The 60,948-nt window shown below is 52.6% G+C and overlaps 4 annotated features.

The window, feature by feature from the left end:
* Positions 8,435 to 8,754: an enhancer, noted in NCBI's record as "active region_26134". NCBI's record gives its function as "activates an Ori minimal core promoter by ATAC-STARR-seq in GM12878 lymphoblastoid cells {active_cell/tissue: GM12878}" and the evidence as "EXISTENCE:reporter gene assay evidence [ECO:0000049][PMID:35858748]".
* Positions 17,686 to 18,885: an enhancer, noted in NCBI's record as "CDK7 strongly-dependent group 2 enhancer chr7:73417073-73418272 (GRCh37/hg19 assembly coordinates)". NCBI's record gives its function as "activates an origin of replication core promoter dependent on BRD2, BRD4, P300/CBP, MED14 and CDK7 cofactors, with strong dependence on CDK7, by STARR-seq in HCT116 cells {active_cell/tissue: HCT116}" and the evidence as "EXISTENCE:reporter gene assay evidence [ECO:0000049][PMID:35650434]".
* Positions 20,876 to 21,376: an enhancer, noted in NCBI's record as "H3K4me1 hESC enhancer chr7:73414582-73415082 (GRCh37/hg19 assembly coordinates)". NCBI's record gives its function as "activates a minimal SCP1, AML or CMV promoter by ChIP-STARR-seq in primed H9 embryonic stem cells {active_cell/tissue: H9 hESC(primed)}" and the evidence as "EXISTENCE:reporter gene assay evidence [ECO:0000049][PMID:30033119]".
* Positions 42,215 to 42,509: an enhancer, noted in NCBI's record as "tiled region #9451; HepG2 Activating DNase unmatched - State 8:EnhW, and K562 Activating DNase unmatched - State 20:ReprD". NCBI's record gives its function as "activates a minimal TATA promoter and a strong SV40 promoter by Sharpr-MPRA in HepG2 and K562 cells {active_cell/tissue: HepG2 | K562}" and the evidence as "EXISTENCE:reporter gene assay evidence [ECO:0000049][PMID:27701403]".

The following is a 60,948-nucleotide window of genomic DNA, read 5'->3' as shown; positions in this document are numbered from 1 at the left end:
TGCCCACCCACACAGCCGCCTGCAGGGAGCTTCTGAGAGCACAGACCCCATGTGTCCGTGCCCTGCTTAAAGCCTGCCGGTAACAGACTCTCAGAGGACGCTGGTCCTTCCTACTTGGCCCGGGTCACCTCAGGGCTCCTATGAAGGACTTTCACTCAATCAGCGCCTTTCAAATTTCAGGTTGTGACCCATTAGTGAGGCTTGGAATCACTTTAGTGGGCCAGGAATGACATTTTCATTTATTTATTTATTTGGAGACAGGGTTTCACCCTGTCACCCAGGCTTAGCTTACTGCAACCTCCGCCTCCTGGGTTCAAGCAATTCTCCCACCTCAGCCTCCTGAATGGCTGGGATTACAGGCAGGAACCACTGTGCCCAGCTTATTTTTGTATTTTTTGGTAGAGACAGGGTTTTACCATGTTGCTCAGGCTGGACTCGAACTCCCGGCCTCAAGCGATCTGCCCACCTCGGCCTCCCAAAGTGCTGGGATTATAGGTGTGAGCCACCGTGCCCGGCCAGGAACAGGATTTTCAGATGGGATGGGCTGTCATAGAATTGAATGGAGTGAAATAGAATAGAAAAGAATAGAATAGAATAAGCGCAAGTGATCAAATTTAGCACTGTCTCTTGCGCTTTTTCTTTTTCCTTCTTTCTCCTATCTTTTGAGACAGGGTCTTGCTCTGTTGTCCAGGCTGGAGTGCAGTGGCACGATCATAGCTCACTGCAGCCTCGAATCCCTGGACTCAAGTGATCCTCCTGAGTAGCTGGGACTGCAGGTGCATGTCACCACATCTGGCTAATTTTTTTTAAAGTTATTAATTAAAAAAAAAAAAAGGAACAGGGTCTCAGTATCTTACTCAGGCTGGTCTCAAATTCCTGGCCTCAAGCGATCCTCCCGCCTCGGCCTGATTACACGCATGAGCCATGGCGCCTGGCCTACACCGTTGTTTAAGTTTATGTGTTTGCATGTGTGTACTGGATCGTGATGAATTGTTTTTCGGCTCAGCACTGTCAAAAAGTCTAAAAGGCACGGTTGCCATGACTATTTACACATCATTCTCTCTGTCTACCCTGAGGGCTGTTGTCATTCCTATAGCAAGCATCTGCAATGCAGCTGAGTGAATGTGTGAGTGAAAAAAAATGAATAGGGATGGGGGGAGACCTCTATTGCTACACACTTCCCTAGCCCCCTTGGTGGTCACAGGTCAGTCTCCTGCCAAGCAGATAAGAGCTTGGTGCTGAGGTCTTGGGCCCCCAGCTTGGATCACAGGTGGGGTCATGGTTCTCAGGTGGGGCCATGTCTGCTCCTGGCCCCATAAGCCCTCCAGACTCCCAGGGGGACAATCAATGGGTTCAGATCCTCAGAATCCCAAGGACAGGACCAGGCACAGTGGCTCACGCCTGTAACCCCAACACTTTGGGAGGCCACAGCAGGTGGATCGCTTTAGGTCAGGAGTTTGAGACCAGCCTGGCCAATATGGCAAACCTTGTCTCTACCAAAAATACAAAGATTAGCCGGGCCTGGTGGTGCACAACTGTAATCTCAGCTACTTGGGAGGCTGAGATCAGGCTGCTGCATTCCAGCCTGGGCAACAGAATGAGACTCTGTCTCAAAAAAAAAAAAAAAAAAAAAAGACGCTATCTCCAAATACAGTCACATTCTGAGGTCCTGGGGGACTCAGAGGACAACACGTGAATTTTGGGGTGACACAATTCAGCCCATAACAGAAGACTTGTGGGAAACTGGGAGAGGGAGGGGGCCTCCTCCTTCCTCCCAGCCCCAAGTGCAGTAAGGGAATATCCTGGAGCTAAGACCTGCAGATGCCCTGATTCCTTTCTCAACCATCAGCACGCTCATTGCAAACCTTCCCTTGCCCTCTCCTGAAAGCAAACCTCTCTGATTTAGGTTTGTGCCTGGGCTGGAAGGGTGGGTTTCCGGAGTTGGGGGCCCCTCCCAGACCCATATTCAAAATATCCTGGTTAGGAGAAAAGCCCCCACTTCCACTGACTTCTTAAGAGGTCCTTCCAAGTCACACTGTGTTACTAGACGGTCTGAGTATGATGCCCGGCAAGGGGCATGTGATTGTCCCCGGCCCTTTCTTTGGTTCATGCTGGGCTACCTACTCGTCTTCCATGAGCCCAAATTGGTGGGAGCCCTTGTCCCCCTACCCTGAACTGTGTATGGGAATTCACTGGTGTAAAAAAAACCACCTGAAAGTGATAATGGGGATTAGGGCGGGAGGTCAGGCAGAAGCAGTGCCAGATGGGGTCAGTCCAGGAGGGCTTCCTGGAGGAGGCGAGAAATGGCTTTAGCTTTCAGCCTGAACTGCCCTCCTACTGGTTGTCAGGCACCATGCTGGGAGCCTCTATTACAATAACTGGTTTAATCTCCAGACAAGCAGAGTGGTGCTATTATCCCCCTCAATCTTTTTTCTTTTTTTGTTTTGTTTTGTTTGTTTTTTTAGATGGAGCCTCGCTCTGTCGCTCAGGTTGTCACCCAGGCTGGAGTGCAGTAGCACAGTCTCCATTCACTGCAGCCTCCGCCTCCCTGGTTCAAGAAATTCTCCTGCCTCAGCCTCCTGAGTAGCTGGGGTTACAGGTGCCTACCACCATGCCCGGCTAATTTTTGTATTTTTAGTAGAGATGGGCTTTCACCATGTTGGCCAGGCTGGTCTCGAACTCCTGACCTCAAGTGATCCACCCCCCTCGGCCTCCCAAAGTGCTGGGATTAGAGGCGTGAGCTACCGCGCCCGGCCTCCACCCCTCTCTGCATCTCTGTCTCCCTCTCTGTCCATCTCCCCATGTTCTTGTCTGCATCTTTCTCTGCACCCCGGGGTCTACTCCTGCAGGGTCTGAGGCTCTCATTCCCTGGGTTTGCATTACATTGTTTATCCAGAAGAGATCCAGCTGCCTGAACTCTCCTGCCAGCTCCCAGAGGAAGAAGCATGCTCAGTGGGGTGGTCCCCCTGGCCCCTCATGCAGGTTTTGGCTTTTGGCTCTGGGCAGACACTGCTTTTCTCTGCCTTGTGCTCTCTCCTTGAAATCACCGGGGCAGCCTGGATGGTCTTCCTCCTGCCCCCTGCCCCTCCCAGAGGAGATTGAAGCCTGCTGGGGATGTAGCAGTGAGGGTGAGTGTGTCTGTGTGTGTCTCTGTGTCAGTATATCTGTGGATGTGAGGCACTGTGTGTGCATGTTGTCATGTTGACTTTTGCCAGATGACATCTGCTCACGCAACTGCTAATGCAACTCATAAGAGTATTTTATTTATTTTTGAGACAGGGTCTTGCTCTGTTATCCAGGCTGCAGTGCAGTGGTGCTATCATAGCTTACTGCAGCCTCAGCCTCCCGGGCTCAAGTGATCCTCCCGCCTCAGTCTCCCGAGTAGCTGGGACTACAGGTGTGCACCAACACGCCCGGCTACTTTTTAAATTTTTTGGACTTGGGGTCTCATTATGTTGCCCAGGCTGGTCTCAAACTTCTGGCCTCAAGTGATCCTCCCATCTTGGCCTCCCGAAGTGCTGTGATTACTGGCGGGAGCCTCTGCGCTGGGCTCCCAGTGTGATTTTAACTTTAATTTCCCTGATGAGTAATGATGGCGCACACTTTCTCACACGCTTTTTGGGCATTTGATTATCCTTGTTTGTGAAGTGACTTTTTACGTCTTATGCACATTTTTGAAAATAGGATTGATATTTCCTTATGATGCGTGGAGTTCTTTATGTTGATACAATTCTGCAGTTAGCTATCTGTGTGAGAAAGATCTTCTCTCAATCTTTGGCTTGCCTTTATTTATATTTATTTTGATTGTTTGTAGAGATGGGGGTCTTGCTATGTTGCCCAGGTTGGCCTTGAACTCCTGGCTTCAAGCGATCCTCCCACCTTGGCCTCTCAAGGCACTGGGATTATGAGCATGAGCCACCCTGCCTGGCTTGCCTTACTTTTAATGCTGTCTTTTGATGACTACAATTCCTTAATTTTAACAAAGTCAAATGTATCCGTCTTTTCTCTAGGGGTTAGTGCTTCATCTGTCCTGTTTAAGAAATCTGTGCCCACCTGAAGGTCATGAAGATAATCTGTTAAGCTTTATTTTAGAAACATTACAGTTTTCCCTTTCACAATTAGGTCTATGACCTACGTTGACACAGCATTTTAAATCCCCCCAGAGCCAGGACTTGGCCTGTCTACCCTCACCCTTCCCAAAGCGTGGTGGCCTCAGCGTTTGGAAAAAAAACTCTTCCCTCCTGGGTCGTCAGCTGCACAGCCTCTTTCGAGGGCCCCAGCCCTTCCTCCAGCCCCTGGAATTAATAAAAGCTCTGAGCTGCCTGTGGTTTTCAGGCTGAGAGCTGGTTCCAACGCCTGTTAGGATTCAGGCAGCAAGCTGGGGGCCACCATCCTTTCTCCATGTGGGTTTTTGTGTTCCCTCTCCTGGTGGTGGAGAAGCTCACCCATTCATGGAACTCTGAGGGTCCCCAGACCAGAATAAGGAATCTCTCTTTCTTTTTCTTTTCTTTTCTTTTTTTTTTTTTTTTTTGAGACAGACTCTCACTCTGTCACTCAGGCTGGAGTGCAGTGGTGCGATCTCGGCTCACTGCAACCTCCATCTTCTGGGTTCAAATGATTCTCCTGCCTCAGCCTCCCAAGTAGCTGGGATGACAGGTGCCTGACACTGTGCCCCGCTAACTTTTGTATTTTTAGTAGAGATGGGGTTTCGCCATGTTGGCCAGGCTGGTCTTGAACTCCTGACCTCAAGCGATCCGCCCCCCTCAGCCTCCCAAAGTGCTGGGATTATAGGTGTGAGCCACTGTGCCCAGCCCGGAATTAGGAATCTTTAAAGAGCCCTGGCTGGGTGAGGTGGCTCACGCCTGTAATCCTAGCACTTTGGGAGGCTGAGGCAGATTGCTTGAGGTCAGGAGTTCGAGACCAGCCTGGCCAACAAGGTGAAACTTCGTCTCTACTAAAAATACAATTAGCCAGGCATGGTGGCACATGCCTATAGTCCCAGCTGCTTGGGAGGCTGAGGCAGGAGAATCACTTGAACATGGGAGGTGGAGGTTGCAGTGAGCCGAGATCGTGCCAGTGCACTCCAGCCTGGGTGACAGACGGAGACTCCTTCTCAAAAAAAAAAAAAAAAAAGAAAAGAAAAAAGAAAAAAAAAAGAGCATCTTATCTAGTCCCTCCTTACTCCTCCCTAAACTCTCCCTACAGCCTGGATTTCTCTCAGCTGCCTCTCTCTTTAATGGGCTGGGGGAGCTCATTCCAACCAGTATGGCAGATAGGTTCCGTCACCAACTGTGTTTGATGGGCAATGGCCATCAGAAGTGGTGTTAAGAAGGATTCTGAGGATATCCAGTCTCAGCAGACGGGAATCACACAGTCAATGGGTCATGTCTGCTGGGAGCAAGAAGTGGGAGGTATGGCCTATACTTTGTGTCTTAAATGACCCTGATCTAGTCTAAATCCCTTATTAGGATTAATCCAAAGTAGAGTTTAAATGATTCATTCAATGGTACTCAGGCATCAATTAACAGAGATGGTTTGTCTGGGCGCAGTGGCTCACGCCTGTAATCCCAGCACTTTGGGAGGCTGATGTGGGAGGATTCCTTGAAGCCAGGAGTTAGAGATCAGCGTGGGCAACATAGCGAAACCCCCATCTCTGCAAAAAACAAACAAAACAATTAGCTGGGTATGGTGGTATATGCCTGTACTCCAGCCATGCAGGAGGCTGAGGTAGGAGGCTCACTTGAGTCCAGGAGCTCAAGGCTGCAGTGAGTCATGACTACGTCATTGCGCTCCAGTCTGGGCAACAGAGTGAGTCTCTGTTTCTAAAAGAAAAAAAATAATAATAATGATAATAAGATAGTTTAGAAGCTTGGCTATTACCCATTTAACAGAAAGGCACTTACTTGTTTATTCAGCAAATATTGATTTAGCAACTACTAATTTCTGTTCCTGTGCTGAGCATTGAGAATATGATGGTGAATCCAATCTAGTCTGATGTCTGCCTAATTCTGCGTTTCTCCCTTGACTCCAATATTCAATGTATGGACTTAATGGAGCCATCTCACGGGATAGTCACTTACCATCTGGTGAGCCAGCTGTTCCTGGGGTGGGATTATAATAAAATTTTTAAAAAATGGAACTTGGGGCCAGGTGTGGTGACTCATGCCTATAATCCCAGCAATTTGGGAGACCAAGGTGGGCGGATCACTTGAGCCCGGGAGTTCGAGACCAGCCTGGGCAATATGGCAAAACCCCATTTCTACAAAACACACACACACACACACACACACACACACACACACAAAATTAGCCAGACTTAATGGCGTGTGCCTGTAGTCTCAGCTACTTGGCGGGGCTGAGGCTGGAGGATCGCTTGAGCCTGGAAGGTGGAGGTTGCAGTGAGCTGAGATCGTGCCACTGCACTCCAGCCTGGGTGACAGATTGAACCCTGTCTCAAAAAAAAAAAAAAAAAAAAAGAAAATAAAAAAGGAAGTTGGTGGGTAACTGGGGTTCTGAGGTTGTACTGTTTCTCTCCAAGTACCTTTGCAGAAAGAGGTCCCCAAATAAGGCCTGTAAATGAAAAGATGTGAAAACACAAATCACTAATGAAATGGACCAGGGGGGCTCCTGGGTTTCTATGATGGTCCTTGGAGACTGTTCGGGCACCATTCAGCACCATTCGGTCCTCCCCTGGTTCTGCCCACCTGCAATGCCTGTCTCCCTCTGAGCCGGCCTCAGGACCTTCCGCCCTTCCCCAGACACGCCCTTCCCCAGACACCCCCTTCCCACTACACCCCTGTGGTTAAAAGCAGAGGCTCTGAGTCCACATGGCGCAAGTTCAAGTCCCTCTTGTTCCACTTTGGGCACTTTGACCTTGGGCAAGGTACCCTCCCTGAGCTTCAGTTTCCTCATCTCTTAGAGAGGGTGTGGCAGGGAGTCAGGGAGCTCAAGCACATTGCATGCATGCAAGCACAAAATAGCTGCTCAGCAAAATCTTAGCTACAGCCCTGCTCAGATCCCTGGTTCAGGGCCGTTTGGAGAAACTGGGGCAGTAAAAAGAGGTGTGGCCCCGTCCTGGGGCTCCATAGAAAATTCATTTCTGCATCCTCTACGTGGAGCTTTGCACTGAGCCTCGGAAATGGTAGAGACTCGATCAAGGCCTGTAACAGGAGGGAGAACCAGGGTTTTGTTCTCAACTTTCTGCTTCTTTCCTTGTGGGAAAACCCAGATTTGTTTCAGGGGAGTGAAGGAGCAGGGTCTGTATGTTTTCTGGACCAGGTGGGCTCGGAGAAGGCCCTGAAGCTTCTGTCAGATGAGAGGGGCCCCAGGAGGTGAGTCCCGACCCTGCGGCAGAGCCACTCCCTGGGGTCCAAGTGAACCTCCACCGCCCGCCAGGCCCCATGTTCTAGCTTCAATCATGTCCACCGCCCTGGCTGGGCCCCAGCCAAGCCCTCACTCGCTGGTGAGGGCCAAGCCGAGGCTGTGCCAGGCTCAGCGGAGGCCCTTGGCCAAGAACAGCAGAGCCATTCTCAGGAAAGCTGAGGGATTAAGCTGGGAGGCCAGCAGGGATTCAGGTATCCGCCCTCTGCCCCAGCTTGGCCATGGGAGGCAGGGCGACCTCACAGTTGTAAAGCAAAGGGACTGACCAGAGCCACCCACCCGGGGACCTGAGGACACAGTGTGGCCTGGACCAGCTCGCTCCTGCGGCCGCCTCTGGGGAGGAGTCGAGATCACATGGACTGATGCTGAAGGACTCTGGCCTAGGACCTGTCCCTGATCTCAGGCCCGCCCTGCCCTGGTGTTGGAATCTTAGCTCCTCTGGGTCTCCTGGGGGCTGTGCTCACCTGGAGGGATGGGTAGGATGACGTGGATGCCTCAGTGCAGACAGTCCCTTCTGCTGGGGCCACCTTTGTGTCTGGCAGGGCTAGTATGGGGCGGACAGGCCTGGCCATGGCTGCTGGGCTGTAGTGGCAGAGGTGATTGGGGTCAGAGGGCTATATGTGTCTGCCCAGCCCCTGGGGGGAGGGTCTCCAGCTTGGCTCTGGTAGGGGTCCCTAAACTCCTGGGGCTCTCTCTCTTCCACCTCCCCCTGTGGAGGGGCTTCTGTTCCCTGACTCCCCCTGGGTAGAATGTGGTTCCCGCATCCCTGTCCTGTCCAAATCCAACCCACACTCAGGACTTGCTTGCCTCTAGGGACCCCAGACTGGGCCATGTGCTTGCACCTGCTCCCAGCCCCCTATTCTCCCCCCAGGGTGACACTGGCTGCACTGAACTGCTACCATCTGCAGACAGCCCTGTCTCTCTCGCACTGGAGCCCACCTCAGGCAGGGCCGCCCCCTTCTCTTCTCCAATCTCCCTCTCCCCACTTGGCTAATTCCAATGTCCCTGGGCCATGCTGGCCGCTGGCTGGGCCCCGCCAGAGCAGGTGGCTGCCTGACCTGGCCTGGTCCCCGTCTGGGCCGCCTCTAGGCCCCTCCCTATGGGCCCAGGCTGATGGGGGTGTCTGCAGGGATGCTGACTCAGATGTTATTTTGGGCTCCCCTTGGGCCCGGCGGGCTCTGGGGCCTCAGGCCTGTTTAGACGGCTGGGCCGGATGTGACTGATTCCAGGCCCCTGGGCCTCCACCTACTGGGTGAGAGCCAGGCCAAGGTAGACGCTCTGGGCAGGGGGCAGGCAGGTCGGGCAGGCCTCGCGGGTCCAGAGATCCCAGGTCCAGCCCAGCTTCCCTCCTGCACTCCAGCTGCCTGGAGGCCCCGCCTTCCTCACACCTCATTCACAGCCCCAGGGGTTCCAGCTGAGGGCCTGAACCTGGGGGCTGCCATCCTAGGCACTGAGAGGTCATTTTCTTTTTCTTTTTTCTTTTTTTTGGGACAGAGTCTCACTCTGTCGCCCAGGCTGGAGTGCAGTGGCATGATCTTGATTCACTGCAACCTCCTCCTCCTAGGTTCAAGTGATTCTCCTGCCTCAGCCTCCCAAGAAGCTGGGATTACAGGCGGCTGCCACCACATCTGGCTAATTTCTGTATTTTTGCTAGAGACGGGGGTCTCACCATGTTGGCCAGGCTGATCTTGAACTCCTGACCTCAAGTGATCTGCCTGCCTCGGCCTCCCAAAGTTCTGGGATTATAGGCGTGAGCCACTACGCCCAGCCCTGGAGGATTTTCAGTCCCAGAATCCCTGAATGAGATTGCCAGCTGGAGAGAGCCAGTCTCCAAGGGCATAGCCTCAGTATCCCCTCGGCCCCAGATACACACCTGTGCCCCCAAGGTAGGGGACTCGAGGCCCAGAGACGCAGAGACAGGCCCATTCCAACCTGGGTCTCTAACTCCCAGAATATGCGCCCTCTTCAAAGCTGCTCAGCGGAAGACCAAGGGACAAGTCCCCTGGGCTCCCCAAGCCCCACATGGGCTCTGCGCCGGGTGTCCCTGGCTTTAAGAACACTCCCTCTGTTCAGTGGGTCTCGGCTTCCTCATCTGTCAAAGCCACTGTTCGGGCTCCATTGGGAGCCCACGGGCCAGGACGACCTCCAGATTTGCTGTTGTAAAGTGGCCACCCAGGCAGGGGCAGCTGGTGCTGCTGGTCTTGGGGGCAGAGCTTCACCATCCACCCCCCCCGGAGTAATATATAATTCTATTATTTGTGTTCTGAGAAGCTGGCTGTTATATCTAGAGGCTTGATTAAGGTAATATTCTGGCTGGGCACAGTGGTTCACACCGGTAATCCCAGCACTTTGGGAGGCCTATGCGGACGGATCACCTGAGGTCAGGTGTTTGAGACCAGCCTGGCCAACATGGCGAAACCCCATCTCTACTAAAAATACAAAAAATTAGCCAGGCATGGTGGTGCACTCCTGTAATCCCAGCTACTTGGCTGAGGCAGGAGAATCATTTGAACCCGGGAGGTGGAGGTTGCAGTGAGCCAAGATCGTGCCATTGCACTCCGGCCTGGGCAACAAGAGCAAAACTCCATCTCAAAGTAAATAAATAAATAAATAAATAAATAAATAAATAAATAAAATTAAAGAAAATAAAGTAATATTATTTCTTGGTCACCCAGCCTGGATTGCAGTGGCACAATCACAGCTCACTGCAGCCTCAACCTCCTGGGTCCAAGCAATCCTCCCACCTCAGCCTCCCGGGTAGCTGGGACCACAGGTATGTGCCACTATGCCTGGCTAGTTTTGTATTTTTTTGTAGAGAGGGGGTTTCACCCTGTTAGCCAGGCTGGTCTCGAACTCCTGACCTCAAGCAATCCGCCTGACTCGGACCCCAGCCGAGAAATGTTCAAGGAAACGTGCAAATCCTTAAGCTTGGTCCACTGTGTCCAAATTGAAAACAGGAGTGGGCTGGAGTGTGCAGTTAACCCCTGAAGCGTGGGTGGTTGGCCAGGACTGGGGGCTGGCGGGCAGGTACCACCTGCCACCCCCTCTGCAGGCTCTACTGCGGGCAAATCCAGGACTGGCTGGTCGGTGGGTGCACGATGTCAGCCACCTCATGCATTGGGCTCAGTGACACCCAGACCTGCTGCCTAGGTGGGAGGCATTTCTGAGGGCCAGAGGGGCAGTGGGGGGAAAGGCTGGCAGCTGCTTGGTCCTTAACACTCTCTCCCTTGCCACCATTGGGTCCCCAAGGAAGCCCACCACTGCCGAGACTCAGAGCCGTGAGAGAGCCCATTATATGGAGAGGAAGCCTGAGGCTCAGAGGGCTGTGGCTGTGCTTATTGCACCCCATCTGTCTCCCAGGGTGTCTCTCTGTCAAAGACAGTGCTTGGTCAGCAGAGCTGGGGGCTGGGTGCGGGGGTGACCTCTCTTCCCTGCAAATTCTTTCCCTCTAGATCCCAGCCCCAGAGATGTTCCCCCAGGTTTCCCAGGCAGGTGGTGCAGGGAGTGGCTTTGCTGAGGCCAGGCCCCACCGGAGTGAGGACACTACTGGCATGGGTGGCCCTCGGCCCGGCAGCCGCCCAAGCATGCAAACGGCCATGTGGACGGCTGTTCTTGCCCCGTTCCCAGAGCACGCACCAAGGAAAACATAGAATGTTTCTTGGATGACACAGTCTCCTTCCAAAGTCGTGCATTCCGGTGGGAAGCCAGCGAGGAGGGGGTCACAGCTGTCTGCAGTGGTGGGGGCTTGCGGCGGCACGCACAGTCCTGCCTTGTGGCTGCTGGGCTTGGTGGCAGAGGTGATTGGCGTCAGAGGGCTGTGTGCGTTTGCCCAGCCCCTGGGGGGAGGTCTCCAGCTTGGCTCTGGTAGGGGTCCCTGAACTCCTGGGGCTCTCTCTCTTCCACCTCCCCCTGTGGAGGGGCTTCTGCTCCCTGACTCCCCCTGGGTAGAATGTAGTTCCTACATCCCTGTCCTGTCCAAATCCAACCTGCGCTCAGGACTTGCTTGCTTTTAGGGACCCCAGACTGGGTCATGTGCTCCCACCTGCTCCCAACCCCCTATTCTCCCTCCAGGGTGACACTGGCCACATTCTGCCACCATCTGCAGTGGAGTCTGGGCCACGCACACAATCACAGGGGTCTGCATTGGGTACACCGCCGCGTGGCTGTGTCGTGGGCCCGCAGCTGTGTTCCCGTCCACACAGGCTGTCTGTGGCCACCCGGCCTATGACACAGCCCATGCCCTGGTTCTGTCTCCTGCCAGGGCGCTCAGCTTGTACATCCATCTCCCTGCTCCACGGGGACAACTGGTATGACCCTGCCGATGTGTGTCCTTAGCCCTGGGCAGGCAGCGGTGCATTCCAGGTCCTTGCATGCAACTGCCAGTCCCCTGACTGAGCATGCTTTGCCAATTGTCCTGCCCAGGCACCAGCTGGTGTGTCCCCGGAGTGGGTATGTCCTCAACCTACTCTCGACAAAGGGCTGCTTTAGGGAGTCAAACAGCTTGCTCTCCCACTGTTTGCTGTAGGCGTGGGTAGATATGTCTCCCCACCTCCAGACTCAGTTTCCTCCTCTGTCAGTGGGCCCGGTCATTCCCCTCACATGGCCGCCGTGACCATGACCTCAAGCAATCCGCCTGACTTGAGGCAGGAGGAAGGGTCATAGCCAGGGTACTTTTGTCTGTTGGCCCAGGGCTGAGTTAGCGGGGACTGCAGAGAGTGTGTGTGTGGAGCGGAGGACTATGTTGGATGCTGGATCTTTTTCCTCTTGGTGCAGGGCCTCTTCACAAAAGGTGGGAGCCTTTAGCTTTGAACTTGGAGATTCTTTTTTTTTTTAAGACAGGGTTCTGCTGTGTCGCCCAGGCTGGAGTGCAGTGGTGCAATCATAGCTCATTGCAGCCTCGACCTCCGGGGCTCAAGTGATCCGCCCACCTCAGCCTCTCATGTAGCTGGGACCACAGACACACACCACCACACCTGGCTAATTTTTTAAACTTTTTTTGTAGACATGGGGTCTTACTTTGTTGCCCAGGCTAGTCTTGAACTCCTGGGCTCAAGTGATCCTCCTGTCTCTGCTTTCCGAAGTGCTGGGATTACAGGCATGAGCTACCACGCCCAGCCATGAACTTGGAGATTCTGAGTCCTCAACAGCGCAAGGTGGAGGTCAGGGACCTGCAGAGGGCATTCCTGAGGACTTCGCCCTGGAGAGCCCCCATCAAGAGAGTAGCAGGCTTGCAAGAATGCTGAGTACTATGACTGAGAGGACTGGATTGGGATGAGGGTGCCGCAGGAGCTGAAGGCAGCCCCTACCTTACCTTAGAGAGGCAGGAATGACTCTGGAGGAGGGCACCTATGAGATGGGTTTTGAAGGTTGCATAGGAGTTCACCAGCAGATCAGAGCAGAGAAGGCTATTAGAGCCAAGGCATCACGTCTGCAAAGGCCCAGAGGTGGCAAGAAATGCTGGGCACACTCAGGAAAGTGCAGGAGGTCAGGATGGCTGAGCTTAAGGAGGGCCATGATGAACTGCAAAGGAGGAGAGGCTGGCAGGGTCTGGTCATGAGGGGCTCACGTCCAGGCTAAGGGGCTTGGGTGTCATCCTGAAGGCAGCAGGGACCCAGCAGCAAAGTGACACAATCAGGTCTGGAAGATGGAAGCGGTGGTGTCAGTGAGAGGTGGGGTGGCCTGCTCTGGTGCAGTGTTGTTGGGCCCTGAAGGACCCAGGAAAAATTCTGAGACTAGGTTTGCCTTGAGAGAGGATGCAGAGTTAGGCACGGTTGAAATGATGACGTGGAACAAGGGGTCCGGGCTGGCTGGAGCAGGAGTGAGGCCCGGTCCTGGGAGGCCATGGGGCCTTCTTCCATCTGAGATGGCTGCTTTGCCCTTCCCCGGTCTGGGTGTCTCTGGCTGGTACGGGAGAGCTGGGGTGCCCGCTCCCAGCTGTTTACATCGCTTGCATACCTCTGGGCTCTTATCTCTGAGGGTCTGTCGTGCATGCCCACCTTGCCAAGTGATCCCATCCCTGCTTGCCTCATAAATCAGGCTGGCCTCTCCCCAACGCCTCTGGCTCCTACCGCACCCTCCTGGCGCTGCCCACCTTTGCCCTGCCTGGAGGCAGAGAGGGGCCCTGAGGTTAGCCTGGGGCCTGTCCAGAAGCTCCTGGCTCTGCAGAACAGGTGCCCTGGGTGATCCAGGCCCTAGAAGTGTTCTCAAAGGTCCCCAAAGATGGCTCCAGGGGTCACCTTCCTCCTGGTCCTAGAGGGGTGGTCGAATCTGCTGTTCCCTGCTGGGGCCTGACCTGGAGTGAGGTGGGAGTGGGCGGATCATGGTCCCACATCTCAGGGGGCCCAGAAACCAGCTCACACCCTCAGAGGATGTCTCGTAGAAGCCCCGTGCCTGCACTCCACTGTGGCCCAGAGTCACTGTCGCTGCTGTATTGGGACTCATGTGCCTTGTCTATAAAATAGGCGCGTTCACTTATTCATTCAACACTTACTGTGTGCCAGGCCCAGGCATGGAGATGAGCCAAGTAGAGCCTCGGCCCTGAGTCCACAGCCTGGAGTGGGTGATAGACAAGTGAAAAGCAGTGCCCCAAAGTGTCTCATGGCCCAGGACGGGTGGCAAGAGGTACTGCAGGGGGACCGATGTGGAGCAGTCAGAGAGAACAGGAATGGTTTATAGAGTGCTGGTGGCCAGTGGCTGGGTAGAATGAGTTCTCCAGGTGGAGGCAATGTGGGGGACAAGGGCTCAAGGGGGTGACAGTTTGGGGACCTGCCCTATTTTCTCTGATAGAGTGAGGGCTGGGGATGGGGCAGCAGACACTGGGAACCAGACCAAGACTTTGTCCTGAGGCACTGGGGAGCCATGGAGAGTTTGAGGCAGGGAGCATCACAGATCTGCATGTGAGCAGGTGCTCTCTGCTTGCCAAGTGGAGAATGAGCTGAGGCAGGTGGGGAGCTCTATTAGGAGGCTGTGGGATCCTGGTAGGGGGGCAGTTGAGGGCTCAGAGGAAGCTCAAATCAGAGGAGCTATCCAAGGTTGGCTTTGGTCCCAAAGCATCACCACTGCCTTGACACCTGCTGGCCCAGTGTGGAGGAAAGGCTGGCACATCCCTGGGAGACATTCATCATTTGGGCCATCTGGCCAGGGCTCCCTGACATCTCTCCATGGAGGGACACATCCAGGGCCCTGTGCCAGCCCAGACCCTGTGGGCCCATGCGTGGGGAGTATGAGAGGTCAGATGAGGCACCAGCCCTGCCTGGGCCATCAAGGAAGGTTTCCTGGAGGAAAGGCATTTTTCAGCCGAGTCTTTGAAGACAAAGAGAACTTTGCTAGTTTAAAGGCGGGCAGGGAGCACTGCAATCAGCTGGCCCCAATCCAAAAAGTACAAAGACAAGAAATAGCAGGCGAGGCTTGGAGTGGGAGCTTGGGAGGGCAGAGTGGAAAGAAACCAGGCCAGGGGGCCCAGATCCTGCAGAACGGAGGAGTAGGAGTGCGTTAGTGGAGGTCACTGGGAGCCATGGGAGGTTTCCACAGAGGGTGACATAGACAGATTTGCACCCTGGAATGACCCTGGGGGCATCACCTCTTACGTAAGAAACGGAACTGGGCGCGGGCACCAGCGGTCCTGGAGAAGGAGCTGCAGGGGTCTAGGGGAGATGGGGACAGAGGGTCAACCTGGCATCACAGGGGAGGTGTCACTCAATCTGGGCCTTAGAGGAGAAGAAGAAAGTTGTCTGGACAGCGGAATGTGGCCCACATCTGTGTCCCTAGGCATGGTACAGACCCAGGGCTTGGGAAGAGAGCACATGGGTCGATTGTCCCACGGACACCATCCTGTCTTAGAGGGAGGTGCAGACAGTTTGGGGATCTGAGGCTGCTTCTCCATCCATGGGAGCTCTCTCCTTCCAGCCTTTCCAATAGGGCTGCAGACTTAAGAGGCTCCTCGTCCTGCCTGCAAGGCAGCTGTTTGCTCCCAGCACCTGCTCTTAGCTTGCTTTTGCTTGGCGCATTCCTGGAAGGACGAAGGAAGGTCTGGGGAAGCTTAAGACCCATCCCTGTGGTCTCTCATTCCCCATTGCCCGAGGCATAGATCTGGGAGCTCAACAGAAGCCCCAGAGGCCATATCCTGTCTTGGTGGATCACAGCTTCACAGAGCTAGAGATGTTTGTTTCCTTGCAAAGTCTTCCCCTAGAATTTTTCCCTTCCTTCCTTCCTCTCTTCCTCCCTTCCTTCCCTCTTCTCTTTCTTTCTCTCTTTCTCTCTCTCTCTGTCTCCCCTCCCCTTCCCTTCTCTTTCTCTCTCTCTCTTTTTTTTTTTTTTTGACAGAGTCTCGCTCTGTTGCCCAGGCTGGGATGCAGTGGTGCAATCACAGCTCACTGCAGCCTCGACCTCCTGGGCTCAAGCAATCCTCGCACCTCAGCCTCCCGAGTAGCTGGGACTACAGGCGCATGCCACCAAGCCTGGTTACTCTTCTCTGTAGTTTTTGGTGAGACAGGGTCTTGCTATGTTGCCCACGGTGGTGTCGAACTCCTGGCCTCAAGCAATCCTCCTACCTCGGCCTCCCAAAGTGCTAGGATTACAGGCATGAGCCACCATGCCTGGCCTCCCCTAGGATTTTCTTCCCAGTGGTGGGCTCCTGAGAACTCGGCGGGAGAGGGGCAGAGTCGTGGGAATGCACAGGCTAAAATAATATAAAATAAAGTAAATCATGCAACAGCTTTGATGAATCTGAAACGTAAGGGTAGATAATCTAGGATTCTATTTACATCAAATCAAAAAATGACAAAAGGAATCTATGCTGAAGTCAGAGCAATGGCTATTCTTAGGGGGAGATTGGGGGCTGGGAGGGGAATAAGGGAAATGGGGGTCAGAGGGGCTGGCATGTTGATCTGAGTGCTGTCAACAGCAATGTGTGTGGTTTGTGAAAATTCCCATTCGATCTGATGCAAGTTCACATACGCTGTGTGCATGTCTCTGTATAAATAATATCTTAGGTCAGGCGGGGTGGCTCACGCCTGTAACCTCCAACATTTTGGGAGGCTGAGGCAGGCAAATCACTTGAGGTCAGGAGTTTGAGACCAGCCTGGCCAACATGGTGAAACCCCGTCTGTACTAAAAATACAAAAATTAGCTGGGTGTGGTGGCGGGCACCTGTAATCCGAGCTACTTGGGAGACTGAGGCAGGAGAATCACTTGAACCCAGGAGGTGGAGTTTGCAGAGAGCTGAGATTGTGTCACTGCACTCCAGCCTGGGCAACAGAGTGAGACTCCGCCTCAAAAATAAAATAAAATAATGAAATAAAATAATTATAAATAAATAAAATCTTGATTTAAAAGTTCAGGCCAGGCACTGTGGCTCACACCTGTAATCCTAGCACTTTGGGAGGCCGAGGCAGGTAGATTGCTTGAGCCCTGGAGTTTGAAACCAGCCTGGGTAAGTTAATGAGACCCTGTCTCTACAAAAAATACAAAAATTAGCCACACATGCTGGAGCACACTTGCAGTCCCAGCTACTTGGGAGGCTGAGGTGGGAGGATCGCTTGAACCTGGGAAGTGGAGGCTGCAGTGAGCTGAGATCGCACCACTGCACTCTAGCCTGGGTGAAAGAGTGAGAGCCTGTCTCAAAAAATAATAATGCTAATACTAAAAAAAAAAAAATTAAAATTAATTAAAAGTTCAGACGTCAGTTGGAGTATTTTATTCTATGTGATATCATATCTGTGTATGTACATGTATGGATGTGTGTGTATGTATGCATATGGATGGATGGATGTGTGTGTATACATACATATACACATGTATGTATGCATCTATTAATCATCTGTCTCTATACTTTGGGGACAGTTGAGCCAGTGCTCTTTCTCCATGCACATTTGGGTTTTCTGCTGGGGAGTGAGGTGGAGGGAGGTATTGACCATGGATTAGGTCCCCCTGCCCCCTGCTAACCCAGGACAGAAACCCCACAAACCAGGCACCCAGGGAAGGGGAAGGGCTCCAGGGTACACCTTTAACTACAGAGACACACAGCAACACCGGCCAGAGGGGACAACTATGTCCTCATTTGCAGTCCCTGCAGACCGGTGGATGGAGGCAGATGAGACAGCAAGCCCCCAGGACCGCCTATATACACCCCAAAATAAACATATGTTGACCGACTGACTGCCCATCCAAAAGCTGCTGCCTAGCACTGCCCAGGGACCCCTGACAACAAGCTGGAGGACACACTGACTTGTCCCAGTTACCAGGAACCTTTGGAAAAAGTGCCATCAGCACAGTCAGCCCAGACTCAGAGACTAAGCATAAGGGATAGACAGCTGGACACTTGGCATGCACATGTCACATGCAGAGACATCTGCAGGCACACATGTGGGCCCACACACAGGCTTGCACCCAGGTGACAGGCATCGGCAGAACTGGCAAGCCCTGGGACCCAGACCCAACGCCGCAGAAGGACTCAGCCCTCCCGGGACGAAGGCGCGGGGCTGGTGCTGGTGTTGAGTCACCCTTTGTTGGATGATGAAAGGGGTAAGACACAGATGCCCAAAGAGCTCTGGGGACACCCCAGTGGGCACAGACACACCCTTGCTTGTTCTCTCAATGGCTTTCTTGTCTGGCCGTGTGTTTTGGCCAGAAGGGGATTGGCCTCAAAGGGCCATTGGAGAAACAAGAGAAGATTCTAGAAGGGGTAGAGGGTGCGTACCGTCTCAGATCGGAGATCCTAATCTGGGGTCCTCTCTCCCCTGGAAAGAAGATTCTGGAAGGGGTAGGGGTGTGGACTGTCTCAGATCGAAAATCATAATCTGGGGCCCTCTCTCCTCTGGAAAGAAGATTCTGGAAGGGGTTGGGAGTGAGGACAGGCTCAGATCGGAGATTCTAATCTGGGGCCCTCCCTTCCCTGGAAATAAGATTCTGGAAGGGGTAGGGGTGTGGACTGTCTTAGATAGAAAATCCTAATCTGGGTCCCTCTCTCCCCTGGAGATAAGATTCTGGAAGGGGCTGGGGTTTGGGGCCCTCTCTCCCCTGGCCTGGGGCACCTGTCCCTGTTCCCCTGACCCGGCCACACTGTGATGACACGAACCTCTTGCCACCCCCAGCCCTGGGGCCTGGCTGAGGTCCCTTAAGGGTCTGCTTTGCCCCCCACCCTCACCTCCAAAGTGCAGCAACAGCTTTGCCAGCGACCTCTGACCTCTCCCTGACCCTCCACTGCCTCCCACCTCCCACCCTCATTACATCCCCGGCCCTGACCTCATGTCTGCGGGGCCATGGGCGAGGGTGAGATAAGGCGGCCATTGCAGGCTGTGCTCCCTCCTGGGTACCGACGGGAAGGGCGGGCCAGGCCGCCAGCCTCAGAAGAGAGTGGCCCATGACTCACCAGGTGGGCAGCGCCCAGGCCGGCGTCCGGGAGGAAACGCCACTTCCTCTGGGTGAGGCAGGAGGCTGGCGGGGGAAGCTTTCTGGTTTATGCATTTTTTGAGGTTTTGTTTCAGGAGTCCTTCACTTCTGTGTCAAAAGATCTTCTCCCACAATTTGTTCTAGCAACTTCAGAATCTTACTTTTTTGTTTGTTTTTGTTTTTAGAGACAGGTTCTCCATCTGTGGCCCAGACTGGAGTACAGTGGTGTGACCTAGCTCACTGCAGCATTGAACTCCTGGGCTCAAGCGATCCACCCACCTCAGCCTCCCAAGTAGCTAGGACTATAGGCACGAGCCACCACAGCTGGCTAATTGTTTATTTTTGTAGAGATGAGGTCTTGCTATGTATTCCCAGTGCCTTGGGAGGCTGAGGTGCGAAGATCGCTTGAGACCAGGAATTCAAGACCAGCCTGGGCAACATATTGAGACCCTATCTCTACAAAAACATTTTTTTAAAAAGATTAGCCGGGTGTGGTGGCATGCACCTGTAGTCCCAGCTAGTCAGGAGGCTGAGGCGGGAGGATCGCTTAAGCCCAGGAGTTCAAGGATGCAGTGAGTTAGGATCACACACTGCACTCCAAACCTGGGAGACAGAGCAAGACCTTGTCTCAAAAAAACAAAACAAATAAAAAAAACACCAGACTCTGAGAAGAAAGAGTAAGACAGAAATATAATCCATAGCCCAGTTCCACTTGGGTAAATCAAAACTCCTCCAAAACAGTGATACACATATTAAGAAATGGAGGTAAAATTCACATAACATAAAGTTAACCATGAACCACTTGTAAAGGGTACAATTCAGTGGCATTTAGCACACTCACCTCTATCTAGTTCTGAGACATGTGAGTTACCCCAAAAGGAAGATCCGTCCCCATTAGTAGCCATGAGTGATCCTTGTTTTACAAGAACGCACGTGAATGAAAGGGCACACCTTGAATGCATTGGAAAGGTTGCCTGTGGGTGTGGGTGGTGGGTTAGGAATGATGGGAATAAAAGGGACTGGATAAATAAAACCTCTGTACTCCAGGGCCAAAAAGAGATTTAAACACTAAAACAGGCCGGGTACAGTGGCTCACGCCTGTCATCCCAGCACTTTGGGAAGCTGAGGCGGGTGGATCACTTGAGGCCAGGAGTTTGAGACCAGCCTGGCCAACATGGTGAAACCCCGTCTCTTCTAAAAATACAAAAATTAACCAGACGTGGTGGCGGGAGACTGTAATCCCAGATACTAGGGAGGCTGAGACGGGAGAATCGCTTAAACCCAGGAGGCGGAGATTGCAATGAGCCATTGCACTCCAGTCTGGACAACAGAGTGAGACCCTGTCTTGGGGAAAACAAAACAAAACAAAACAACAAAAAACAGAAGCTGGAGGTTCTGACTCTCTCTACCCCATGCATTCAGGGAGTAGAGACCCTGGAAGGACCCTGGACTCCAGGAGGCTGCCCCTTGTCTACTCCCCAGCCTCCTGGTACAGGGCAGAGAACAGGCTGGAGTTGGTGCTTGGGCCTGAGGAGGCGCCCAGCAGGAGTGAGGTGACGGTGAGGAGGCTGTTGGTGTGAGGCAGTGAGGAGGGGACAGACAGAACAGGGCTTGAGGACTCTCTTGGGGGGTGCACGGTGTGGTGCTGTCTGTGTGGCTGCCAGGGAAGGGGGCAGGGACCTGAGAAGTGTCAGGCCCCACTTTCTCGTGGTCCCAGGCTTGGGGCAGGGCAGGGCTTCCTTTTCCAAGCAAGAAACCCAGACATGTGGCTTGCCAGAGGCCGTTTTGTTTTTTGGATTTGAGAACTTATTTATATGAAAAGTCTTACCAAGGTATAAACATTCTGGGCCTTTGCACATGCTTTGGCCTCAGCTGGAATGTTCCTTCCAAGCAAGCCCCCTCTCCCACTGCGTGTCCGCCTGGTGAACTCTGGCCCCTCTCAGGGTGCAACTCCCTTCAGAAAGCTTTCTCAAACCAGCGTCCTCCCCTGCAGCCCCAGGGCGGCCGCTCTCTCCTCCGGGGACCCACAGTCCCTCCAGCCCCCTGGTTCTCATGTGACAGTCACCTCCATTTTTTCATCAGTCTTTCCTCCATGCCCCACTTGGCGGTGAGGCCTCCTCTGCCTTGGTTTCCCCTTTTTCCAGGTGCCCGGGACACAGTGGAACTCAGCACGTGTCAGGCAGATGGGTGACACGTGGATGCTCAGTTACACCTGCGGGGCTCGGGGCTGGGGCCAAGGCTATCTTCCCAGCATCGGGTCATCTGGGTTTGAGTCTGGGTGGTCTCCAGCCCCCTCCTCACCTCCCCTCCGCTACTACAGGCAGCATCCCCAGTCTCTCTGCTGCCAGAGACCTTGGTGCCCGAGTCTGCGAGGAGCTTGCTCTCTGGAGAGTCAAGACCCCAGAACCAAGATGGCAGAGGCGAGATGAGATGAAGCAGGCTCCCACCTCAGGGGGCTTGGTGACAGGGCCCAGGATGATATGTGTTGTGTTCATGTCAACTGCCCTGGGTTGGCCAGAGAGGTGGGGTCACCACGGAGATCCTGCCCCCGCCCCCGCCCCCCCCCACCCGCCGCCCCGTGAGGCTGAGCTGCTGAGCTTTGGTCTGAGAGAAGGAGCAACTTCCAGACCCTCCAGGGACCCGAGGGACGCCCCCGTGACAGCGTCGCAGGCCCTATCTCCAAGGGAGACTCTGTTCCCAGACCAGAGGCCTGCCCGGGCCATGCTGGGAGACCTTGTTTAAGCCCCAGTTTGGGAACTTGAGGGAGAGAAGGGATTTCTTTTTTTTTTTTTTCTTTTTTAATGCACGTACTTTGGTTTTTCCTTGCAACCAACTCCTAAAGCCACGACTCCACTCCCCACTTGGCAGGGATGCCCGCCTCGTGCTGTTGACCTTGGCAGTGGGTCTGCGGGGACTGGAGCTCTCACACCATAAATTCCTGTCTTCTAGGAATTCAGCCTGGGAAAGAAAAGAAACACGGAGGAGAATATTTGATTAACATTTTTCCAACGTGACCACATCACAGGGGCGTGTGGCCGGAATTCTCACCCTGGACTGGGTAGGGCGGGACTCGGCTCGTGGCCCGGCTGCTGGGGAGGGTGGGCCTGGGTTTTGGGGGGCCCTCCTGGCCTAAAGGAAGAGTGGGGTCTGGGCTGGCATTTCCCCTTGGGATCGGGGCTGAGGAGGTTCCTGGACAGAAGCTGGGCCAGGTCGGCCACCCGAAGGGTGAGCAGCTCAGGGAGCTTATCTTCAACCTCAGGACCACCAGGGATTGGACCCTGAGCTCAGGATGGACCTCAGGGGTGGGGGGCTCTGGCCTTGCCTTCACCATCTGCTCCTGACTCTGGGCAGAGCCCTCTCTGATCCCAGATTGAGTCTTTTTTTTTTTTTTTTGAGATGAAGTCTTGCTCTGTCACCCAGGCTGGAGTGCAGTGGTGCCATCTCAGCTCACTGCAACCTCCACCTCCCAGGTTCAAGCAATTCTCCTGCCTCAGCCTCCCGAGCAGCTGGGATTACAGGTGCCAGCCACCTTGCCTGGCTAATTTTTGTATTTTTAGTAGAGACAGGCTTCACCATGTTGGCCAGACTGGTCTCAAACTCCTGGCCTCAAGTGATCCACCCGCCTCAGCTTCCCAAAGTGCTGGGATTACAGGCGCGAGCCACCACACCTGGCCTACGTCTTAACTCCAACTCCAGACTGAGACCTGGCTCCAGGTCTACCGTGTCCTCTGAGCCCGGCTCATGATGACTTGTGGCCCAGACCCCAGCTGGTTTTGGGCTTCCCTCTGTTTGAGCTCTTGCACAGCAATCCTCCATACCCCCTTCACTGTCTGAGAACTTTTTTTTTTTTGAGACAGAGCCTCGCTCTGTCACCCAGGCTGGAGTGCAATGGTGCGAACTTGGCTTACTGCAAACTCTGCCTCCCGGGTTCAAGAGACGATTCTCCCACCTCAGCCTCCTGAGTAGCAGGGGTAATTTACAAGCGTGCGCCACCACGCCCAGCTAATTTTTTTTGCATTTTTAGTAGAGATGGGGTTTCACCATGTTGGCCAGGCTGGTCTCGAGTTCCTGACCTTAAGTGATCTGCCCTCCTCAGCCTCCCAAAGTGCTGGGATTATAGGTGTGAGCCACCGCGCCCAGCGCTGTCTGAGAATTTCTGACCTTTTGTCCTCAGCCTCAGGCTAGCTCTAGGGGACTGTCCTTACCCTTGTGTCTCCAAATGTCCAAGTCTATGGCCATCTCCCTGTGGATGAGAGGCCACTTCTGCCAAAGGGTGACCCCACCCATGCTTGGTTCCCCTTCCCTCCCCTCCACCTGCTCAGACGTCTCAGCCCACGAACCACCTTTAGGGTTCCAGCCACGCCTCCTTTTATTGGCCCCTTCTCGTTGGCATTTAAGCATTCCATGAACAAAATAAAAGAAACCCCTTCTTGAACCCCACTCCCACCTCTGGCTGCCCCATCTCTCACCTCTCTGTCACGGCCAAACTCTTCAAAGAGCTGTCTGCACACGTGTTTCTACTTCTCACCTGCTGCTCACTCCTTGGCCGGCTCCTGCCTGGCTCTGGCCCCCACCCGCCACCCAAACACTCTCACCCAGGTCAGCAGTGACTTCCATGCAGCCCAACCTGATAGCATTGTTGTTTTTGGTATTTATTTATTTTGAGACAGGGTCTTGCTCTGTTGCCCAGGCTGGAGTGCAGTGGTGTGATCCTAGCTCACTGCAGCCTCCAACTCCTGGGCTCAAGTGATCCTCCTGCCTCAGCCTCCTGAGTAGCTGGGACCACAGGTGCATGCCACCATGACTGGCTAATTTTTTTTTTTTTAACTTTTTGTAGGGATGGGGGCCTCACTATGTTGCCCAGGCTGGTCTTGAACTCCTGGGCTTGAGCAATCCTCCTGCCTTGGCCTCCAAAAATGCTGGAATGACAGGCATGAGCTACCACGTCCAGCCCAGCTTGATGTATAGAAATGCAAATCTTTGCCAGGTGCAGTGGCTCATGTCTGTAATCCCAACAGATTGGGAGGCCGAGGCAGGAGGATTGCTTGAGCCCAGGAGTTCAAACCTGGGCAAGATAGTGAGACCCCATCCCTATGAAAAGTAAAAAAAAAAAAAAAAAAAAAAAAAAAAAAAAAAAAAAATTAGCCAGGCATGGTGGTGCATGCTTGTAGTCCCAGCTACTTGGGAAGCTGAGGTGGGAGGATAACCTGAGCCTGGGAGGCGGAGGTTGCAGAGCCCAGGAGTTCGAGGCTGCAGTGAGTTTTGATTGCACCACTGCACTCCAGCCTGGGTGACAGAGTGAGACCCTGTCTCAAGAAAAGAAAAAAGAAATGTAAATCTCATCATGCCACTTGCCTAAAACCAGTAACTTCCCACCAGCTGTAGGATAACAGAAAATCCCTTTTGTGCCCGCAGGGCCCTGTGATATCTGGCTCCAGACTACTGCGCCCATCTCACCCCCAGCTCTCTTTCTCCAGCTCTGCTCCAGCTATCTTCTCCCCCTTCCCCCGGCCTTAAGCCACTTTGTTCCCCTCTGAGCCAGGACTTGGCGTCCCTCTCCTGAAGCCCTCTCTTCCTCATCTCTCTTCTCTTGCGACTGTGGCTGGCTGATGTCTGCTCAGCTACTGTCTTCACTCAGACATCACTTCCACTAGGAAGCCTTCTGTTATCTCCAACTCTGGCCTGGGCTCTCCCACATCCTATATGTCGTGATTTCCTGGTTCTCTGACTTCCAGTTTGGAAGCCCCCCAGGAGCAGAGGCTGGGTCTGTGTGCCCACCGGTGGTTTTCCTGTTCCAGGGATAGGGCGGCCACTCAGAAAACATTTCTGGAATGAATAAAGAATGGGCTTGTCTATGAAAGGTCCCCCAGTAGACCATGAGCTCCAGGTGGCTGCGTCTCTGGCTTATTTTTCTTTGTTTTCCTAAGGACTGGGGAAGCCCAGGTACATAAGAAGGACAGTGGAGATTGGCTAAACTAACGAATGAATGAAAACAGGGGCTGGGGGGGTGGTGAAGAGGGGAACAGAGGGGCTGCTACCCTAGAAGTTCTTGGACCATGGAGCTGTGAGCAGGGAGGCATGGGAACCAGGAGACCCAAGTGTTTCTCCTTTTCAGAGATGGGGGAGATACTGAGGTCAGGAGTTCGAGACCAGCCTGGCCAACATGACGAAACCCCATCTCTACTAAAAATACAAAAATTAGCCAGGTGTGGTGGTGCACATCTGTAATCCCAGCTACTTGGGAGACTGAGGCAGGAGAATCACTTGAACCCAGGAGGCGGAGGCTGCAGTGAGCCAAGATCACACCCCTGCACTCCAGACTGGGCAACAGAGCAAGACTCTGTCTCAAAAAAAAAAAAAAAAAAGATGGGGAGGATATTGGGTCACTGGTGGGAAAACAGGGCAGAGAAACTAGCCTCAGGCTGTCTTGGAAGAGGAAGAGTGGGTTGGGGGTGTAGGGATACCCCATCAGCAGGGAAGAGGTTCACAGCATCATGGCACAGAGAGGTGCCTGTCCTTTGACAAAGAGAATCTGAGGCCCAGAGAGGGTTGGCAGCTTGCCCAGACACACACAGTGGCTGGGGTTAGAGCTGGACACTGGAACCAGGACCCCGACCTTGGGACATGGGCTCAGCATCCCCAGGAGACTGTGCCACTCTTGGCTTTAACCTTCACTTCCTGTGCCCACATCGTCATACCTGGTGAGCCCACCTGGCTGTCTACACCTCCTGGCTTTTCCAGAGCCTCTTTTCTCCTCTGCAACCTGCTTATAATACCTGCCCATCAGCCCCCCTGAGGCAGCTTAGTCATGGGCCTCAAATTCCCTGGAACCCACTGACCTCTCCCTGCCCACCTCGGCCAGGCCCTGCCACTCTCATTATGCACTTGACCCTTGACTCCTCTGTAGTGCAAGCTTTGTACTAAAGTGCAAGCTTCCCTTTCTCTGAGTTTTGCAGGCTATCCTTCTAGTTCCTTCTGTTTGGGATTAATTCCTACCCTATCCCCCAGAATCATTTACATGCTGATGTAGGGTAAGGAGTGGGGGGCAGCCAAGGGTTGGAGGAAAGTTGAGACAGGGTCTCACTCTGTTGCCCAGGCTGGAGTGCAGTGGGGTGATCATGGCTCACTGCAGCTTCAACTTTCTGGGCTCAAGTGATCCTCCTCCCTCAGCTTCCCGAGTAGCTGGGACTGCAGGTGCACATCACCAAGCCCAGCTAATTTGAAAATTTTTTGTAGAGACGGGGTCTTGCTATGCTTCACAGGCTAATCTTGAACTCCTGGCCTCCAGCCATCCTCCTGCCTCAGGCTCAAAGCCCTGGGATTACAGGCGTGAGTCACTGTGCTCAGCTGGAAATATTTTTTCTTAGAACATCACCAAACGATCCTACATTTCATTTAAAAGAAAACACCAATGACAACTGTTTTAGAATTCCAGGACAAGAGGAGAAATGAAATGAAGTAAGACCTTGCACATACTGATATTAAGAACAGCATTTACTGTACACCTACAAGTGTGGCAAGCACCAAGCCAAGTGCTTCACAGAGATTACCAACCTGTGCTCACTACGGCCCTAGATGAGGTTGTTGCTGGGGGAGTCTCCATCACCACCTCTACCTCATATGTGAAAGGACTTTTGCTAAAGGAACACTCCTGTCCTTGCTTTCCATCCTTGTGTCTCCTCTCTCAGTATTTTCTGCTGTGCTCCATAGTAATTTTCTGGGCATAGGGTTTATCTGAGAAAGTGTGTGTGTGGTGAAGATCTAGGGGGTCTGGTACTACCTGTGACTAGGGGGCTTGAGTCTATCTAAAGCAGGGGCAAATGTCAGGAAGCCCACTGAGGCTTTGTTTTTTGTCTTGTTTTTTTTTCCATCATTATCCCTTTCATTTCCTTTTCCTGTCTTATTGCATTGGCTAGGAACTCCAGTGCAATGCTAAATACAAGTTGTGGCAGTGGATAGCAACCACCTCTACTCAATAATAAGGCTGATGTTTTATCAGCCTTATTATCAGCCATCTGATGTCTATATCTAGTTCTCAATTTGTTCTGAATGTGTGAGGGAGATACTGCAGGCCTCTGTGTTAGTTTATTCTTGCACTGCTATAAAGAAATGCCTGAAACTGGGTGATTATAAGGAAAAGAGGTTTAATTGGCTCATGGTTCCACAGGCTATACAGGAAGCGTGGCTGGGGAGGCCTCAAAAAACTTACAATCACGGCAGAAGGGTGAAGGGAAAGCAGGCACGTCTTCACATGGCCGTAGCAAGGGGAAGAGAGAGAGAGGGAGGTGCTACACATTTTAAACCACCATATCTCACAAGAACTCACTCACTGTCACGAGAACAGCACCAAAGGGGAAATCCCCCCGCAATGATCCAATCACTTCCTACCAGGCCTCACCTCCAACTTTAGGGATTACAATTTGACATGAGATTTGGGCAGAGGCACAGAACTAAACCATTTCAACCTCCCAGAAGTCCATTTTACAGATGAGGAACTGTGAGGTAACTCGCCCAAGGTCACACATTTATTAAGAGGCAAAGGTCTTATGTGGATCTCCGCCAGTTTGACTTCAAAGCCCATAATCTTAACTACTGTGCTATAAACTCTTCCATAAAACATAGTCTAAGGGAACAAACATTTAATAGCGTGATGCTGGAATGAGATCAGGGATACGCACCGTTGGAATAGGTTACAAAGCAGCGATTATGTATAAGAACCAATCCTACATAAAAATGCAATCCATGATAACACAAGCACTACACAACAATGGGAAATGGGGCAGGCATTTGAGGTGGAAGCAAATAAGCTAACGCTTTATATCTAACACTAAAATGACCTCCAGACAGATTATAAAGTTAAAACTTACATAAATATGTAATAAAATTCTAGACTAGCTAGTAGGAAATAAATTGAATTCTTTTTTAGCCTCTGGAAAAGCGTTCATAACTTTTCCTTAACTTCCTTAACATTCCTTAAATTTCCTAAGAAGTTTTATAAATGTTCTAGCAAAAGAAGAAATCACATGGAAAAAGACGAACCTGTTTGGCCATGTGGTGAGCGGTATTGTGGGGTGGCGAGGGGGTCCCCGAGAGCACCACTACTGCGGACATGTGCAGGAGTGACCGAACGCGTAGGAGGAAGCCACAGCGACCAGCAGTGTCCGTCATTTTTGAAGACCGAGAAATGACACCAACATATTTTCGTGATTGCCATGTTGTGCTCTCTGGGATCCCCCCGCCCCGGCAGCCTTTGGATGGTCACACAAGTCACACCTTTAGGAACACTTACTCCCTTGATTGTGCACAAGACCACACACCCTTGGAGTTCCGCAAATGCACTTTCCCTTGGCTTCATGCACCCATTGGTCTCCCACAAAAGTGCTCCTTTGGGGCTGGTCGCGGTGACTCACGCCTATAATCCCAGCACTTTGGGAGGCTGAGGCAGGTGGATCACATGAGGTCAGGAGTTCGAGACCAGCCTGACCAACATTGTGAAACCCCCATCTCTACTTAAAACAATACAAAAATTAGCAGGGCATAGCGGCTCACACCTGTAATCCCAGCACTTTGGGAGGCCAAGGTGGGCAGATCACTTGAGGTCAGGAGTTCGAGACCAGCCTGGCCAATATAGTGAAACCCCATCTCTATTAAAAAAATATAAAAATGATCTGGGCATGGTGGCTCACGCCTGTAATCGCAGCACTTTGGGAGGCCAAGGGGGGCAGATCACTTGAGGTCAGGCGTTCAAGACCAGCCTGGCCAACATGGTGAAACCCCATCTCTACTAAAAGATACAAAAATGAGCCAGGCATAGTGACATGTGCCTGTAATCCCAGCTACTCAGGAGACGGAGGCAGGAGAATCACTTGAACCCAGGAGGCGGAGGTTGCAGTGAGCTGGGATCATGTCACTGCACTCCAGTCTGGGCAACAGAGCGAGACTCCATTTCAAAAAAAAAAAAAAAAGTCATCGATTACAAGGTGCATCAGTTGTAAGGTTTCCCGTGCCCTCTGCAGAAGCGGTACCACTCCCGCAGGGGTGAGTGCACCCACACTGCAGCCACGCCAAGTGCCTGCCCTTCTCCCTCGGCCCTCGCTTCTCTCTGCCTGTCCGGTAACCTACACACGATGCCCTGTCCAGCCACACACCCACAACAGGGCAGAGACCTCTGAAGAGGAGCCAGTGTTGGGAGACGATTGTACCCGCCGCTGGTGCCCCTGATAGCCGACTGGGCTGCGTGTCCCCAAACCAGATGGCTAGGCTGCTCCCTCACCCAGGGTCCCCTGTGACCAGGGACAAAGTTTCAAGCCAGGTTCAGGCCTTCTCTGGGCTTCAAATGCACTGGCCCTTCCAGGGACTTCCCCTGCAAGACTGATTTCGTGGGCCCTTGCCCCAGGCGGGACTGGACAAGGAGCCAGCCCTCGGGCACCGGCCTCGTTGCCGCCCACCTCGAAGTCTTCGTGGAGAGCAGAACATGTTTTTAAAACACAAAAAACCCATCCTGTCTGAACCGAACATTTTTCCCTGCTTGTTGAGCAACACCATTTACATTCCTGGGCCAGTCGGCGGCCAAGATATTTATAGCCCTGTCCTGGCACTCCATCTTGCCTAATTGGCGCGGCCTGACGGGGCCCCTATCCGTCATGGTAAGTGGGCCTCTCACCAGCCTCCAGCGGGCCCTCTGCCAGCCCGGACGTTCCCAGGTCTGGGTTGGGGAGGCAGCCCTCACCCTGTCTGCTGCCCAGGCCCCTCTCCAGGGGGCTTGGTCATGCCAGGGAAGCCCCCAAGAGCAAACAACTGGCCCAGGCCATCTGGACCATCCAGACCAAGGGCGGCCGGGGATCACTGACGGCATTTGCCCAGACTTCCCAGGCATCCATGCTGTCCTCAGCCTCCCTGCCACCCTCACTCCATCCCCCTAGCTTACAGAGGAAGCCCTGTCATTCTGCTGCCTGATGACCTCACGGTCTCCTGTCCTGCAGGATGGAGCCTCAGCTCCTTTGTGGGCTCTGGAAGGACCATCACTGTCTGTCCAGTGACAGCCCTGCCACTTCTCGCTCTCTGTCCCAGCCATGAGGAGGGACTTGATGCTTCCCAGCAAGGGAAGATGGGCTCCAGGCATTATTTATTTATTTATTTATTTATTTATTTATTTATTTTGAGACAGAGTCTCTCTCTGTGGCCCAGGCTGGAGCGCAGTGGCGCAGTCTTGACTCACTACAATCTCTGCCTCCTGGGTTCAAGTGATTTTCCTGTCTTAGTCTCCCAAGTAGCTAGGACTACAGGCATGCACTACTAATGCCCAGCTAATTTTTGTACTTTTAGTAGAGATGGGGTTTCACCATGTTGGTCAGGCTGGTCTTGAACTCCTGACCTCAAGTGATCCCCTCTGCCTTGGCCTCCTAAAGTGCTGGGATTACAGGTGTGAGCCACGGTGCCTGGCCAGCCAACCCATCTTCTGAGGCTCAGTTTCCACATCTGAAAAATGGGAAGCAGTAATACTCCCTGTCTCATAGGGTGTTTGAGTTAGATCCAGTAGGAGAAGCACTGCATAAGTACTAGCTGCTTGAAAAAATGTTTTTCATTTAGAGACAGGGTCTAATGCTGTTATTATTATATTACGTCATTACGCTCTCACGCTGTTATCAGTTGCAAATTCATTCAACGATGTGAGTGCCTCCCATGGGCACAGCAGTGAGTGAGACGCATAAGGCTCCTGCCCTCATGGTTCTTACAGTTTGGTGGCAGAGACAAAAGGTGAACATGTCATTATAAATTAAGGTGAATTCCCATGAAGAAGACACACGAGGGGCTCTGAGGGAAAAGACTGGGGGAAATCTAGTTTGGGTTGCTGAAGAAAGTAAGCTCTGGCCAGGCGTGGTGGCTCACACCTGTAATCCCAGCACTTTGGGAGGCCAAGGTGGGTGCATCACTTGAACTCAGGAATTCGAGGCCAGCCTGGCCAACATGGTGAAACCCATCTCTACTAAAAATACAAAAATTAGCTGGACATGGTGGCAGGCAACTGTAATCCCAGCTACTCGGGAGGCTGAGGCAGGAGAATCGTTTGAACCCGGGAGGCAGAGGTTGCAGTGAGCCAAGGTTGTGCCACCACACTCCAGCCTGGGCAACAGAGTGAGACACTGTCTCAAAAAAAAGAAAGGAAGTAAGCTCCAAGCTGAGACCTAAAGTATGAGAAGGGACCAGTGGGGAAAGAATTGCAGGGAAGAGCATCCAGGCAGAGGGAACAGCATATGCAAACACACAGATTCCAGGGGAAAAGAATTGGGGGACAGTGAAATTGGGGGATGTGAGGCAGCACCAGGTCATGATGAACCTCAGAGCCATTTGGGGGGTGTCGATTTTGGTGCAAGTGCAACAGGAAGCCCTTGGGGAAAGGGGCGGTTTAAGCAGGAGAATGAGATGGGGCCTGATTTACATTTTCCGCAGGTTATTCTGGCTGGAGGGGGTAGAGAGGAGGCAGGGAGGCGGGGAGGAGGCTGTGCTGGCCTCCAGGGCCAAGCTGGTGGTGACTTGACACAGGGGTGGCAGCGAGAACAGAGGGAAGTGGATTTGGGATTTATTTTGGAGGTAGAATTGACGAGTCTTGGCGGTGGCCGGGGTGTGGGTGGTGAGGGCGGGACGATCCAAAGATGCCTCCCAGTTTTCTGGCCGGAGCCACCAGGCAGACGATGGTGCCATTTCCTGAGATGGGGAAGTCACAGGGAGGGGCAGGTTGGAGAAGAAACCAAGAGTTGACTTTTGGACGCGTTATGTTCGAGCTGTTATTTGTCCTGCATGGCTAATGACTGACAGAGCTCCGTGGGCCTCAGAATTACAGAAGTCACCCCTGTTCCCCTGTGGCCTCTGCTCATGTGTGGCCCATGAGGTGTTTCAAGGCACTGAAATTATTCGAGCATCCTCTAGCCCCTCCTTCTTGGGGCCAGCACCACCTTCCCAGCAGCAGAACTGACTCGCTCCAACTACGTCGTTCTTTTTTCTTTTTTCTTTTCTTTCTTTCTTTTTTTTTTTTTTTTTGAGACGGAGTTTCTCTCTTGTTGCCCAGGCTGGAGTGCAATGACGTGATCTCGGCTCACCACAACCTCTGCCTCCCGGGTTTAAGCGATTCTCCTGCCTCAGCCTCCCAAGTAGCTGGGATTACAGGCATGCACCACCACCACACCTGGCCAATTTTGTATTTTTAGTAGAGACGGAGTTTCTCCATGTTGGTCAGGCTGGTCTTGAACTACTGATCTCAGATGATCTGCCCGCCTCGGCCTCCCAAAGTGCTGGGATTACAGGCTTGAGCCACTGCGCCTGGCCCCAACCACTTCATTCTGAAGCAATGAAGGACCTCAGCCTTGTCCACAGCCTCAGTGGGAAGGTGTCCATATCTCTGTTGGGATCCCCTGACTGCTGTGAGCTCCAGGCCATGGGCCTGTCCCCCTTCCCTGTCCCCCTAGTTCAGCCCCCACCCCCGGGTCTGCTCTGCAGAGCTCTATTAGTTTTTTAGAGACAGGGTCTCTGTCACCCGGGCTGGAGTGCAGTGGCGGGATCCCAGGTCCCTGCATCCTTGAACTTCTGGGGTCAAGCCATCCACCAACCTCAGCCTCCTAAGTAACTGAGATCATAGGCATATGCCACCACGCCTGGCTTTTAAATTTTTATAAACACTGGGTCTTGCTATATTGCCCAGGCTGGTCTTGAACTGGCCTCAAGCAATCCTCAGCCTCCCAAAGTGCTGGGATTACAGGCACATGCCACCATGCCCAGCTAATTTTTAACTTTTTATAGAGACAGGGTCTTGCTAATGTTGCCCAGGCTGGTCTCCAACTCCTGGCCTCCAGCAATCCTCCAGCCCCAGACTCCCAAAGTGCTGGGATTACAGGCGTGAGCCATCACACCTAGCCCTGCAGAACTCTATAGAACCACGTAGACTCCAGTTTGAACCCCGCCGCTGCCATCCATATCTACTAGTTATGTGAGTGTTCTGCGTCGGTGGAATGGAGTAACGAACAATGTTCCCTTAGGGGTGTGGAGAGCATTCATTGAGATAATGCTTATAAAGGTTTCATGCCAAAGCTACTGAAAAGCAAGTGTGAAATTTGTTGTTTTTATTATTTATTATTGCCTGATCTCCCACCCAAGCCCATCATAAAGGTCTAATTTTGAAATCCGCAAGCCAGAGGCCCTCACCACCTTCTTGTCTTTTTCTGCCTCCCCCACTCCCCCATCCCACAGCAACCTTACAAAGCTCTGATGGTGGGATTCCAGGCATCGTCAACCAATGGGAAGGGAGGGGGCACTGAGTCACCCCATACTGGTGCGTGGCAGCCTCTGGGGGCTGTGGGCAGGGCTGGCCTTGTCTGGTGACTGGGGAGGGAGCTGGCAGAAGGCCGGGGAAGGGGGACAATGGGCCTTTGTCTTTGCCGAGGTTTCTCCGTCCAAGATGCTCTAGCCCCTAGACAAACATGACCTCATTCCTCCTCCAGGCTCCAGGACCCAGGGCAGAGACAGGCGGCTTGGAGTTGGACGCACCCACCCCATTTCACAGACTGGAAAACCAAGTCGCAAAAGGAAAGAAGACAAGGGGACACCGAGGCTCCAGCCCTAGGACCCAGGCAGAAGTCATGGCCTCCTGGGTTGCTGAGCCCAGGGAGGGGACTCACAAGAGGGTCTTCTAGGCAGCAAAGGTCTAGCTAGCCCGCAAGCTCCCGGGACAGGCAGGTTGCGCTTGGATCTGCTACTCATAGCTGTGTGGCTCTAAGCAGATTACTCACCTACTCTGCGCCCTGGTTTCTGCATCTGATGTAGGCCTGGCAGCCTCTTTCTTGCAAGGTTATGGTGCCCTTGGAGATCGCTGCTAAGGATTCAGACAGGCCTGCTTTAAGCCACGGCACCTGCTCCCACTGCCCTGCCTTTAAAGGGGTGATCTTCCAGGGAAGACAGTGGAGATTAAGGTCCATCCCACGCAAGCCTCCGGGGTCCACAAACGTCCCTCTCTTGCCAGGGGCTCTGCAGTGACAAGGCCTGGTAGGAGTCTGGCATATCTTTCTGGTAGCTTCCTAAGTGACGTTCTCCCACACTGGCCCTACTGGGCTTTCATCCCCTGCCCACAGCAGCCCTCACTTCCTATGCCAATCCCCACTCCCCAGAGGGTCTTCTCCAACCTGATCTCCATCTCCACAACCATCTGGGGACACGCCTGCACCTGAAACCTCAACAATTCAAGTTGCAAGATGCCAGCTGGAGGGACTCCCAGCCATTCTCTCAGTCTCATCTCTAAGATGGGATAGTGGGACTGGGCATGGTGGCTCACGGCTATAATCCCAACACTTTGGGAGGCCGAGGCAGAAGGTTGGCTGGAGGCCAGGAGTTTGAGATCAGCCTGGGCAACATAGCCAGACCCCATCTCTAAAAAAAAAAATTAAAAATTAGCCGGGCATGGTGGTGTATTATCCCAGCTACTTGGTAGGCTGAGGCAGGAGGATTACTTGAGTCCAGGAGTTCAAGGCTGCAGTGAGCTATGTTTGTGCCACTGTACTCCAGCTTGGGTGATAGAGCAAGACCCTGCCTCTAAAAATAAATAAGTAAAATGGGGCCGGCTGCGGTGGCTCATGCCTGTAATCCCAGCACTTTGGGAGGCCGAGGCGGGTAGATCACCTGAGGTCAGAAGTTCAACACCAGCCTGCCCAACATGGCAAAACACCGTCTTCACTAAAAATACAAAAAATTAGCCAGGCCTGGTGGTGGGCACCTGCAATCCCAGCTACTCAGGAGGCTGAGGCAGGAGAATCGCTTGAACCCAGGAGGTGGAGGTTGCAGTGAGCCGAGATTGCGCCATTGCACTCCAACCTAGGCCACACAGCGAGATTTCGTCTCAAAAAATAAATAAATAAATAAACAAATAAATAATAAATAAGTAAAATGGGATAATGGTAATTCTTGGGGACTTGGGAGCATTGGGTGAGAGAGGAGACTCCAGATACCTGCACAGGGCTGGACACAGAGTAGATGCTTATGAAATGACAGGCTTATTAATACCAATTATTCATCCTTCTCAAAGGTCATTCAGAACAACCTCCCAAGTCACTTACAGAAAGTAAAACCAGAGAGGGTTAGTTCTCAGCCGTTGTTACACAGCCTGTCAGTGTCAGGGCACGGTGCAGACCCGGCCTCTGGGTGCTGCCTTGGAGGTTCTCAGGCCGGGCCCTGGTTCTCAGCTCAGGGACCAGGTGAGGGAGGAGGGCGAGTGAGGCTGGAGACGACCCAGGCTCTGGCCTTTCCCTTGGCCCCGTCTTCCACCGCGGCTGCCTTCCCAGTGAGATAAACAAGGGATCAGTGGGAACAAAATGGATGAAGTAACGGGGAAGATATGAGAGGCCGCGCCCAGCCCCCAGCCTGCCCCACCCGCCTGCCCGCCAACAGGGACGGCTTCAGGAGAGGCACAGCCGGCCCCTGAGTCTCAGCCCGTGCCAGGCACTTAGGGTGCTCAGCGCTGGCCAAGCCCTGCCTGATCCCTGGGCTCAGGTGGCAAACCCCCCGTGGTGCCCTTGGACCCTCCCTGGGCCCTGTCCCTAAGCCCCACCCTCCCTGAGCTGGGATTATTTCAAATCCCCTCCACCAGAGTCTTGGAGGAGACAATTGCACGCTCCCAAGTGCAGATTCAGAGCCCCAGGGCTGTCTGGAGCGGACATGGGATTTGCCACCCTGGCTCAGCTGGTCTGGGGTTCAGCCTGACGCAGCCTGTCTGTGTCTCTGGGGCACCCGCAGTGCCTTGCTGCCTGAGGCCAGCTCCCTGCCATGGTGGAGGGGCTGCGTCTGCCCAAGGCCTCTCCAACCCCGGTGCCAGCTCCCTGCCCCTGCAAATTTCTGCCCATCCTGACCTCTCCAAGCAACCCCGGAACTCATGGGGGGCGTCTCCAGGGCCGGATGGAAGGCTGGCACTGCTGCCAAAGCCTGGACACCCACCCAGCCGGACACCACCCCGGGTACCTTCCCCTGCTGAGACGTAGACAAAGAGCGAGTGTGTTGGCCGGACAGGGCTCCACCCGCTGGCTGTGAGCAGCCAGGACCTGCAGCCTTGGGCCAAGGACCCCAGAGGCTCAACATCTGCCCTCCTTGCCTCAGAAGGAGGCGAGAAATGAGCCCTCCGCCTGCCAGGGAACATCACTGGAGTGCCCACCGGTGCCCTGAGCTGGGAGCCTGGCACAGATGGGGTGTGCGGTGGGCACCCCAGGGCCTGCCTGGCTCACTGCGACCTCAGTTGCCCTCAGCAAACAGTCTCCAAACTGCCCCAGGCCCTGACCAGGCTAAGACGGGGCTGTCTCTCTCCCCTCTTAGGTTTTTTGCAACCAACAGAGCTGGAACGGTGGAGCCCCAGGCCCTGGAGTCTGCATTTTGTGACTCCTCGGGTGATACGAAGGCAGGTGGTCTCTGAGCACACCACTCTGGTCCCTTCCCCATTTCCCCATCCCCTCCCCGGCTTCAGAGGGCCCTGTCCCTACCTGCAGAGGGAGGCTCCTTCATCCCAGCTTCCCCGGTACTCAGGTCCCCACTTTTCCGGCTGACTTTCTGCCCCCCACGCCCCAGGCATCCTCTGTTATGACCATGGAGAACCACATTTGTTTCCCCAGCACACAACCACCTTCCCTCTTCACGAGCTGGTTCCTCTGTCGGAAATGCTTGTTTAGTGGTCTCCTTTCTACCCAAAATATTCCCACTCAGCCTCGCAGGCCAGCTCCTATGTCGCCTCCAAGAAGCCTTCCTTGATCTCCGCCTGGTCCTTGCGGTCCCTCTGTTCTAACATATCTTCTACTAGTGCTCATCACACTGGAATAAAATTGCCTCCCCTCTGGCTAGGCGCTTGTCAAGAACTGAGGCCGTGTCTGAACCTCCCACACTGAGCCAGCCGAGGGCTGCTGGCTGAGCAGGACAAGCCACGGGACCAGGCCACCCCCCAAACTATGACAGCACACTTGCCCAGACTCAGACATCTCAGGGGACGTCACGTGTGGAGTGTGGGGGAAAGGGACTGACATTTGCTGAAGTCCTATGACGTCCTAGGTTCTCTTGTCCCCTTTCTTCAAAGGAGAAGACTGAGTCCCAGGGAAGAGAACTGACTCGCCCAGGGTCACTCAGCTGAGAGGTGGTGAGGTTGGCCTGGGAACCCCTGTGATCATTCTCCAAACCTCGCTGACCCCAGGGGATCACAGTCTCCAGCTCACCCCATCCCCTAGCAGGACACACACTGCATGAAGTTAAGAAAAGTTCTAGGCCGGGCACGGTGGCTCACACCTGTCATCCCAGCACTTTGGGAGGCCAAGGTGAGAGGATCGCTTGAGTCCAGGAGTTTGAGACCAGCTTGGGCAACATAGCGAGACCCCACCTCTACAAAAAAAAAAAATTACAAAAATTAGCCAGGCATGGTGGTGTGCACCTGTAGTCCCAGCTACTAGGGAGGCTGAGGTGGGAGGATTGCTTGAGTCCAGGAGGTCGAGGCTGCAGTGAGCCAAGATTGCGCCACTGCACTCCAACCTGGGTGACACAGTGAGATTCTAGTTCAAAAAAAAAAAAAAAAAAGAAGAAGAATTCTGAGAACAATGACTTGCCCAGAGCCAGGGGCCTGACTTTAGAGAGTGAGACCGAGAAACTGGCACTTGGGACATACATGGTCCTTGCATGTGTGGCATACAGTGGTCACACGTGGCGAGACTTGCCAGCTCATGAGTGCAGGACCCCTGCCCCTCTGGCCTGGGAGCCAGCTGCCCCGGGGGCCACGGGCTCCTGAGGCTGCTCCCCCGAGAGTCACCAGGCAGGGTCTGGATCGCAGAGTTGACACTAAACACACCCTCGTGCAGCAGACAGGCGTGGGAGGCACCCCCAAAGAGGCCAGTGCTGTTTTGAACAGAGCGAGGATGAGGTGACCCCTGACTCCCTGCCAGAAAGCCACTTAGCGGCAGCCGCTGGTGCACGGGAGACACCCAATCTGTCAGCACAGGCTGCGTGACGGGCCGGCGTCCAGCCATGGCCGCGAGGGGAGCCACCAGAGGGGAGCCAGATGGGCCCAAGGCCCTGCCTCAGGGGGAGGCAGGGGCTGCAGTGGCCATCCGTAGGGAGCCACTCTGTCTCTTTTTTTTAAAATTTAAATTTAAGAGATAGGGTCTCACTCTCTTGCCCAGGCCGCAGTGCAGTGGCGCAATCATGGCTCACTGCAGCCCCAACCTCCTGGGCTCAAGGAGTTTGAGGCTAATCCTCCCACCTCAGGCTCCTGAGTGGCTGGGACTACAGGTGCACTCCACCACATCTGACTAATTAAAAAACAAAACAAAACATAAAAACAAAAAACTTTTGTAGAGATGAGGTCTTTCTATATTGCCCAGGCTGGTCTTGAACTCCTGACCTCAAGTAATCTCCCCGCCTCGGCCTCCCAAAGTGCTGAGATTACAGGTGTGAGCCACCATGCCCTGCCCAAAGTAAAGTTATTTTGAGAATTGTCTGTGTTCACTGTTTACACTTTTCACTTACTACTTCCCTCCTTCATCCCCTCCAACCTGGCTTCTATCACTCCTATTCCACCAAAACTCCTCAGCTCAAGTTCACCGATGACCTTTCTGTGGATCAATCTTGTGAACCTTTTCACTCCTTATTTTACTCAAAATTGCTGCAGCATTTCATGTTAGCTTTTTTTTTTTTTTCTTTTTGAGACGAAGTCTTGCTCTGTCACCCAGGCTGGAGTGCAGTAGCACAATCTCGGCTCACTGCAACATCCACCTCCTGGGTTCAAGTGATTCTCCCACCTCAGCCTCCCAAGTAGCTGGGACTACAGAGCGCGCCACCACGCCTGGTTAATTTTTGTACTTTTAGTAGAGATGGGGTTTTACCATGTTGCCCAGGCTGGTTTCGAACTCCTGACCTCAGGTGATCCACTCTCAAAGTGCTGGGATCACAGGCGTGAGCCACCACACCCGGCCACTCACACTAGTTTTTTAATTTTTTTTTTTTTTTTTTTTTTGAGACGGAGTCTCACTCTGTCGCCAGGCTGGAGTGCAGTGGTGCAATCTTGGCTCACTGCAACCTCCACCTCCCAGGTTCAAGCGACTCTCCTGCCTTAGCCTCCTGAGTAGCTAGGACTACAGGTGCGTGCCGCCACGCCCCGCTAATTTTTATATTTTTAGTACAGACAGGGTTTCACTGTGTTGGCCAGGCTGGTCTCGATCTCTTGACCTCGCATTCACACTAGTCTTAACTTCCCACTTTGTGAATCCATTTTCTCTTTAACTCTGTGACCTGCATTCTGATTTTCCTCCCCTCTCTTTAGGCTGCTCCTTCCCCAGTTACTCCCATCTCTCGCTACTCTCCCTTTTCCAGCCCTTAAAGTTGGGGCTTTTTAAGGCTCAGTCCTGGGTCCTCCTCTCTTCTCACTCCCCACACCCTCCTGTGGGCTGCGGTTCACCTTGTTCCCTTTCTTCAATTACCAGCTATGGTCAGTATCAATTGGGCTACAGGCTGGAATCTCCAGGGGTGTATTGGAAAAATTCCAGGCCAGGCAGAACCCTTGGCCATTCTATTGGTCTAGGGGTGGAGCCCAGGCATCATTATTTTTAAAACCTTTCAAGCTCTCATTTTAATCTGCAGCCAAAGTTGAGAACCACGAGAAGAGATGCTGCTAACTCCCAAATCCTTCACGCCTATCCCCAAAGGACCCCTGATGAGCTTTGCTGTCACTATAGATTAGCTTGCAATTTCCAGAATCTTACATACTTTTTTGTTGTCTGGCTTTTTTCATTCATGGTGATGATTTTGAGACGCATCCATGTTGCGGCATGTATCAATAGTTTCATTCTTTTTTTTATTGCTGTCGCGTTTCATTATATGCTCATAGCCGGATTTGTTTATCCTTTTACCCCTTGATGGATATTTGGGTTGTTTTTAGTTTTTGGCTTTTGCAAATAACTCCGCTATGAATATTCATGTATAATGTGTGCAAAGACGTCTTCACGTCGTTTGGGAAATACCTACGGGTGGAGTGGCTGGGTCTTTTGGTAGGTGTATGATTAGCATTTTAAGAAACTGCCAAAAGGTTTTCAAAAGTGGCTGTGTTTTCTTCCACAACCCCCGGTCATGAAGGAGAGTTCCAGGTTTTCCCCATTTTTAAATTGGGTTGTTTTTCTTCCTAGCATTGAGTTGTCTAAATACAACTGAAAAAAACATTTCAGTCTGTGGTGCATCTCTTTATCATTTTTTCCTTCCTTCCTTCCCTCCTCCCTTCTTTCCTTCCTTCCTCCCTCCCTTTCCTCCCTCCCTCTCCTTCCTTTCTTTCTTCCTTCCTTCACTCCCTCCCTCCTTTGTTCCTTCCTTCCTTCCTTTCTTCCTTCCTTCACTCCCTCCCTCCTTTGTTCCTTTCTTCCTTCCATCTTTCCTTCCTTCTTTTCTTCTTCCTTTTCTTTCTCTCTCCTCTTTTCTTTCTTTCAACAGGGTATCACACGGTTACCTAGGCTGGAGTACAGTGGTGCAATCACAGCTCACTGCAGCCTCGAACTCCTGGTCTCAAGGTATCCTCCTGCCTCAGCCTCCCAAGTAGTTAGGACTACAGGCACACACCACTGTACCTAGCTACTTAAAAAAAGTTTTTTTTTTCTAGAGACAGGGTCTCACTAAGTTGCCCAGGCTGGCCTCAAACTCCTGGCCTCAAGTGATCCTCCCACCTTGGCCTCCCAAAGTGCTGGGATTACAGGTGTGAGCCACCATGCCTGGCCTTTATCATTTTCTAAATAGTGTCTTTGAAGAGCTAAAGTTTTTTGTTTGGGTAAAGTTCAATTTGTGTGTGTGTGTGTGTGTGTGTGTGTGTGTGTGTGTGTATTTTGTATTCTTTGTGCTTTTTGTATTGTATTTCCAAAGTATTTACCAAGCCCAAAGTAACTAAAATTCTTTTTCCCCTGAGTTTTCTTCTGGAAATGTTTTATCATTTTAGCTTTTACAAATAGTTACGTGACCTATTTAGAATTAATTTTGGTGTATGGCGTATGGTAGGGGAAAGCTTCTTCCCCAGTCGGCTTTCCTCATTGAAGAATGGTTTGCTATGACTCCATTTTTTTTTTTTTTTTGAGACAGGGTCTTGCTCTATTGCCCAAGCTGGAGTGCAGTGGGTGATCTCGGCTCACTGAAACCTCTACCTCCTGGGTTCAAGCAATTATCATGCCTCAGCCTCCCAAGTAGCTGGGATTACGGGCATGAACCAGCATGCCCAGCTAATTTTTGTATTTTTAGTAGAGACAGGCTTTCACCATGTTGGACAGGCTGGTCTCGAACTCCTGACCTCAAGTGATTCACCTGCTTCGGCCTCCCAAAGTGCTGGGATTACAGGCTGAGCCACCGCGCCCAGCCTACAACTCAAATCTAATCCTGTCATCCCCTGCTTACACTGTTGTCCCCAGGCAAACCTCAGCCCCTCTGGCCCAGCTTTGTAGATGACAACTGGCCAAAGTCCATGTCTCCAGCTTTCATCTCCCTGTTCTGTGGACACTAAAACCCATTTGCCAAACATATCAAACGTCTCTTTCGCCTGAGGGCTTTCCTTATGCTGCTGGTTCTGTCTGGAAGTACCACTCATCATCCATCTTTTCTGTCACTACAACCTTTTTTTTTTTTTGGAAACAGTGTCTCACTCTGTTGCCCAGGCTTGAGTGCAGTGGCGCGGTATCTTGGCTCACTGCAACCTCCGTGTACTGGGTTCAAGCGATCCTCCTGTCTCAGCCTTCTGAGTAGCTGGGATTATAGGCAGTCACTACCACACCTGGCTAATTTTTGTATTTTTAGTAGAGACGAGGTTTTACCATGTTGGCCAGGCTGGTCTTGAACTCCCGACCTCAGGTGATCCGCCTGCCTCGGCCTCCCAAAGTCCTGGGATTTCTACAAGTGAGCCACACGCCTGCTATACAACCTTTGGGGTTTGTTATAGGTCCTTCAGGGGTTAACTTAGAAGCTGTCCCCTCTTCCCACCCCAAGAGCCTTGGATAGGGCTGATGGTTCCTCCAAGCCCCAAGTCCTGCTGAACACTACTGAACACTGGATTTATTTATTTATTCATTTATTTAATTTGAAGGCAAAGTCTTGCTCTGTCGCCCAGGCTTGAGTGCAGTGGCATGATCCTGGCTCACCGCAACCTCCGCCTCCTGGGTTCAAGCGATTCTCCTGCCTCAGCCTCCCGCGTAGCTGGGACTACAAGCACTACCATGCCCAGCTAATTTTTTGTATTTTTAGTAGAAACGGGGTCTCACCATGTTGCCCAGGCTGGTCTCAAACTCCTGAGCTCAGGCAATCCACCCGTCTCGGCCTCCCAAGGAGCTGGGATTACAGGTGTGCGCCACGGTGACCCTGAACACTGGACTTAGAATGCTCTAGTATTGCCTGCCTGCTTCTGCCTCTTGACTGGGCTTCCTCCAGGCAAAGGCAGGTGTTCCTTCATTCTGAATGTCAATCAACATATTTAACCACCTGCACCACCCTTCCAGGCCATACCAGCTAATAACCAGCCCCGCCACTTGGTGGCAGCATGCAGCATGACGCAGATGAGGCTGGGGCCTGGCTGTGGAGTGAACGACCTTTGCACACCTTGCCCTGCATCAACCGCATGGCTGTTTCCCTTGGGAGCTCTTAGTGGGAGGAGGAGCTAAGGCTGGGAAGGGAAGCAGAAGCTGAGGTTTTGGCAACACAGATTCAGGAAGTTGGGGAGAAATGAGCCCAGAAGCTCAGAATGGGTGGGGTGCAGGGCCTGAGTTGGGACACAGAAGGCTAGCCCCAGGTCAGGGTTTGTGCCCCCATAAGGAGCTCCCACATGAGGCCCCGGGACCCGCCAGCAGCAGCAGGTCTTTTGCACCATCTCCCCAACGCTGTTTAGGCAAGGGGTGAACCTGAGGTCACCCAAAGCCTCCAGCCGCTCTCCCAAACAGCCGCCTACCACGGGGGACCCAGGAGGCCAAGTCAATAACCCGAAATCATAAAATCTCAAAGGCGTCGAGCATTTGGAAGGAGGAGCAGACGCAGCAAATGGGGCCTTTTCCCAGGCAGCTCGTGTGGAACAAGAGAAACAGATTTACGAGCGTCTGGTTGAAGCCAGGTTGGGGGGCGGGGTGGGGATGGGGGGTTTGGTGGAGACGCAGAACGTTTCTAGTGCACAGGAAGGATGATAAATGGGAATGAGCTGCACGGGCTCCATGGCTGTGGTTTAAGATGCGTGAAATGCAGGCTCTCTCTTTCGTGTGCTTTGTTACAGATTTGGAAGAACATAAATGTATGTATCAGTGTTTCATGGACTCTCCCAAGACCTGCAAACTCCGGTCCTCCTTCCTCTGAAAGGTGGGCCATCTGAGAGCGATGTTGGACATGGGTGTGTACCGGGGAGCACGGGCTGGTTGCCCATCCTTGGCCCTGAACTTGGACTCCCAGATGTAGCCACATGGCCCAGACCTCCCCCCGACCCGGCGGCACGGCGGCTTGAGAAAGGCCTGCCTCTGAGTCACAGGCAAGGCTCTAACGCTGTCTGTGGACTCTGGACTGAGACCCACAGGCTTGAAGGGGAAAGGGCACCCAGTTTACAGTCATGTTCATGCACACGCACACCTGCACACGCACACACCTGCACATGCATGCCTGACCACACATGCCTCCACATGTACACCTGCACGCACATGCCTGCACACACGCTTGCAAACGCACACCTGCACACACAATCTGCACACGCACACCTGCACACACATGCCTGCACACACACGCTTGCAAACGCACACCTGCACACACAATCTGCACACGCACACCTGCACACACATGCCTACACACACTTGCACACGCATGCCTGCACACACACTTGCACACACATTTGCACACGCACGCCTGCACACACATGCCTGAACACACACACCTGCACACTTAAACTCTTCCTGGTGCCAGATTTTGTCACAGGGAAGAACAAGGAGCCAGGTTCTCTAGAACCATCCCTCCCTCCAGCCTGTCTCTTGAGGATCAGTTGATTTATGGGGTCAGGGTCTCCTGACCCATTGGGAAACCTCCCTGCCTGTCTGTACCTTCCAGCACAGTCCAGGAGATCTGTGGGGTTGATGTCAGCTGCTCAGACACCCTCAGCTGGTATGAGACAGGTGGAAGTTTCTCAGGTCTGCAGCAGCCAGGTGGGGGGAACAGGGAGAGAGGATAATCCAGCCTGATCACCCCAGGCTCTGAAGGTCTCTCGGGGGAGGCCCCTGCCGGCTCAGATCTGTGGAAATGGGTTAGAAAGGGTCAGAAAGCCCCGGAGATGGTTGCCCCATGTCCACGTCCTGGGTGCCATGTCCTTGGGGCAACACTTCTCCCTTTTCAGCCACTACTGTCCCACCTGCCCTTTCTTCAGCCAGCCCCAGAGGGCCCGGGGCTGTTCTCCAGTGTGCAGATTCCAGGGACTGGTGCAAGGTGGGGTGCCCTGGGGGGCCACAGGGGTACAGAGGCTGCAGCTCTGAGCAGGGCTGGGGGTACCCTGGGAATTCAGCCCCCGCCTGCACAGGGAGGAGCCCTGGGCAGGTGGCCCTGTGAATCGATGTCTTCCAGGAGTTTGCAAACCTTCTGGCCCTGCTTTCGGGAGCCCCAGGGGATAGTCATCTGACCGCCATGGCCAGCCTTTAGAACTCCAGTCCCGAGGGACAGAGATGGGCTTAGGAAGTGTTCTGCAGCTCTGCCTGGCTGTCAGCACACCATAAAGAATGAGAAAGCGCTGCAGAGCCCTGCCATCTTGCACACGCACTGCGGGGGTGGAGGCGTCCTCCTGCACAGTCCCCGCGCTCCCTCCCCTCGGCCCTAGAGTTAGAATCCCTTCCAACTGTGGTCTCTGGTCTATACCTCAACCAGGGGACCAGTGCGGGTGCCTCAGCCCAGGACCGCCCAGCGGCAATATGACCACTCCAGTCCTGAATTTCTAGAGCTGGGAAGGGCTACCCTCCTTTTCCATCAAACCATCCAGGGCCAACGTGCGACCTCGAATCACCCTCCCTGGCTAGGACTACCCAGCCCCTCCGTGGCCTCAGGCTGTCTGAGAACTGCCTTTGACTTTGTTTCCTGGAGATGGTCCTGAGGGGCAGCCCTGGGTCTCTTGATCGTTTCTGGGAATATCAGGGTGAGTGCCATCCCCTTTGCATTTGCTACAGAAAGTTCTGGGCCTCCTGAGGACTTTTCTGTCCAGCTCCATAAAACAGGGTTTGTTTTTATTTTCTTGAGACAGGGTCTTGCTCTGTCACCCAGGCTGGAGTGCAGTGGTGCAATCTCAGCTCACTGCAGCCTCCATCTCCCAGGTTCAAGCGATTCTCCTGCCTCAGCCTCCCAAGTAGCTGAGATTACAGGCACGCACCACTACACCTCGCTAAGTTTTGTATTGGTAGTAGAGACAGGGTTTCATTATGTTGGCCAGGCTGGTCTCGAACTCCTGAGCTCAGGTGATCTGCCTGCCTCGACCTCCCAAAGTGCTGGGACTACAGGCGTGAGCCACTGCGCCTGGCCCATAAAGCAGGTTTTTAACTAGAAGATTCACAGAGGGACTTTGGGGAACTTACTGAATTTTGCATGTATCTGTACAGATGTGTTTTTTTTCTTTTTCTTTTGGTCTGGGAAGAGCCCTGAAGATCAGCAACCATAGCTGAAGGAGGGAGGGACAGACAGGCCCTAGAACTGCAGCCAGGGCCTGGCACAGCCTTTCCAAGTCCAAAGCTATAAGGCCGGGTTCAATACAACTTCCCTTTCACCCCAGGGGAAACTGAGACCCAGCAAGATGGGGACTTGGCTCAGGGCATACACCTGCGCAGAGGAGAGCTGGCCTGGAAGTCCAGCCTGGGCTGCAGTTCTCAGGAGGGCTGGGGATACCCTGAGAATTCAGCCCCTTCCTGCACAGGACAGCAGAACACTTCCCACCTGTGTCCTTAGCTGTCCTGGGAAGGTCTCATCGGCAGGTTCTGGGGTGGAATGAGCCTCCTGTAAACCCTAATATGCACAGGTACACACACACATGCAGACGTGCATATAGACATATACACACATGCACACTTATGCTCATATGCACACATCCATATAGACATATACACACATGCACACACACAGACACATGTGCATATAGACATATACACGCATACACACATGTATATATGCATACAGACATATACACACATGCACACATATACACATATGCACATGTGCATGCACACACATGCACACACTCCCCCTCAGCGTGCAGCAGAAAGAGTGCCATTTCCCCAGCAAGCTCGCCCACCGAGCCCTCGCTTGCTCCTCTGTGGGTGTCTGGTCTCCCACCCCGGCCGCAGCAAAAAGCTCCATGAAATGATTGATGAGAAGCCGGGGGCAGGGAGAGAGGCCGCAGCAGGATGGCATGGAGGCCGCCTCCAGACTGGGGCATCACCTGGAAAAAAATCACAAGGCTGTAAACACAGGCAAACAATAGGGAAGACGGGCCCTGGGGCTTCATAAAGAGCGTGCGGCCGGGACAGAGCTCAGGGCCCGCTTGGCTCGGGGGCGGCTGAGGGGACGGCAGACCGGGGGCTGCTCCGGGCTTGGCTGGGACGGACGTCTCGGACCATGGCTGGCCCGTCCAGCTCAGAGTTGGCCGGGAGGCCTGGCCTCCGCACAATAAACAACACAGAAAGATAAATTGAAAATGTGTCTGGAACTGGTGGGGAGAAGGGAGAGGTGGGCAGGGGTCACCGGGAGGCCTGTCTCCTTCCTTGGCCACTGCCCCCTCTGGGAGGAGGGCCCAGAGCTCTGGTGGGGAGGCGCAATCTTGGACCCCACAGGCCTGCTGGGGGTTGGAGGTGGTAGGCCCAGAGACAAGATGCCTTGAACATGTAGAATCAGAGAGGGCCTTTGAGGAGAATTTCCACCTGGAAAACTCCAGGGGTGTGTGAGGGCTCTGCATGGAGTTGAAGTGCTGGAGGGCAGAGAGGGGGGCCTCAGGCCAGGGCAGGCCGGCCTTGGGGAGCCCACAGACCCTTCTGAGCACGCCTGTGGGCCTGGGGACACAGTCTTAGACCGGACAGCCATGTTCCAAACCACAGGGTCTGGGGGCCGCAAGAAAGTAAAATTCCATACTTTTTGTTTTTGTTTTTGAGACAGAGTATCGCTGTGTCACCCAGGCTGGAGTGCCCTGGCGCGATGTCTGCACACTGCAACCTCCGCCTCCCAGGTTCAAGTGATTTTCCCACCTCAGCCTCTCGAGTAGCTGCTCTCATCCTTATTTCGCCCCTGGGTCACCCTGACTCAGTCTCAGAATGTCCCCCCTCCCCTGGCGACCTCACACACGCAATGCCACCTGCACTGCCCCAACTTCTCGGCCTCTACCCCTGGTGGATGCTTGCTCTTGCACCAGCACGCTGGACTTCTCGCCTTGCAGGTACAGGCCCTGAATAGCCCCCATCACCTCTCCTGCCAACGTGTCCTCCCAGGAACCGCTTCGGTTGCCTGGGCCAGAAGCCAGGGAGCTGAACTTGACTCCCACATCCTCATGCCCGCTATTGCACCCAAGAAATTCTTCCTCCCCACCTGTTCCCCCAGCAGTCCAGCACCCCATGCAGTCCAGGCCTTAAAGCAGTCGCCTCCTCACAGGCCCCCGGCCTGCCCACCAGGCCACCTCAGCCAGGAGGATCTGTGGGAAACACTGGGTTGCCCCCATCAGACGTCAATAACCCACGCCTCTCTTTGCTTCCCAGGTGCCCTCAGCTGCCCCCAGACCCTGTGGTTTGGGACATGGCTGTCCTGCCTAAGAATGTGTTTAATCTTTAAGAAATGTCTCAAAAGTATGGAATTTGGGCCGGGTGTGGTGGCTCACCCCTATAATCCCAACACTTTGGGAGGCTGAGACGGGTGGATCACCTTGGGGTCAGGAGTTCGAGACCAGCCTGGCCAACATGGTGAAACCCCATCTCCACTAAAAATATAAAAAATTAGCAGGGCATGGTGGCGCACGCCTGTAATCCCAGCTACTCAGGAGGCTGAGGCAGGAGAATCACTTGAGCCCAGGAGTTGGAGGATGCAATGAGCTATGATTGCACCACTGCACTCCAGCCGGGGATACGGAGCAAGATCCTGTCTCTTAAAAAAAAAAAAAAAAGGAAGTCAGAATGGGAAAGAAACCCTCATGCTCTGGGAAGGGGTCTGAGTGAGGAGACACAGCTCTGGCCCAGAAAGTCTAGTCTAGTGGGGAGGTGGTGGTGTGGGACACAAGGCCATTCCCTAAGAAGCCCTAGTCAAGGGTGGCAGCTGGGGACAGGGACCCTCAGAGCCTGGGGAGAGATGTGGTCCCAATCCTCAGGCCCCACTCATCAGGCCTCCCTGGGAGGGTCAGCAGGCATGGGTCTGGCTCCAGGTACCTTCAGCTCCTGAAGGGCCAGCTGGCACAGGCATGAGCCTGCATCCACCCGCAGGAAGCCGGTGCCCGGGAAGTGCCAGAGGGATGCCAGGCACAGGGCCAGGATCAAGGACAGGGTTGGCCCTGCCAACAGCTTCAGGGCCAGGGCTGGGTGTGCCCGGTTCTGGTCCCTGCAGGGCTGCTGAGGAGGGCAGAGGGCGAGGGCCTGTGGCAGCTTGTAGGCAGGAGGGTACCCCCTGTACCCGCAACTCAGGCAGCCACCTCTCTCAGGTCAGGGACTTCCAGGACCACCTACTACCCTTGCATTCCCACAGGGGCACATGAGTGGGGCTTCTACAGGCTGGAAGGTCCCCAATCCCTGCTTGAGGATGGGCCCCAAGTGTTCCACATTGAACTAGAATCTCTGGAAGAATGGGATGCAAAGTGACCCACTATGTGCTTTCTCAGCCCAAATCATTGCTTACACTACCCTGGTGGGGAATGGCGTCACCCAGCTTCGTAGACGAGGAAACGGAGGCTCAGAGAGGGTGAGCATCTTACTCAGAATACACAGCTAGGAGACGGTAGGGCTTAAATTCCAGCCCACGCCATCCTATGCTCTAGGCTGCCCCGGAGCAGGCTTCCCTGGGGGCAGGAGCCGGGTTGCCTCCATCAGACACTGATAACCCATGCCTCTCCTCGCCTCCTAGGTCCCATCAGCTGCCCCCGGACTCTGTGGTTTGGGGCATGGCTGTCCTGCCTGACAATGCGTCTGATCTTCAAAAAATACCTCCAAAGTACAGAGTGGAGGAATGAATGAATGTGTCCCCAGGGCCCCGTTAGACCAGTGTTGGACACTGGGGCCACAGAAAAAAGGAAACCAGGCTGATGCCTGCCCCTAGGAGGTTTTTGTTTGTTTTTTGTTTGTTTTGACATGGAGTCTTGCTCTGTCGCCCAGGCTGGAGTGCAATGGCACAATCTCTGCTCACTGCAACCACCACCTCCCAGGTTCAAGCGATTCTCCTGCCTCAGCCTCCCAAGTAGCTGGGATTACAGGAACGCGCTACCATACCCACCTAATTTTTGTATTTTTAGTAGAGACGGGGTTTCACCATGTCGGCCAGGCTGGTCTTGAACAATTGACCTCGTGATCCGCCCGCCTCAGCCTCCCAAAGTGCTGGGATCACAGGTGTGAACCACTGTGCCTGGCCTAGGAGGTTTTATATTGGTGAAGAAGACAGGCTAAGACCCAAATCGGTGCCCCCAGTGTAACAGTCGATGTGTCACACCGGTGTCACATGGGTGTCACATGGGTGCACAGCAGCCTAAGTGGGCAGCCTCGAGGGGGTGGTCAACTCCCTCAGGCTGGCAGGAGGTAGGGAGGAGGTGTGAATGCTTCATGGAGATGGGGATGTTTTAGCCAAATCTTGAGAGAAGGCTATTCCAGGCCTGGGCTGCAGGGGCACTGCTGAACAGCCAAGACTTTCCAGGAGTCACCTCACCTGGAAGGCAGGTGAGGTGCACAGGGAGAGGGACCCAGAGAGCACCGATGCCTTAGGGGCCAAGACTCCAGGAGCCTTGACTATGCGGCTAAGGAGCTGGAACTTTCTCTGCAGTACACAGGAAGCTGGGGAAGGGCATCAGGCTCAGGGGACACAATCATACGGTTGGACTTGCCACTTTCGCACGCTCACCCTGACTGCCGAGGGGTTTGGACAGGCAGGGTGAGCCTGGTGGCAGGGGATTCTGGCAGAGGCTGGTGCAATGATCCCAGTAAGGGATGGAGAGGTCTGTGCTTAAACACTGCCACGTGGCTGCAGGGTGAGAGCGAGAGTGAGAGCGAGAGACAGAGATAGAGAGAGAGAGAGAGAGAGAGAGAGAAAGAAAGAGAGAGAGAGAGAGCACAAGCTGTCTGGAAAATTGTGAACCAAATTTCATGATGGAGTGGAACTGAAAGTCAGGGGGGTGGTTATAGAGGGCTGCCTGGACTCTGGGGAGACTTTCAGTTTCACCTGCTGAGATGAGACACCCAGAGGATCGGGGGAGACTTGCAGAGGATGAGTGACTGGGGCCACCCAGTGGGATATATTTGGGTATGTGGACCTCCATTTACCTCCTCTCACCTAGAAAGTCTCCCCTAAAACACCCACTTACTGCCAGTCCCCAGCTCCCCTTTCCTACCTTAGATCTCATCTCCTTCTCCTCACCTCTTGGTGGGCGCTGGGCAGCAGGGGAGCCAAGCCCAACCCCGGCCCCAGAGGCAGCCCCAGAGGCCTCACTCCCCCTGCTCAGTGAGGCTCTGTGTCCAGACGCCAGCTGCCTGCTCAGCCCCATGGCTGGCTGCGGCTGGCATGGACCCAGGGCTGGCTTATGGATGGTGCTCCAGGCACCCAGGCCCACTGGCGTGGGAGTTGTGCCTGGACCATGGGGAGAGAGGGCGATGGCCTGGGGAGCCGGGCGTTCTGGCCACCCGCGGTGCAGCAGGCACCAGGCCCTGGCAGAAGCAGGCTGGGCTGGGGGTGGCAGGCAGCCCTGGCCCACAGGCGGCTGGCTGGCTGAGCATCTGCTCATCTTGTTTTCCATCTCCTCCCCAGATTACCATCCAGCCTTCCCCCATGGGCCCTGGGAGGAGTGGATGGGGACAGGGGGCTTCCGTGCACGTCTCAGGGGCGTCGGATGAACCTTGAATCCTCCCAGCTCTGCTTTCGCTGTGCACCTTGTGTGGTTGCCAAGCCCGAGCCTCAGTTTCTCCACTATGACATAAAGTGTCTGGGGCAGCTCTAGATGAAGGTGAGGCAGGCATGACTGTGGCACAGGAGGGTGGCTCTCCTGGCAGAACTGCTGCCAAGAATCCTGATGTTAGACGGAGTCTCGCTCTCTGTCTCCCAGACTGGAGTGTAGTGGCATGATCTTAGCTCACTGCAACCTCTGCCTCGTGGTTCAAGTGATTCTCCTGCCTCAGCCTCCCGAGTAGCTGGGATTACAGGTGCATGCCACCATGCCTGGCTAATTTTTGTATTTTTAGTAGAGATGGGGTTTCACCATGTTGGCCAGGCTGGTCTCAAACTCCTGACCTCAAGTGATCCCCCTGCCTCGACCTCCCAAATTGCTGGGATTACAAGTGTGAGCTGCCATGCCCAGCCTTGACTGTCCTGTTCTAAAGGCTTCATCTAGTGAAAGACTCCTAGACCCCTGGACCCAAAACAACAAGGACAGGAAGGGAAGCAAGCCTGGGACTTGTCCTGGAGTACCAATCTCCATGGACATCGGACCATTTTGCTGATAGTGCAAAAGAGCATCAGCTCAGGATGGCAGGAAGGAGAAAAGCCTAGGTATCTGCTCTGACTCTGTCCTTGCCCTGCTCTTCTCTGGCTTTGATTCTCCTTTGAATGATGTGGATGTGCTGGTGGGCTCCGAGGACCCTCCTAGTGCTTGGCTTTAAGGATCCCAGATCGTTCTTTTATTTTTTAGACAGAGTCTTGCTCTGTCGCCTAGGCTGGAGTGCAGTGGCACAATCATAGCTCACTGCAGTCTCGAACTCCTGGGCTCAAGCTATCTTCCCACCTCAGCCTCCTGAGTAGTGGGAACTGCAGGCATGTGCCACTATACCCAGCTAATTTTTTTTTTTTTTTTTGAGAGACAGGGTTTCACCATGTTGCCCAGGCTGGTCTCGACTCCTAGCGCCCAAGTGATCCACCTGCGTTGCCCTCCCAAAGTGCTGAGATTACAGGTGTGAGCCATCACACACAGCCTCCAAGATCCTCCTTATTTACTGGCCAGGCATTCATGCTCTTAGAGCCCCCACCCCACACAGTGACTTCTCAGGTCTCCAACACTTGCCTGATCAGATAGCCTCTCCTGAGACCCCCTTCTTCCTCTTCTCTGGTTTTCCAAGGCCTCCTGGTTCCCTGACACCCACCTCAGCCCATCCCTTCCCAGCATTCTTGCCCTTGAACTCCCCAAGGACATTCTGCCAAGTCCTGCTGTCAGGCCTGGAGTTGCTCCCTCCCTCCCAGCCCTGCTCAGCTGCCATGAGCCTAACCTCCCCCTTACCTGGCCCAGCCATGGGCTCCAGGGCAGGGGCTGGGCCTCAGCATCCCTGTGTGCCCCCTTGAAATCAGGCACATAGTCCCAAAGCAGCAGGAGGTTAGAAAAGGAACCAGAAGGCCCCGGCCTGGCCCCAAATCCCTGTGCTGTCATTTCAGACTGGATGACCTCAGGAAATTCTCCCCCTGAGTCCATGCCACCCCTGCCAGTTCTGTGCCTCCCTCTGAAAAGTGGGGCTACACCACCCCTGCCTGCCTGCTCACAAGTGAGAATTGAAATCAAGTGCTGGGCCTGGCATGGTGGCTCATGCCTGTAATCCCAGCACTTTGGGAGGCTAAGGCAGGAGGATCACTTGAGGTCAGGAGTTTGAGGCCAGCCTGGCCAACATGGTGAAACCCCCATCTCTACCAAAAATACAAAAATTAGCTGGGTGTGGTGGCGGGCGCCTGTAATCCCAGCTACTCAGGAGGCTGAGGCAGGAGAATCGCTTGAACCAGGAGGCAGAAGTTGCAGTGAGCCGAGACTGCCACTGCACTCCAGCCTAGGTGACAGAGTGAGAACCTGCCACTAAAAAAAAAAAAAAAAGAAAGAAAGAAAGAAAGAAGAAAAGGAAAAAGAAAGCAACTGCTATATGTGAATGAGCTCAGGTAATCTGCATAGCCTCTACCCCTTAACTTAAGCCCAGCAGGCTGACACTGCAGTGAGCTATGATTGCAACACTGCACTCCAGCCAGGGTGACAGAGCAAAACTCTGTCTAAAAATAATAATAATAACCAACCATTTAAGATGCCCTTATGTGGTAGATTAAGTGGTGGAGTGTATTGTTTATCCTCTGTTGATAGATGAGGAAGCTGGTGCTTGGCAGAAACAGTGAGTGACTTCCTCAGGGTCTCCAGGCTGCTGAGAGGTGGGGGCTGGAAATGCTCCCAGGTGGTCTGAGACAGAAGCCCTGCTGGGAAGTCCTCCCTCAGGAGACAGGAGCCTGTGGACATACCTTGCGCCCTGTTGCACCCTCTGTGAACGTGAGGAAGTGCTGCTCTTTTCATCTTAGAGATGAGAAAGGGAGGCCTGGAGAGGAGGCAGTGACTTTTGGAGGCAACCCTGAGTCGATGGCACAGCTGAAGCACTGACTTCTGCTTTTAGCTCTTCCCTCCTCCTGGAATTTCCTGATTTCTTTGAGATCTGAAGTAAGGGGTACAAGGCTCCTGGGCCTCCATGAGCCAGGTGGCCCTGATGGTGAGCCATCCACAGATCTGCAGGCATTGATTGCAGGTGCCAAGCCAGTCGGCACAGACCTCCGCCATCTGCTATCATTGCCATGCAAGAAAAGAGTCCCAGCTCATAGGCAGACATGAGCCACAAGGCAGGCAGGACCTGCAGCCTGGCCACACCCATCATCCAGGGTCACCTCTCTGTCCAGACCCATGCCTGGTTATTAAGCATTTAGTGATGGCAGGAGACCCACCTGGAGGCTGGGTGGGTGATGGTGGCAGTGATGATGGTGGAGTTGGTGAAGATAGTGGAAGTGAGGATGAAGGTAAGGACAGGTGTGAAGGTGAAGGTGGAAGTAAGGATGGAAGTGAAGGTGGAGGTGAGGATAGAGATGAGGATGAAAGTGAGGATAAAGGTGAGAGTGGAGGTAAGAACGGAGATGAGGATGGAGGTGAACACAGAGGTGAGGATGGAGGTGATGGTGGAAGAAATGATAAAGATGGTGAAGACACTGGCTGTGGCAATGGTGGGATGGGGATGCCATTGTGGGTCATGAGAAGAGCTCTTGACTGACATCCCTCCATGAATCTCGAAGCTCACCCAGCCACAGAGTGGATCCCTTCATTTCAGTCCCAGCAGCCTCCTCCAACCATTTCAGTCCCAGCAGCCTCCCCCAAGCAGTCAGGATCCCTGAAGAGCACCTGGCTGTCCACAAGACAATAGGCAGGAAGGGGATCCAGTGGCCCCCCAGGCTTAGCTAATGTGAGTGAACACCAGGCAGGAGCCAGACAGCAGATGGGATAGGAGTTTCCAAGCCAGTGCTTGGGGACAGGCCCTCCCATTCAAACACAAAGCAAGGCCCTGGCCACAGCCGGGAAGGATTGCAAGGGCCTTCCTGAGCAGACACAAAGCAGCCCTGAGCCGCTGGGGGTGATGAGGAGCGGAGGCAGGGCCAGGCAGAGGGTCTGCAAAGAATTACACAGGAAAGCTGGAAGGGGGACATTGGGTCTAGTGGTTTGGCCTGTGGAGAGCTGTCAGGAGAGGGGAGGATGAGGTTGGTGGAGACGCCTGAGGCAAGGGTGTCTGGGGGTCTTGTTGGCAGCATGGTGGCAAAAGCTCCAGAGGTAGCCACGCATGTGTTCCAAGGCAGCCGCTGGGAATCCCACCACCTCTGGCTCTCAAATGCCTCTCCTATTGTTAACACGAACACAGACCTGTCAGGCCCTCCATGATCGATGCCTGGACTTTTCCATTATCTACGGGCAGCCTGCCACTCACGGTTCCCCGGGCGTGCCCACTTCTGGGCACCGCCAGGACCCCAGCGAAGGGCTGGACTGGAGAAGCCTGGCTGGGAGCATGGGCCGGCCTTCCCGACTCGCTGCCCAGGCTGTGGGCCTTGCCAGGTGTCAGACTCAATTTCCTGACCCTTCCTGCCCAGAGAACAAAACATGTCATCTCTCCACCCAAGCTGGGTCCACCCAGGACACTGGCTTGGCAGGAGGAAGACCTCTGGGGGTCCAGACCAACTGACCAGGCAGGCAGGGTAGGGGCGGAATGCAGACAGGTCATGGGTGCAATTTGTCACCCATGGGACAAATTGCCAAAGGGAAGGACGCCAGGGGATGGGGTGGCCAGGGAGGCCGCAGGAGGTATTGGAGGGACCCCCAGGCCCAGAGTCCAGAGACCCCCCATTCAATCCCGACTCACCCTGTCCCTTGGGCAAGAATCAGGGCCAACTCCACTGGCAAATGAGGTAGTTGAGTAACTGGATTTTTGAGGTCCACCCCACCTTCCATTAGTCAGCAAAGATCCCTCCTATGGCCAACCCCATATCCTTACACAATTTTGCACTTATTGCTTTTATTAAAAGAATAGCTTTATTGTGATAAAATTCACACACCATACAATTCACCCATTTAAAGTGTACAATTGAGTCGGTGGTTTTTAATATATTCACAGGGTTGTGCAATCATTTCCACAGTTTATTTTATTTTATTTTATTATTTTTTGAGATGGAGTCTTGCTGTGACGCCCAGGCTGGAGTGCAATGACGTGATCTCAGCTCACTGCAACCTCCGCTTCCTGGGTTCAAGTGATTCTTCTGCCTCAGTCTCCCAAGTAGCTGGCACTACAAGCACATGCCACCATGCCCAGCTAATTTTTGTATTTTTAGAAGAGACGGGGTTTCATTATATTGGCCAGGCTGGTCTTGAACTCCTGACCTCAAGTGATCAGCCCACCTCGGCCTCCCAAAGTGCTGGGATTACAGGCATGAGCCACCACACCCAGCCTCACAGTCCATTTTAGAACATTACATTATCCTGATAAGAAAACCTCTGCTTTTTGGTCTGGGTACAGTGGCTCCTGCCTATAATCTCAGCACTTTGGGAGGCTGAGGTGGGGGAGTTACTTGAGCCCAGTAGGAGTTTGAGATCCGCCTGGGCAATATAGCAAGACTGCATGGCTATAAAAAATTTAAAAATTAGGCCAGACACGGTGGCTCATGCCTGTAATCCCAGCACTTTGGGAGGCTGAGGTGGGCGGATCGCCTGCGGTCGGGAGTTCAAGACCAGCCTGACCAGCATGGAGAAACCCTGTCTCTACTAAAAACACAAAATTAGCTGGGCGTGGTGGCACATGCCTGTAGTCCCAGCTACTAGGGAGGCTGAGGCAGGAGAATCACTTGAACCTGGCAGGCAGAGGTTGCAGTGAGCCAAGATCGTACCATTGCACTCCAGCTCAGGCAACAAGAGCAAAACTGTCTCAAAAAAAAAAAATTAAAAATTAGCCAGGAGTGGTGGTACACACCTACAGTCTCAGCTACTTGGAGGCTGAGGTGGGAGGATCGCTTGAGCCCAGGAGTTGGAGGCTGCAGTGTGCTATGATGGCACCACTGCAGTCCAGCCTGCACAACAGAGCAAGACCCTGTCCCTCATTTAAAAAAAAAAAAAAAAAAAAGCTTAAATCCCTCCTAATCTCTGGGCAGCCTCCTGGTCTTTGAGCCTGGAGTGAAGCTGAACCCACAGGTGAGAGAACAAGAGGCCCCAGGTACAGGGAGAGGGGATTGCAGAGCTGGAGGCAGGTGGCCCAACTACCACCCAGCGGATATGAATAAGCACCCACTGACTAGGCGCTGTCATAGTCATTGGACAGCTCTGGGTCCCAGCTGTGGGCAAAGCCCAGACTGGGTGCTTTGGGATTCCGGCTCTGTGCCTGGCATCACTTCTGGCCCTGTCTGAGTAGCAGCTTCCTGCAAACAGATGTGGCCTTGTGCCCTGTGCTGGCAGGCCCTCCGGAGAGCTGAAGGTGCCTTAGGACCCAGGCCCATGCCTGCTGACCTCCACTGATCAAGAGAGGCCTGATGAATGGGGGCTTTTCTAAGTGGGACCACATCTCCCCTCAGGTCACAGTGCCCAAGAAAGGGTCACAGCTTCCCCCTCTGATTGGGGCTTCTCAGGGAAGGGTCCATGCCCCACTCAGATCAGAGTTTCCAAAGCATGGTTGTACCTCCCTCACCAGACTTACTTTTTGGGGGAGCTCCCTATGTCTTCCCTCCGACCTTTTGCAAAGCATGCCTATGCCTCTCCCCTTAGGGTAAGGCCATGTCCTTTCTGTTATACCAACTTCCTAGGAGTTCCACCCACTGTGTGGCCTTCTATCTGAGACACACTTTCCTCATCCGTAAAGTAGGGAGAGTCATATTTGTGTCATAAAATTGCCATGGATGGAACAAGAATAGCATAACATCACAATATTAACCATCCAATCAATACTTACTATAGCCATACTATGGAATGTTATTGGCAATGAAAAGAAACAAGAACTGATACATGCCACAACATGGATGGACTCTGAACACATGATGTTAAGTCACAAAGAATCAAAGATGGTATTATTCCATTTATATGAATAGACAAATCTCTAAAGACAAAAAGTAGATTGGTGATTGCCTAGGGCTGAGGGTGGGGCAGAATGGAGGGATTGGGGGATGAGGGCTTCTTTTAGGGATAAGGAAAATATTGTAAAATTGATTGTGATGATGGATGTACAATTCTGTGAATATACTAAAAGTCATTAAAGTATACATGATAAATTAATGAATTGTATGGTAAAGTAAACTGTATTTCGATAAAGCTGTAAAAGGATGTACAGACATGTGAGGAAGTAGGAAAATATGACTTGTAATTTTTAAAAAATCAATGAAACAGATCCAGAAGTGATCAAATTAGTTTGCAAGACTTTAAATTGGCTATAGAAATATGTTCAAGATTTTAAAGGGAAAACAAACATAATGAGGAGAGAAATAGAAGATTTAAAAGAGAACCAATGGAACTGCTGGAGCTGAAAATATAATGTCTAAGATAAAAAAATATAGGATGAGCTTAACAGCAGATTTGACACTACAAAGACAAGATCAATGAATCTGAATATATCCAAACTAAAGCACTGAGGGAAAAAAGCAAGCCAAAAAAATTTTAACAGAGGCTTGGTGACCTGTAGGACAATATTAATCCATCCAACACACATATAACTGGAGTACCAGAGGCAGAAGAAATAATTGCTGAATTTTCTTCAAATTGCAAATTTGATTAAAATCATAAACCCAAAGATCCAAGAAACTCAAAGAGCTCCAAGAAGAATAAATATTAATTCAAAGAAAACCACACCAAAACATATCACAATCAAGTTGTTGAATACCAAAAATAAAGAGAAAAATCTTAAAAGCAGCCAGAGGGCGAAATGACACATTATGTAGAAGGAACAAAGATAAGAATGACTGCTGACTTATTGTCAGAAACAATGAAAGCTAGAGGACAATAACATGACATCTTTAGAGTGCTGGGGTTGGGGGGGAAGCTATTAACCTAGAATTCTTTACTCAGTTAAAATAGTCTCCCCTAAATGAAGACAAAATAAAGGTATTTTTTAAAGAAACAAACGGTGAGAAAATTTATTGCCCAGCAGAAATTGCACTACAAAAAATTATAAAATTAAAATTTCAGGCTAAAGGAAAAAGATACACATAAGCATGAGATACAAGACAATGAAAAACACTAGGAATGGCAAATATGTGGACTAATGTAAGAGATACTTTCTCTTATTTTCATTTCTTTAAAAGATAATTGGCTGGGCGCAGTGGCTCATTCCTGTAATCCCAGCACTTTGGGAGGCCGAGGTGGGCAGATCACCTGAGGTTGGGAGTTCGAGACCAGCTTCACCAACAAGGAGAAACCCCATCTCTACTAAAAATACAAAATTAGCCGGGCGTGGTGACACATGCCTGTAATCCCAGCTACTCAGGAAGCTGAGGCAGGAGAATTGCTTGAACCGGGAGGCAGAGGTTGCGGTGAGCCAAGATCACGCCATTGCACTCCAGCCTGGGCAACAAGAGTGAAACTCTGTCTCAAAAAAAAAAAAAAAGGAATTGTTTAAAGAAAAAAATAGCAGTGTATTGTGGGGTTTATAACTTCCGAGATGCATGACTACAATAGCATAAAGGACGGAAGAGTGAAATCAAAGTATGCTGCTGTAAGGTTCTTGTATTATTCATGAAGTGTTAAATGCAATTTAAGGGTAGATTGTGAAAAGTTAAAGATTCAAATTATAAACTCTAGGATAATCACACACACAAAGAAATAGCTTATAGGTAAAAGGTGAAAAAATGGCAAACAAAAACCAAAACAAACAAAAAACTTCAATCTAAAGGAAAGTAGGAGGCTGGGTGTGGTGGCTCACACCTTTAATCCTAGCACTTTGGGAGGCCGAGGCGGGTGGATTGCCTGAGCTCAGGAGTTCGAGACCAGCCTGGGCAACATGGTGAAACCCCGTCTCTACTAAAATACAAAAAAATTAGCCGGGTGTGGTAGCGTGCGCCTGTAGTCCCAGCTACTTGGGAGGCTAAGGCAGGAGAATTGCTTGAACCTGGGAGGTGGAAGTTGTAGTGAGCCGAGATTGCGCCACTGCCCTCCAGCCTGGGTGACAGAGCAAACTCTGCCTCTACAGAATAAATAAATAAATAAATAAATAAATAAATAAATAAATAAAATTAGCTGGGTGTGGTGGCAGGCGCCTGTAATCACAGCTACTCGGGAGACTGAGACATGAGAATCACTTGAACCCAGGAAGTGGAAGCTGCAGTGAGCCAAGATCATGCCACTGAACTCCAGCCTGGGTGACAGAGGGAGACTTCGTTAAAAAAAAAAAAAAAGAGGAAGGTAGGAAAATAAGCAAAGAACAGAGGAAACAAATAAACAAATAGCAAGCAGGTAGAGTTAAACCCAAACATATCACTTCGCATCTAGCCACATGGAACGACGGGAACTGGATTGATCCTTCTATCTTAAAAACTGGAAAACCAAACAAAATACGTGAAGCGGCAGTTGTCTGATGTGAACCATAGGCAGTGCTGAGACGTGATCCCCAAGAGAAGAGAAATAAAGTGAGTTCTAAGATCTGGAAAATTTGCAAATATTAGGAAATTATCATACTTCTAAATAACCCATAGGTCAAAGAAGAAATCGCATGGGAAATTAGAAAATATCTTGAATTAAATAGAAATGAAAAAACAACCTATTAATATTTGAGGGGTGCAGCCTTAAGCAACGCTTTGAGGGCAATTTATAGCTCTAATTGTTATACACAAGAAGAAAGCTCTAAAATAAATGAGTGATGGTTCTACCTGTGTGTGTGTGTGTGTGTGTCTGTGTGTGTGTGACAGGGTCTCGCTCTGTTGCCCAGGCTGGAGTGCAGTGGTACAACCAGAGCTCACTGCAGCCTCGACCTCCCAGGTTCAAGCAATCCTCTTACCTCAGCCTCCTAAGTAGCTGGGAGTACAGGCATATGCCACTTCACCCAGCTAATTTTTTAATTAATTCATTTTTTTTTTTTTGGTAGGGACACTGTCTTGCTATATTGTCAGGCCTAGTCTCAAACTCCTAGGCTCAAGTAATCCTCCTACCTTGACCTCCCAAAGTGCTAGGGTTACAGGCATGAGCCACTGCACCCAGCCAAGGGTCTACCTTACATGCTAGAAAATGAAAGAGCAAATTAAACCTGATGTAGAAAAATACGAATCATAAAAAGCAGAAATCAATTGAATAGAAAATGAACCAATAATGAAGAAAATCACTGATACCAAAAGCAGTTTCTTTGAAAAGTCCAAGTGTTGATGTATTCATTATCTATTGCTGTGTAGCAACACAACCACCGCAAACAGTGGCTTTAAACAACATGTATTTATTTTCTCATAGTTTCTGGGGGCCAGGAGTCCAGGCACAGCTTAGCTAGGTCCTCTGCTTCTAGCTCACTAAGTTGCAATCAAGGTGTCTCATCTGAGGCCAACTGGTGGAGAATCGACTTCTAACTCATGTGGTGGTTGACAGAATTCAGTTCCTTGCAGGCTGCTGGACCAAGAGCTTCAGTTTCCACCTGGCTGTCAGCCAGAGGCCACTCCCATCTCCTTGCCACATGGCAGCTTACTTCCTCAAAGCCATTAGGTGTATGGTGGGGAGGACAAGAGTGTCCTAGCAAG

This window comes from Homo sapiens, chromosome 7, assembly GCF_000001405.40.
Source record: "Homo sapiens chromosome 7, GRCh38.p14 Primary Assembly".
Classification (NCBI taxonomy): domain Eukaryota; kingdom Metazoa; phylum Chordata; class Mammalia; order Primates; family Hominidae; genus Homo; species Homo sapiens.
This window is presented reverse-complemented; position numbering and strand designations above follow the sequence as displayed.